Consider the following 66,782-nt stretch of genomic DNA (forward strand, 5'->3'; position numbering starts at 1 on the left):
CAGCTCTATTTGGCTTGAGCACTAACCAGTCACCTGGAATTCTGCAAATATTGTAGCAAGAAAGAACTTGGGTTCTTCTAGTATGTTTTTTTTAGCATTGAAATGTAGTGTATAGCCACTTTTCCAGGGCTTATTTGAGCTGCACCATGAGAAAAGCAACATAGTGGCTTTGTGAACAGTCTGGTCAGGATCCATAGCTGTTCGCTAATGGTTTCTCAACTTGCAATAGGCTTTGAAAGCGAACAGCATGGATCCTGACCAGACTGTGCGGATGTGCAGGCTGGTCTGGATCCATGCTGGTCGCAAAGCCACTATGTTGGTTTTCTCATGGCGCGGCTCATTTTCTTTTGTTATGTTTCCGTTTGTAAAGTATCATAACTGAAACCTTGATAAACAAGTGTGCTGATTTGTTACTTGCCGTTACTGCTTCTTCCAGAGAAACTGATGGTGACCCCTTTACGGAAACAAAAAGTCTTCAGGTTCAGTGTTATATGTATCAGGAACTGAACTACTTTTTTGCAGATTCAAAGTATGTGAAGAGGTTTACTCATGTACCTGTATTATTAATGCAGGCAACTAAGCGATGTATCTTAAGCTTGTTCTTTCTGTTACAGCGACATTCTGGAAGCGTGTTGTCTGGTTGATAAAGCCAGACTCAGACTTCGTGCATGAGTTACTGACTGAAGCAAAACATAGCTGGATATGGACCATTGTGAACAGGATACCTGGGCTATCTGATGCTGTCATGAAAAGAATATACCTGAGTAAGTTGAGCCGTGCCATGAAAAAACCAACATACTGGGTTTGCGACCAGCATGGATCCAGACCAGCCTGCGCATCCACGTAGTCTGGTCAGGATCCATGCTGTTCGCTTTCAAAACCTACTGGAATTAGAGAAATCTATAGCAAACAGCATGGATCCTGACCAGACTGCGCAGATGCGCAGGCTGGTCTGGATCCATGCTGGTCACAAACCCACTATGTTGGTTTTCTCATGGCAGGCTCAGTTAGTTTTTAGCTCATCTGATTTTTTGAAAAAAAATGATGAGTTAGTGTCATCACTTGAGCGGTTGTCGGCGTCGGCGTCGGCGTTGCCTGGTTAAGTTTTATGTTTAGGTCAGCTTTTCTCCTAAACTACCAAAGCTATTGCTTTGAAACTTGGAATACTTGTTCACTATCATAACCTGACCCTGTATAGCAAGAAACATAACTCCATCTTGCTTTTTGCAAGATTTATGGCCCCTTTTGTACTTAGAAAATCAGTTTTCTTGGTTAAGTTTTATGTTTAGGTCAGCTTTTATCCTAAACTATCAAAGCTATTCCTTTAAAACTTGCAACACTTGTTCACCATCATAAGCTGACCCTGTACAGCAAGAAACACAACTCCATCCTGCTTTTTGCAAGATTTATGGCCCTTTTGTACTTAGAAAATATCAGATTTCTTGGTTAAGTTTTATGTTTAGGTCAACTTTTCTCCTAAACTATCAAAGCTATTGCTTTGAAACTTGGAATACTTGTTCACCATCATAAGCAGACCCTGTACATCAAGAAACATAACTCCATCTTGCTTTTTGCAAGAATTATTGCCCCTTTTGGACTTAGAAAATCAGTTTTCTTGGTTAAGTTTTATGTTTAGGTCAGCTTTTATCCTAAACTATCAAAGCTATTCCTTTAAAACTTGCAACACTTGTTCACCATCATAAGCTGACCCTGTACAGCAAGAAACACAACTCCATCCTGCTTTTTGCAAGATTTATGACCCTTTTGTACTTAGAAAATATCAGATTTCTTGGTTAAGTTTTATGTTTAGGTCAACTTTTCTCTTAAACTATCAAAGCTATTGCTTTAAAACTTGCACTTCTTGTTCACCATCATAAGCTGACCCTGTGCAGCAAGCAACATAACTCCATCCTGCTTTTTGCAATAATTATTGGCCCTTTTGGACTTAGAAAAATCATTTTCTTGGTTGAATATTATGTTTAAGTTAACTTTTCTCATAAACTATCAAAGCTATTGCTTTAAAACTTGCAGCAGTTTTTCACCATCATAAGTGGACACTGTACATCAAGAAACATAACTCTATCCTGCTTTTTGCAAGAGTGATGGCCCTTTTTAGACTTAGAAAATCATGGGTAGGACAATATTTCTATTATACAAAAAAAATCAGATGAGCGTCAGCACCCGCAAGGCGGTGCTCTTGTTATAGAATGGTAGAAGATACTGATCATTCTGTCAGTTATGAATGTTTCTTTTGAAAAAGAAATAAAAGATTAAATTTTGTACTAGATTAAACGAAAATAAACATTTTTAGCTCATCTGATTTTTTGAAAAAAAATGATGAGTTATTGTTATCACTTGAGCGGTTGTCGGCATCGGCGTCGGCGTCGGCGTTGCCTGGTTAAGTTTTATGTTTAGGTCAGCTTTTCTCCTAAACTATCAAAGCTATTGCTTTGAAACTTGGAATACTTGTTCACCATCATAAGCTGACCCTGTATAGCAAGAAACATAACTCCATTTTGCTTTTTGCAAGATTTATGGCCCCTTTTGTACTTAGAAAATATCAGATTTCTTGGTTAAGTTTTATGTTTAGGTCAACTTTTCTCCTAAACTATCAAAGCTATTGCTTTGAAACTTGGAATACTTGTTCACCATCATAAGCAGACCCTGTACATCAAGAAACATAACTCCATCTTGCTTTTTGCAAGATTTATTGCCCCTTTTGGACTTAGAAAATCAGTTTTCTTGGTTAAGTTTTATGTTTAGGTCAGCTTTTATCCTAAACTATCTAAGCTATTGCTTTAAAACTTGCAATACTTGTTCACCATCATAAGTTGACCCTGTACAGTAAGAAACATAACTCCTTCCTGCTTTTTGCAAGATTTATGGCCCCTTTTGGACTTAGAAAATATCAGATTTCTTGGTTAAGTTTTATGTTTAGGTCAACTTTTTCTCTTAAACTATCAAAGCTATTGCTTTGAAACTTGCAACACTTGTTCACCATCATAAGCTGACCCTGTACAGCAAGCAACATAACTCCATCCTGCTTTTTGCAATAATTATTGCCCCTTTTGGACTTAGAAAATCATTTTCTTGGTTGAGTATTATGTTTAAGTCAACTTTTCTCATAAACTATCAAAGCTATTGCTTTAAAACTTGCAACAGTTTTTCATAAGTGGACACTGTACATCAAGAAACATAACTCTATCCTGCTTTTTGCAAGAATGATGGCCCTTTTTGGACTTAGAAAATCATGGGTAGGACAATATTTCTATTACACAAAAAAAATCAGATGAGCGTCAGCACCCGCAAGGCGGTGCTCTTGTTGTTTTATTTACTTTGAATAATCATTTGAACCAAGAAATGTTACAAGTGATCAAAATGTGATTTGTAAGAAAATGTGGCGATGATATGACAGACTTTCACTAACCTTTTTATTGAATAGCCATCTTGGCCCAAATAACAATATTTGATGTCCATGATATTAAATTATTTCACAGTACTCTTTTTAGTTCCTAGCTGTAATGAATGAATGAGCATGAATTTTCATATTTTAAGATTATAAATTCTTAAACTTATCTAGTCCAGTATAGTTTGCGTCAGTAATTTTTAGGCACGAGTCTTTAAGATTGATATTTATGACTTACAGTACGTGGAGCCATGGTAGATTCACCAGCCACCTACACATCGGAACATGATTATATTACTTATGAAGCTTATGGTAACAGATCTTATTTTGCACGTGCACTGCCTCCCGTGCCAAAAGATTGTCCTACACCTTTAGGAGTTGTAGGTAAGTTTCTCTTGGTTCAGTTCAGGTTTTTTCTCTAACCGGGCCCCCGTCTGTAGAATGTCCATGGACAAGCAAGGTTTTCCATGGAAAGTGCTAGGGAATATTTCTTGGTGTACCAGGGAATATTTCCAGGGATACTATGGAATATTTCCAGGGATACTATGGAATAATTCCAGGTGTACCAGGGAATATTTCCAGGGATACTATGGAATATTTCCAGAAACATTAACAGACTAAACCTTTCAAATTTTCCATGGAACACTGGATTTTTTCCATGGAAATCTGTTCCAATCCCTGGACATTCTACAGACAGGTGACCCTTTTATCTGGTTGCCTTGAGAGAGCAGTAAAACTCTCTAAGACAAATTGCTTTGACAATTTGTATGCCGACTGCCACACTATCAATAATTATTTTGTTCTTTATTTAAATACAGTTATAATAATAGTTTCGTCATTGCTGTATGACCTAACTTGTGTTGATATGACTTAAAAGGTGGTTAGCTGGTTAACTTCCCAGTGGTTAATAACTGAAATGCTGTTGAAATATGGTTGTTAAACCCAAAACAAAACAAAGTTAACCATAATTTACAAGACAGAAAAGGTATATGAAATGTCTCTGTTCATACGCAGGTGCTAAAGAACTGCCAGATGCAGGTATGATAGTGGACAAACTGATGAAACGTACTGTATTCAAACCTGATCCAAGAGGTTCCAATGCCTTGTTTACATTTTTTGCACAACACTTTACCCATCAGTTCTTCAAGACAGATTTTCAGCGTGGACCTGGGTTCCAGTGGGGAGGACATGGGGTAAGTGAGGTGTCTTTAAATTTACTGTTTAGAATAATTTGATTTTTATCCCATTATACTGCAACCACATTGGCTCAGTGGTCAAGCATCCGCTATAGAGTTTGGGGTTTGCCCTCCACTCCGGTCATGTCGACAGTGTTATGAAAATAGATCTAGCACCCTCCTCTCTTGGCGATCAGCATTTGAGACTGGTGAGCCCTTAGGTCAGTATAACGTGACTCCCTTGGGTCAGTATCACGTGACTCCCTTAGGTCAGTATAACGTGACTCCCTTGGGTCAGTATAACGTTACTCCCTTGGGTCAGTATAACGTGACTCCCTTAGGTCAGTATAACGTGACTCTCTTGGGGCAGTATAACTTGACTCCCTTAGGTCAGTATAACGTGACTCCCTTAGGTCAGTATAACGTGACTCCCTTGGGTCAGTAACGTGACTCCCTTGGGTCAGTATAACATGACTCCCTTGGGTCAGTATAATGTGACTCCCCTAGGTCAGTATAAGGTGACTCCCTTGGGTCACCATAACGTGACTGGGTAGGATATCGTGTCCTATGTCTTTGGCCTGATATGCCAGTGAGGCAGTATGATGAAGCTGGGTATTGTTTTTTTGCTAGAAGTAGAATCTTGTCCTTATATGACTGAAAAATCACCTAAGAAAAGATGTTAAATTCAAAATTACCCATACATAACTCAACTTCAGATACTTAAACCATAATGAATTTGTGGTGGACGGATAGCTCGGTGGTTTGCACACTGGCCTTCCAATCCTGAGGTCGGGGGTTCGATCCTTGACAGCTACTCGGGGAATTTTCAGAAACACTTTTCAGTGTTTCCCACCCAACTAGAAGTATACTGGTCAGGAACCCAGGCAATCCTTGCATGTATCAGTGCTATACACTAGGCACGTTAAAGAACCAGGCTGTCTATTCGCAACGAGCTAGGCTAAGTTAGTTGGACAAGCCTGTATCTGATTTCTAATCTCTCTGTCGTTGGGGCTTTGTCTCACTCTGTCCCTCTGGTCAGATCGCTCTGTGTCTGTACTAGTAGAGGATGAATTATGCGCCCTGTGTGGCTGCATTTGAACTTTGTAAAGCGCCTTTGAACGTGAAATTGATCATGAAAAGGGCGCTATATAAATCTGGTATAATAATAATAATAAGGAAAGGTGGAACACATAACCAAATGTAAATAACTGTCATTTTGTTAAATCTGACCAGTTTTCAGGCTATTTTAGCCCTTCATCTGGGATAACGAATACATATAAAAAGTTCAGAAAACTAAAAAAAATATGCAATAATTTTAAATCGTAACGGTATTATTGCATCTTGCTTAGTATTCATAAATTTTCCTGTTCTTTGAAATAGGATGCAACATTTATGTTCCATTACGTACATTTAATATTGTTTAAAATTCAGTGTAAAGTAGATTAGAATATTTTTTATATAAACTTTTGTAATGTTTTGAATTGAAATAGGAATATTTTATAAAACTGAGCAGACAAAAACCATATTGTATAGCTACTAATAATCACATATGATACAAATTATTTCATTTTGACATAATTGGTAGAGTATTTGTATGTAATCGATAGTGTCTGTAGAAATATGATAAGCCTTTCAAATAAAGGTGAAAGCAGTGCGCTTACATAAAAAAGATGTTTACCTTTATAAACTTATTGTCTGTTTTTATGTCATAATACTTGCAAGATTTTTAGCTATGTGTATTTTCAATAATCTTATCTCACATGGTTATCGTTTTCTCAAAAATGATACTGCAAGAAACAACAATTAACAACAAGGCTATCTCTTTATCAAGCGATCAAAAAACGTACAGGAAACTAAAACGTTGAATGCAGGAAATTTATTGTATTTTTTTTTTACAGGTGGATGTATCCCATGTGTACGGTAAAGACAAACATGTAGAAAATATGCTGAGAAGTTTTGAAGACGGCAAGTTAAAAATGCAGGTAAATTCATCCACTGCAGGCAGTAATTCATATTGGCTCCTTAAATTTTTAAAAACCATTTAATATTTTTTACTAGATTATACTAATTTATTTTAGGTCAATTGTGACGTTCTACAACTTAAATTAATCACTCTCATCACCTTTTTCCTGATGATGCGGCTGGGGATCGAACCCATGACCTCCCGCACTTGAAGCAGACGCTCTACAACTAGGCTTTTGAGGCAGTTAATTTTTTACTAGTGATAAATGTTCCCAAAGAAGTGACTCAACTAATGCCCAGAGCAAAACTGTCAGGATTATCAATTCAAGGTCAAGGTTGAACAGGTTGATCCAAAGTAGGTAGAATTTCATAGAGAACAGGTACAATGTCACGTACAGCATAGTCCCATGCCCACCATTGTGACTTGAGGATATTTATGTTTGAAGATTTGATAAGATCTGTAAGACCTAAAAATTTCTTTATCTTTTCAAAAATTGTGGTTGTGTATTGCAAAATTATTTAATGCATGGGTATGAAATTTTGTGGTTTTCTTATCAAGATGAAATGAGTGGAGATTTTATGTTTTTGTTGAGATTTTATTTTGTGGATTGAAATAGCCAAGAAATCCACGAAAATTAGTAATCCTACAAATAACAATGAGTTCACAGTATTACCGATAGTATATATATAATCTACATCATTGTTTTTATTGAAAGGTATTTTTACCTAAGAATTTCTGATTAGACCCATTTATAATTTACATCCTTAAATGCTCAGGTGGTCAGGTGTTGTTCCATATCAGGGAAATTATATCTTTATAAACATCATATGTTATCATATTACTTGACATTTTTGGTAATTGTCAAAAAAAAAAAGGACTGACAAATTGGTCTTTTATAGTAATTCATGTTTTATACAGTTGAAGACATAATTTTGGACTCTTATTTACATAATATTCTAAATAAAATGGGAAGTCATTTATATTCATGAGAGGCAATGTTTTATGGATTTTATTACTGCATCAAGTCACAAACAAAAATCCCATTCTTCTTCAAAAGTTTAAAGTCACAGATTTATATCCCCTTAAAATAGTCATTTCAGCAAAAGCAATACAAATTTCATGGCCATGAAATTGAATGAGAAAGATGTAAGTATAAATCAGACTTAAGAGTTACTGTCCAACTGAAGTACTCTTCAAATTAAAAAAAAAAAAACCCAAAAAACACACACACACATACTGTTCTTCATGAAGAGAATTTCCATTAAATAATTTATAAAAAAAATTCTACATGTACCTCCGTTTTTTAGATATATTTCATTCTTCCTTTCTTTTTTGCAAAGACGATAAATGGAGAATCATGGCCACTCCTCCTGAAAGATGTAGAAGTGCCAATGCATTATCCTCCGAGCGTGCCAAAGGAAATACAGTTTGCCCTCGGACACAAAGATTTTGGCCTGTTGCCAGGATTATTTATGTATGCTACAATATGGATGCGGGAACATAATCGGGTCTGTGATATTTTAAAGGGAGAGCATCCAGAATGGGACGATGAAAGGCTCTTCCAAACCACAAAATTAGTAATTTTAGGTAAGGGGTCAGTGGCGTAATTTTTTAAAGAGAACTGCTGTTGAACTATTTAATTTCTTAGAAAGTTTTGTTTTGGGCCAAAATTAAGCGGAATTTTTCTTGTTTTGGGCCAAAATTAAGTGGAAATTTTCTTGTTTTGGGCCAAAATTAAGTGGAAATTTTCTTGTTTTGGGCCAAAATTAAGTGGAATTTTCTTGTTCGTTGGGATTTAATTTCATACTTTGTCTAAGCCATTAAATTCAGGAAAATTCATGGCACGCAGATATTTATGATTTCACAGTTTATCAGTTTAATTTATTGCTGAAATTAAGACATCTTTTCAGCTGTGTAGGCAATGAATAACATTTTCTACCTGAGTGTGACAAATTTGAAATCTTAATATAAAACTAAGCAATGTATTCTGTTGTGAGAAATGAACATAAACTGAAAAGTAGTATATTTATTATCATATTGTTTCACATATTTCTCTGTTTTATATTTCATTCGTAACAAAAGAGATAAGAAATATTCATTTGAAAGACTGTTACATCTAATAATTATTTCTTAATTGATGTTTTTTAAGGTGGTGGATCGGTAATGACAATTGGCAGTTTCCATACATTTTCGTATTTGCGTCTGTTATTTTGATATTCTTCAGCCATAAATATAGTTCATACAAGCAGTGGTTTCCATAACAACAGGAGACTGCCAAAGTCCACAATGGAGAAAAAGTAATCGAAGGGAAAATTATGGATTTTCATTTCGGGTCCACTACTTTTAAATTAAATCTCTATGTCGTAATCTTACAAAATTATTTTTCTCATGTTTTTCAGGAGAAACCATAAAGGTTGTGGTAGAAAACTATGTACAGCATTTAAGTAATTACAATTATCAATTGGTTTTTAAACCAGAACTACTTTTTGGGCAGTCGCATCAGTATTCTAACCGAATTACAGCCGAGTTTAATCACATGTATCATTGGCATCCATTAATGCCGGATGAGTTCAATATCTCTGGGACTACTTACACTGTGAAAGATTTTCTCTTCCGTCCTGATATAGTTCTGAAACATGGAATGAGAGATTTCGTTGATGGACTGGTACATCAGAGAGCTGGCGCAGTAAGTACATATAAAGTTGTTTTATAGACTATGTGATATGTATAGTTGCTGAGTGGTTACGGTGACTGATGTTTTTGAATCACTGGTCCCTTTCTGCTGTAGGTCAAAACCTTGCTTGAGGTGTACATTTTTCTCATGTAAGGAAGCTTGCCAGCTGGCTTGTGGAAAGTTAGTGGTTTTACTTGTCTGCCCACCCAGAGGAGAAACTGGGGTCTCCCCTCGACATTAAATGTTGCTGTATGGCATAATCATAAATTGTACTGGAGACTTGAAACCCAACAAGCCGAACAAACAAAACGAAATATATACTTTGGTAAAAGACAATATAGAACATTTTAAAGTGCAGACATCGAATGCTATTCAAACATCTGCATTCTTCAGATCTCTTTGAACATTTTACATCCTGTTTAGGTCTATATACATATTGTTCATTTATGATAAATCTACAGTTTACTAAATACATACTGTTCCAAGGTCAGTATGTATATCATGGGCGTAGGAGCGAGTTTAACTTTGGGGGGGGGGGCCAAACCTTTTCGACCGGCGGTTTGGGGGGGGGGGGGGGGTTAGCGGCAAGGTATCCTCAGTGCATTATTTTCGTGACAACGCCTTGTACAGGGATTAATTGGGCCATAGGCCCCTCAAACCTTGATGTTTTAGCAATCATTGAGTTATTCTGATGATACACATACGACTAGGCACTGAACTGTCTTAATCAGTCATATTATGTATTGTTCTAATTAAGTGTGTCATTTTTTACCTTCTTCTGTTGAAGCCCTGGACATACAATCAATTAGCACTGCATTTGTCTAACTGTGGTATAAAGTTGTGGAAATATTATTTCCCTTGAATGGACAATGAAAAACAAAAAAATACATAACGTTTACATGCGTAAACAGGTCTAATAGTTAGGCCTACATTGATTTTGCAGACGCTTAAACCGGAACTGTAGTGATTGCGCTCAATGATATATTATTTTTATAAAATGTAAACGATTCTTGGCGTGGCGCATACAGATTTCAGTACTCGCACTACGGAAAGAGACATTTTTAGTCAGAATACAAGGGAAGGCCAAATGCAAATCAGAAATCAGGTTGAAAAGAATTATATGATGCTAAGTAAATGTTATATTAGACTGCAATTTATATCTCTTTTCCAAAATAATCGGGGGGCCAAACTATACTTTGGCCCCCCCCCCCCCCCCCCCCCCCCCCCCCTCCTAGCTTTGGGGGGGCCTGGCCCCCGCTGGCCCCCCCCTGCTCCTACGCCTATGTATATATGTTAATCTGTACAAAACAAATGGTAAAAAAAAAGAATGAAAAAAAAATTAAGAGATAGCTTTCCAAAAGGTCTAAGTGTTGAAGTTGTGTTTTTATCAAAGTAATTATTTAACCCATTTTGTTTGTTTTTTTTTTTGGAAAGGGAGACAACTCGGAAATTTTATCTTTATAGTTACAGTGGGAGTTATCCTTTTAAGAAATTAAGAGATAGCTTTCCAAAAAGACTGTTTTTCTTCTAAAAGGGAACAACCCTGAAATTTCTTTTTTTATAGTTATAGTGGGAGTTATCCTTTTGTGACATATTTTTGTATTCTCTTTCAGTTTACCCACCATAACCACAATTTTTATACACTTCCTGTTGCCAAGCAGACTATTTTACATGGAAGAGCACTTAGATACCAGTCCTTTAATCAGTATAGGAAAAGATTTAGTCTACCACCTTACCAAACATTCGAAGATTTAACTGGTATGTATTTGAGCCGCGCCATGGGAAAACCAACATAGTTGGTTTGCGACCAGCATGGATCCAGACCAGCCTGCGCATCCGCGCAGTCTGGTCATGCAGGATCCATGCTGTTCGCTAACAGTTTCTCTGATTGCAATAGGCTTTGAAAGCGAACAGCATGGATCCTGACCAGACTACGCGGATGCGCAGGCTTGTCTGGATCCATGCTGGTCGCAAACCCACTATGTTGGTTTTGTCATGGCATGGCTCATTTTAATTCTATGAAAGAAATGACTACAACTAAAACATGTGTTAGGGTTTTGCTACAAGCAAAAATCCATATCGGTGCATTTCCATACAGTTTTTTTATCAACTTTTCAAACTTGTATGCAACTGATACAGCAAGAGTATGGATCCAGATCAGACTGCATGGATGTGCTGGCTCAAAGTCCTAACACTGGTCTTCGCACAGTGGTGCTCAAATATTTATATTCACTGCCCCCTCCCCCAACTTGAGCTTTTAGAAAATGGGACAATGTGTAGGAATTTTTACATTTTTTTACAGTTTTTGCCTGAAATTATTTCTCACATTCAGTTCTTTGAGCCTGAACAGTGCATTGAGGAGAACATGGGGTCTTTCTCCACCATCAAAAGCAGGAAAAATCCCCATATATCCAAAATTATTTCTGTGAGACTACAAACTTAACAAAGAAAAAGTTCTTAAAGGAATTCAATGCATAACGAAATACCATATAAATGTAATATAAACATACTATGGTCTTTCTGTGGCTGAGTGATTTAGGTTGCTGATATTGACTCACTTGCCCCTCACCAATGTGATTTCGATACCTCAATTGGGGTGTAGGATACTTCATGCAAGGAAGCCATCCAACCTCATCACAGGGGGTCGATGGTTCTATTCACATGCTGGTTCATGCATTAACCCTTATCATGCTGGACACGATTGATTCTGCCTTTGCGGCTAGTTTGCTATTCAGTCAGTATCATATGGTATGCACCCCTTTTAACAGTTAATGGTAATGTCCAATGTGAAAGATGGACAAGTTCATTATAGAAATTTACAGGGTAAGTGGGAAATCACTTAATTTCGTGGACATGACATTTCGTGGTTCATCTAAAAGTTCCGTTTCCTGGCATTCATTGTTTTTGAAATAATTCGAAAACAGATGAAATTAAAGGGAATTGTATGTGTTCTTTGGAATTTAATTTTGTGAATTGACCCAACCATGAATCCACAGAAATTAGACCCTAACAAATATTGATAATTTCACAGTAAATGTCTACGATGGTAAAATTCAACAACAACACGTGAATATGTCTAGCAGTTTCTTTCAGGGGAAGACTTTTATCTTTTTAAACAGATAACCAGGTATAATTTTAAGGTTTTAACAGCAAATACAGTATATTAAATATAAATTCCTTTGCTTTGCTTCATTTTGTCATACCAAAGTGTCTAAAGGCAATTTCAACAACAGAAGTCGCTTTCAATCACATTCATAAAGTGTCAGGGGACATCTGTATTGGAGTGATAAGGATAGCTGACTTTGAAATGCCCCTTACTACCTGAGGTGTTTCCATGTCTGTTATTGAACTCTATCATCCAGCTAGCTTTTGGAAGAGGTCTACCAAAATGTCTGTTTGTACATGGAACAATGTTTGGAAGGGTATCTAAGCTAGGTCTTTCACCAGATTTGTGATACTGTAAATCATTCATATTTGTAGGAGACCATCATGGATTTTGTATTTTGAGTTGATTCACAAAATTAAATCCCAGCAAACAAGTCAAAATTACCAACTTTAGGACCCATGAAATTAAATAGTTTCCCAGTATGACTGCAGCTGATTGTTTGACTGAAAATCCAACAAAAAAAGTAACTATATGTACAATAAAAATATATATATTGTGAATATTAAAAATTTTGAAGTAAATTTTATAAATAACATAAAATAATTTGTTTTCCAGGTGATACAGAAGTAGCAAAAGACTTGGAAGAAATATATGGTGATATAGATGCTGTAGAATTTTATGTTGGTATTGTTGTGGAAAAAACTAGACCAAAGGCGATATTTGGATCAACTGTGATAGAACTGGGAGGACCTTTTTCTGTAAAGGGGCTTTTATCAGCCCCTATTTGTAGTCCGCAGTATTGGAAACCATCCACTTTTGGTGGAGATGTTGGGTTTGACTTAGTAAAAACTGCATCATTAGAGAAGTTATTCTGTAAGAATATGGCAGACTGTCCTAAGATCTCATTTGAAGTTCCAAAAGGCTCTGAAAGTTGTACGAAAGAAACCCAAAGCTGCACAAAGAATGAGTTATAGCAGATGTTTTTCAACACAGTATGAAGGAGATCTGGATACGTGACTGAACTATACTATTCTGAATTAACTGAATTAAGAATCAGTCCAGCTTAAAAAACCAGCAGTCACTATCTTTCACAGCAGATCCTCTGTTGGGTTTCTGATTTCTGACATGCCTTGTCATCATCAAGATAGTGCTTGTGCAAGAAGTGGGTAAGGGGACGATTGTATCAGCGCCAAAAAAATCTAACAGCATGAAAATCTTATGCAGTGTGTTAACTGCAGGTACCACTGATGTTTTTATATAGTCTAGATGGCTTTTTATTGATTCAATTCAGAGCAGAGAGAATGTGGGACATATTTGCTGTGTTTCATATCATCCAGTCAATTCTGAACCTGCGTTACAGGCAGATGTGAGGAATATTGTTTTAAGTCTTTAAAGAAAATCATTATATAATTTGTTCAGTTTGCTTTGGGACCTCATTTGCTGAGGGGTGAAGGTCCCTAGCTTAGAATCACCTGTCTCTCATTTCTGTGGGTTTGAACACTACTTAGACCATCATATGAGGAAGCCATCCAGCCAGCTTGCAGAAGGTCAGTGGATCTGTTCAGGTGCCAGCTCATGTTTGAGATAATGTCAAGAGGATGGCACCTGGGCTTGGATCTTTTTCATCATTAAAGCTAGCAGTCAGTCATAAAAATCCATATGAATGCAAATTTTGATGTGAATGTTTGTATGTCTGTAATTGTACTTTGTCTTTACTAGAGTGTTTGAAATATTTTATTTTTGGAATTTGCAGATTAAGAAAACCGAACTGATTGTGAAACTGACCTGTCAATGTAGACAGCACTTGAATTTCCAGGGATAATTTAAAACTAACAGATTTTGTAAACTTGCCTTGAAATGCTTCATGAATTAATGTACATGAAGGAATCTTGAATTTGTATATGTACTTGAATTAGATATTGTTTATGTTATTAATAAAAATGCCTTATATTTATACAAATCATGTGTCTCATATTACTTCACACCTGTCTTAGATCACACAATATACCACAGACTTGTACACTTTATTAATTGTTGAAAGATAACATTATATAAATACCATATGGCAGCGTGTGTGACATTGATATTGTCAACCCGAGGGCAGAATGTCACCCGAGGCGAAAGCCGAGTGGTGACATTCTGTTCCGAGGGTTGACAATATCAATGTCACACACGCTGCCATATGGTATTTATTTTATTATACCGAACAAAACTAAACACAAAAAAATAAATATGTTTTTGATTCATTTAATTCAGTAGTTTCATCTTTAGCGCGGTAATCAGTTGTGTACACATTGAACAGCGACGTCATTATCATTACAATATGATATTCTGTACAAGGGAGGCAATCATATGGCTATAAAACTGAAGTAGTTATTTGCCCTTATATGACATTCAAAATATCAGCGCGGTCACATGACCTGACAGTCACTTTCGCTTGGTCACGTGTTAAAAAGATTAAAAATGTTTCTGACAGTCAAAATATCTCCTTTTCGGGTAATGGGATTTTACCATTGTAGACAAAAGTGAGGTATAATAAAAAGGCATTTTAGCACTGTTGGTCCCCTGCTAGTTGTAAGGCTTGCTGCCCTTTCCCCCAGTCTTCTGTCCGGTTATAAACACTAAACATAGGATCTTACATTTGTGAAAGATGGTGTAATTTAGTCAGATTATCAGATGTTCCTCAACTGTGATAACTTGAAGTGTGTGATAATGGAAAATAAGGAACTTATGCGCGTCCTTTTATTTTGCTGGTATGTGAAAAACAGGTTGCTATGGCAACTCCTATTTAGAAAAAAACTTGAAAATGTAATCACTGATAACTTAAGAAGTGTAGGAGGATTTTTCAGGAAACATGAAGAATGCAATACAGAAAAGATGCAAATTATTTTATTTTGTTTTTCTGCCAGTTTGTCCGTCTGTCTGATTACCCTTTAGTCAAACAGGTTCAACGGATCGACTGTAATAGCCTGGTTCATAAATGATGGGTAATTTTGAGGATATGCAGTACATGTATATTGTATTTGGTTGCAATGATTAAATAACGGCAGTATGGAGAATATGCAAACCATTACAATTGTTTCGCCACATCCAAAATTGTTTATGCTGTAGTAACAAAGTGTTATTCCGGTAGAAGACTTTGACCGCTCGAATGCTTTACAGCTGATATTCTCCTACTTTTCTTAAACAGTCATATCCTGGATTGACACAAATGTAAAAAAATGGGGGATTAAAGAGGTAGTCAGCGCAACGCGAAATTATATAAAATGGTTAAAAAACATAAACAAAAATCATTGGAAGCATAGGCTTAATGCAACCAAGTAGAATAATAACAGACTCGATTTGATTGAGTCTTTTTAACAGTGCAATGCCCCTCACACTGCCAGCTACTAACGGCTTAAGCGGGTGTCTGTTGTCAAAAAATGAATGGACTCCCATGATGCAAAAGGATCAGAAATGGTAACAGCACTGAGTCGAAGTACGATTCTTTTACTAACGACTTTCGGGACAGAAATGCACTCACTATGTCCAAGAGTCACTCATATTCTATTCTATTCTGCGCCATACCTTTTCACAATCCATTTTGTTAAAAACCCTATCGGAACCGACGCTTAAAATAGTAACAATCGTGTGAGTCACGTGGGATAATCACCTCGGTACGAGTATCAGTACCTCCGACCAAGTTGAATGTTTTATTAGCTCGTCTGATTTGAAAAAAAAAAGAGGTATTGTCGTCACTTGGTCGTCGGCTTTGGCTTTGGCTTTGGTTCAGATTTTTGTTTAGGTCCACTCTTTTTCAAAAACTATTAAGAGCTATAGCTTTGAAACTTTGCACACATTTTTACAATCATTAGTAGTAGAGTAAGTAGACCAAGGATCATAACTCTCAGTTGCTTTTGCAGAATGTCGACCCTTTTCGTACTTATACAATTTTAATTTCTTGGTTGAAAGTTTTGTTTAGGTCCACTTTTCTTAAATACTATAAGAGCTATAGCTTTGAAACTTTGCAGACTTTTTTTTTATCATTATTAGGTGGGTAACTTGATTAAGAACCATAACGCTGATATACATTTTGTCAGAATTGTAAGATAAATTTCAAGAGAGAATACGAACAGTGAAAAATGTCATAAAATGCTGCTTAAATGAGATTAGCCACTTTTCAGTTGCCACTGTAGTTTCCACACGTAATATATGAGCCGTGCCATGAGAAAATCAACATAGTGGTTTTGTGACCAGCATGGATCCATGCTGTTCGCTTTCAAAGCCTATTGTAATTAAAGAAACCGTTGCGCAGGCTGGTCTGGATCCATGCTGGTCGCAAAGCCACTATGTTGGTTTTTCCATGGCACAGCTCATATATTTGGCCATATCCTCTGGTGGTCGTGTGATTTGACGAAACGTTCCTGTAAAGTTTGACTGAATCCTGTAAACGCTGCACTATGCTGTCGGACGATGGGCATGTGCGATTGCAAGTGCTCGGGTGATCTAAAAACATTTATTTGACATACATGTGTAATACAATTACATTGTAAGATATGTTTATTACGTATCACTATGTCACATTCTTTCTGACTGCAGTATACTAGTACCTACGAAAACAGATTTTAATTATCTGCAGCTTTTAATATTAGAAAGAATAACTAGATTTTCTCTGAGAAGATATAAATTAGTATTTCTATGTTTAGAAATGTTTCAAAAAAGCAAGGCTAAAGCGATTAGCATATCAGAAAATCTGAATACACCATTCTACAAGACAGTTTTACTTCAAATGAGTAGTGACACTTTTAGTTGTCTACCAATTGTTTTTTGAGTTGTTTGTCAAGTGAACATTATCAGAATCTTTCACTGGAAGGTGCGGATGGAAATATCTGGTTCGAGGTTAGCTGTTTAGGCAGTAACGAGGCTCTGCCGAGTTATCACAAAACAGTTATCCCAATGCAAGATATTTCCATCCATACACTCAATTAGTGATATATTCTTTTTCTTGCATTTCGTATTCCTCAATTAAAATAAGAAATAAAGTAAAACTAATGTTTTTATAGTATGCCAATGCTGGAAAACCCCGTCTTACACCCCAGATGACTCGCGTGCTGAATGCGTAAATTCTTACGCTACAATAATAATATTGTGCTCAATAGATCAACATTCGTTTGACATATTCTTTCACTTTGTATCTAGCATTTTTAACACGCATTTAATTACAATTCCGTTTTAAAATGTAAAACAGGTGTACCAGATTGTCAGGATATGTATAGACTAGTATATTTCAAACAAAATGAGAACTGTATGAAACGTGCAATTATGTTTCTTCAATTATGTTCGTTGTAAATGTGACAGACTGCAAATGTACTGATTATTATCGAACTGTAAAATAAGATTTACTTCATTATAAAGTACGTTAGAAGAACTATCATTCTAAAGTGTGATTATTTCAAAGACGATATAGGCTGCAAGTTGTGATTGTATGAAACATAACAGCATGCTGTTAATGTTGAAACAGACTACTGGTTTTACAGCATTCACAATACAGGGCATTGTATTTATTCAATAAGGGATGTATAATGTATATAAGACTCCCACTTCCAGTAGAGAAAGCCGCCAAAACTTCAGTAATTTATAGCATGAACAACAGCATTTTATAGGATACATTTATTGTCATGATATCTTATCCGACCATATTTTAACAGAACGGATTTTCAGTGCAGCGTCCTCTCCATTCCAAGTATCCCTCCATTTATCTCTCGACTCGTAAAACTTTTTTGCCGCCCGTGGTCCCTGTTGCACCATGGCTTCTCATAGCCAACATTCTGCACGAAATCTGGAAAGTAGTCATTGGTTCCCCCGACAGCCAGGCTAAATTGGAGACTAAACTGAAAATTTGGCATGAGATAATATTATGTGGAGAAAATGTATTCTTAAAACATGGACATAGCAGTTTGCATTTTTTATTTTCAAAATTTCAGACTGCTCTAAAATAATCATACTTTAATGTCAATAGAATGGCTTTGCGTAGATGTAAATTTTGTAAAATAATATCTATAAAGTCCATTTTTACAAAAAAAAATGCCTTGCATATATACCTCTCTGTCAAAAGGCGCATTTTTTCCACCATCACACCAAATATTATCTCCATCAAAAAATCCTTTCTTGAAATATCCACCTATAGGAGTTACTGATGTCATTACTGGTACGTCATCTACTCCAAGTCTATCAAGAGGAAACAAAAGTCTGATCAGGGTGTTTTGGTATTAATTTTTCAATGAAATTATGTTACTTTCCTGTTAAAGTAATTTTAAAAGTCTGAATGGCTGTGCAATACCAATTTACAAATTATACGTAATTCATCAACGGGAGAAAATAGTTTGTTCAACATTCTGTAGGACTTCAAATATGTTTCTTTCGATGTTAATGGTGTGTGAAACCAAATATTTCAGTCTTGTTTGATGCCATATTACATGTACTATGTTGATGCGCCGTTAAATCAAATCAAATGAAGTTATTAAGGTATGGACGGGTGCGTGGATAGCGAGACCAAACTAATGTAAGCAATCTATTGGTAGCTTTCTGTCGACTTTCTCGCATCAAAGTTTTAATATCTTGCCCGAGCCAACACTTGTTAGAAGCAAATGATCTAATGTCAGCGATCCTAACAAACAACACGACTACGGGGCCACAAAGACACTATACATGAATTCATATAAATATTGGCTGGATCCAGGTCAAATTGGTTTGAAAGTGCTCTCACCAATTTTATATCTAGTTATTATAACTTGGAACACATACATACGTTATATGATCAGGAGTCCAATCCATGTAAAATGTGTGAAAATCATCTCCCCATGTTTCAACTGCAGATTTCCTTTTTCAATTTATAAACGGGTACAATTACTTTTATAAAATTAAATTCAATTAATTTATGTACATTACAAATATCTATTTTGAAACCAAAAACCTTCCTAAACAAAATTAAAAATGCAAGTTTTTAAAAGTGAAATGTTAATTTACTGTGCCGTAAGTTTTTTTATCAGGAGTTCAAAAACCAAACTTCCGTCCATTTAATATTTTTTTAAAAGAAATAAAAAATACGCACTTCTGACCAGTTGTCATTTCCCATCTATTTTCATTCCACTGAGTTCCCCAGTGAAGCGTGCATGTTACGTTCTCTACACCAATTCTTCCATAGTTAAGGTTACCTAAAAAAATTATGTACTTCACAAATGCCGCCAATTTCTGTCGGGTTGGGACGCGAGAGCCGTAAAATAGAACTATAATATTCTGACGTTTAGTTTGCAATATTATATGCTTACACCACACAAGGAGGATCAAAGGATTTACACTGCTGGGCACCGCCTTTGGACGGTCTATAACGGAAACACTTAAACCGATTGATTGTGCTTTAACTGTCCAAAGTTAGGGTTCAAAAATTATTTTGCTCTACTGCGTTTGAAATAAGACTCTATGAGTCATAGGCTTTTCAGTTAAAGTAAATCGTGAAACATGCTTCTTTAAAGCCTGTATAAACTAAATACCTCTGCTTTCAGCCATAACAATCTGTCCTGAGCTTGGCCATTCTCCATAAACATTGTCTCGAGGGAGCAATTGAATTGCTGTGGAAAAATTACTACATCTTGCAGGTTTTCAATACATGAGAAACCTTAAAGTTCTATAAGGCTTTAAATTTTGTGTTAAAAACTGATGAAACAGCTGTCCAAATATATGTTATGCAAAGTTATATCGTTATAAAAGCGTTACTCTTAATACTGCACATGAGACTGTACAGATAGAGATACAAAGGGAGGTAATTAAAGACAAAAGACTACTACATTCATCAATATTCAAACCTTTGTAAAATTATAGAAAACAATTATCATACATAGGATTTCACAAGAAATTAACATATTTTATGTTAATAACGAAAGAAAAATGTGGCTGCCACATTTAAAACAAAGGCATTATGAGCCTTAATGATCTATAAGGTGATTTAATTGTGCGCACCTATTAAATTGGTTTTGTGTATCTGAGTATCTTAAGATATGCATCATTAAAAGAATTGTTATATTATATTAAACATTAAATGAATGATCTCAATTTCACTTTAATACCTTTGTTGTTGCATACATCAGACGAAAATACTTACATGGCCGTATCCAATCCCCTTTTGGCATTTTAGCCTCAACTTCCGCTCGACCATACCTGAAACTGAACTTTTCTTGCAACATCAATTTGGCCGACATTACCGGTGATATCATGCCATATTTTGAATCTCGATATCCACCATAAAACTTGGTGTTTGTACATTCTCCCCAGATCTCTGAAGCATAATTATTTGATTTGTTTAATTTTGATTTTTTCTTTAAAGATATACGTACGACTGGGTGTCAAATAAACCTGTGAATAACGATCGCATGCCTTCTTCATTTATGCTTAAACTCGGCCCTTATGTGTGTATATCCGTTATTTATTTTAAATCAGCTTAATTTAATAGTCATTTAAACTGTGAGATCCACTCCCAGAACATAAACACAACCATAATTGAATTTCAGATAGCACTTATTACATTCTGTCTTTTACACTGAAGATTAAAAACAGAGAAGACTTTACGAATTTTATTTGAAGTTTCTTAATTCCTTTACTCCAGTCAAAATCTGATATTGGCATCGTGTTACAAGCATCTTTGATAGTTCTCAAATCTGATTCTGAACGTATTACAATATCTCAAAACTCACCTTCAACGTCTAAAATACCACGGTATAGAAATTCCTCACCAAATTTGTCAGCTGTTAATGTCTATGAAAACAATAAATATTTGTAGAACTGGTATTACAAACATGATTGTTAAACAAGAACAATGACTTATTTTACGACAGTTTAATTAAAAAATAAAACAGTAATTGATACGTACTGAACAAGCTTCTTCAACAATAAAATGAAACTTACGGGACGGAGATATAATACATTTTCCTTGATGAAGCTGTTGACTTGTTCAGGTGAGTATATCTGGAACTCCCAGTTCTACATTTTAAAAGGATAAAAATATAACAATAGCATTAAAACTACAACGGAAGTGCAAACAGCCATTAATTCAATCTTGAATGTGTAAAGGCAAAAGATTGTTAGTGGAACACGACTAATTCTATTTCGACAACGATAATGTTATTCGGTATGAAATGAGAGATGTAGCTCGCGCATGCACAGTCAGTAGCTTGCAAATGGCGAACGGTTTTACATGCCGTTCTTGCAGTCGCTAGTTTTTTGAGTTTTTTACTGCTAGTTGGCGCACATTGCGGTTTCCTAGGTGGCCATTAAGTGCCCATAGGAAAGATAAATTCAGAGATTTTGTGTTTTCTATGTTTTGAAACACAATTTAAGTGAAACTTGGACAAATTTAGTGTGTTGTCCGGGAGTAATTCTATCATGGCGAAAAACCCTGAAAAGGCGAAATCGGTTGCAAATGACGGGAAAGAGAAAGTGAAAGGGACTTCCAATAAAAACAGTGCAAAAGGAAAAGGGCCCGCTGATTCGGGCACTAGTGTTCCTACTCAGTCCTTAGAACAAAAATTACTTTCTCAAATTGGAGTAATTTTAAAAAATCAAAAAACCGCCGAATCGACAATGGATAAAATGGAAAAGTCTATGGACACTTTTTCAGTAAGAATGAAAGATATGGAAGAAAACATGGAACAGGTGTATTCTTATGTTGATGCTGCTTTTCAGTATGGAGCAGATGAAGGGGATGACGGGAGTGAACAAGGTGATGAGGGGGAAGTGCGGGATGATAATATGATTACCCCACCTCCAGCAAAGAAAAGTCGGTTTGACTCAATGGCTGAACGTTTCAAGGGTCGTGAAATTTGTGACCCCCCAGTTGATCCATCATTGGCACAGAATATCAATAATTTATTTCGGAATGGGATGAGCGAGGAATGTTACGCACAAATGACAAAAGAGGATAATATTCCAAGACCAGAAAATTGTGAAGCGTTGGTTAACGTTAAAGTGAATAAACCAATTTGGGATGTGTGCTTGACACAAACCAAGTTTATTGATAAAAAACTACAAAATTCTGAAGCGTCATTGATAAAAGGATCTATTTTGATCACTAAAGTTGTTAACAAGTTGGCGGAATTTGAAAGTGACGTCAAAGAAAAATTCAGTGAAATTTCGCAAGTGGTGGATCAATGCAATGATGCACTTTCTTTGTTTGGACATGCCAACAAACAAATAAACATGACTAGACGTGAAGTTATTAAACCAGAATTAAAATCGGAATATATACATTTATGTAACCCCAGTGTGCCTTACACGTCAGAACTGTTTGGGGATGATTTGTCAAAAACGACAAAGGACATAGAAGATATGTCAAAGATCGGATATAAGTTAAACCAATCATCACGTTCAAAGGCGTTTGGACCAAGGAGGCCACCATTCCGGCCACCGCCGCCAAATTGGCGTGGTAGGGCACGGCCGCAGCAGTTTTCACATAAGTCACCGGGTTATGGTGCTTCGTTTGGTTCTTCAAGTAGTGCTCGTTCTGATCCAAAAAACTTTCCACGCCGTGGGGGTCAGAGGTCAGGAGCATACCGTCAATAGAAACGGTAAGTAAAAACTTTGCATTTTGCCCTGGTAATTTTAAAGCAGGTCGGTTGAAATATTTCCAAAATGAATGGGAAAATTTAACAAGTGATAAAACTGTTTTGGATATTGTGACACATTGTCATTTTAAATTTGTTGATAATGAAATGCCTGTTCAAAATAGTTTAAGTCAGTATCAGTTTAATTCAAGAGATACACAGTTGATAAATAAGGAAATAAGGAAATTATTAGATGAAGAAGTCATTAGTAAAGTAGACTATCGTTCAGACCAGTTTTTATCCCCTATTTTTCTTAGACCTAAAAAAGACACATCAGAGTTTAGGCTGATACTAAATTTGAAGAAATTGAATGAATATATACCTTATTGTCATTTTAAGATGGAAAATTTTGAAAACGCATTACAGTTGATAACAAAAGACATGTATATGTGCAGTGTCGATATTAGGAAAGCATATTATAGTATTCCTTTGGCTGAAGAACAGAAACATTTGTTTAGATTTCAATGGCAAGGAGAAATAATGCAATTTTCCTGCATGGCGAATGGAGTCGGGTCAGGGCCGCGCTATTTTACAAAGCTTATGAAGCATGTATATGCAAAACTTAGGAATGAAGGGCATATTAGTACTGGGTTTATTGATGACAGTTTGCTTGGTGGTGTAACAAAGCAGAGTTGTCGCGAAAATGTGAGGGCTACGTCACAGTTAATGACATCGTTAGGATTTATTCTTAATTTGGATAAGAGTATTTTTGAACCTACTCAGAGAATCGTGTATTTAGGAAATTACATTGATTCACGACAAATGATAGTCTTTTTACCAGATGAAAAGAAAGAAAAAATCAAATCTGAATGTAAAAAGTTGTATAACAAGAATGATGCTCAAATTAGAGTAGTGGCAAAAGTAATTGGGTTGTTGGTGGCCAGTTTTTCTGCAGTTGAAGTTGGGAAACTGCACTACAGAGAACTTGAAAAAAGTAAGACTATAGCTTTAAGGTGTAATGCAGGAAATTTTGACGCAATTATGAAAATTACTTTGAAAATGAAATCAGAATTGCTTTGGTGGATTGATAACATACAAAATCAGGTGAGAAAAATACGCAGGGAAAATCCTGAAGTTGTCATTACGACTGACAGTAGTCGAACAGGATGGGGTGCTATACTAGGTGAAACTGAGATAGGCGGTCGTTGGACGAAATCAGAGTTAGAATACCACATTAATGCATTAGAAATGTTGGCTGTATTTTTAGCTTTACAGTCATTTTTGTGTGAAATACAGGGTAAATATGTGAAAGTACTCTCAGACTCTACAACCACGGTGAGTTATATTAATAATTTTGGTGGGGTAAAGTCACATGATTGCGATGAGATAGCTAAAAAGATTTGGAATTTGTGTTTAGACAATAACATGTGGCTGATTGGTTCGCATATTCCAGGCCTCGAAAATCCGGCGGACGAGCCTTCACGGAAATTCAAGGACCATATCGAATGGGAATTGAAGCAAGAGGTGTTTGAACAGATATGTAGATATTGGGAATATCCTACTATTGATTTATTTGCCTCTAGGTTGAATAAGAAAGTTGAAAGATTTTGTTCTTGGAAGCCAGATCCAGAAGCTAGTTTCATTGATGCATTTAGTATAGATTGGAAGCAGTTTGAGCTTAACTATTGTTTTCCATGTTTCAGCATGGTAGGGAGGTGCATTCAGAAAGTGCAAAGCGACAGAGCTCGGGCCATCCTGGTGGTTCCTCTATGGACGACGCAAATCTGGTTCCCAGTGTTGATGACGCTACTTGTAGATCAGCCAATTATCTTACCAAAAGTAGCACAGATACTTCAGTTACCTCACAAGGAAGGAACTCATCCACTAGCAAAACAAATGGTTCTAATAGCATGCAAGTTGTCCGGAAATCCTATAGAAACAGAGGTTTTTCAAAACCGGCTACCAGAATCCTCATGGCATCATGGCGTAACTCAACGAAACGTGAATACCAAGTCTATATTACGCGATGGTTTCAGTTCTGTGTCGAACGGAAAATTGATAAAATTTGTGTGTCTATAACTGATGTAGTGGATTTTTTGACTGAGGAATTTGAACGGGGACAAAGTTACAGTTCCATAAATATTGCTAGAAGTTCGTTATCATCATTGGGAATAGTATTGGGGAAGTTTACAGTCGGGACGCATCCAACTGTCATACGATTTATGAAGGGAGTTTTCCATTTAAGACCACCAGTTAGTAGATATACACACATTTGGAATGTGGATAAAGTATTGATTTATTTAAAAAAGTTATCACCAGTCAAACATTTGAGTCTAAAAGATTTGACCTTAAAATTAGTGATGCTACTTGCACTTGTGAATGCAGCTCGAATTCAAACCATTCATTTGTTACTTGTTACTCAGTTGAAAAAGTTTCCTTCCGAGTTTGTATTTATGTTTGACAGTTTATTGAAACAAAGTCGACCGGGTGTTGACTATTCTACTTTTCATTTGAAGGCTTATCCTCCAGATAGGAGACTGTGTCCTTATTTTGTGCTTAAAGAATATTTGAATAGAACAAGAAAATTGAGGAATAGTTCAGAGGAAAAATTGTTGATTAGCTACATAAAACCACATCAAGCGGTATCAAAAGATACAGTTGCACGTTGGATTAAAGTTGTGATGTTAAGAGCAGGAATAGATACAGAAATATTTGGCGCTCATAGTGTGCGGGCAGCTGCTGCGTCAAAAGCGAAGGAATTATCAGTACCGATTACAGACATTATGAAGAAAGCAGGCTGGTCTTCTGAAAGTACATTTGCTAAGTTCTACGACAAGAAAATTGTAGACACAGATCACGTTGCAGAAGCAGTGTTACGATTACATTGAGAGGATGGTAATGCTGTTTTTATATGACATGATTTGAGGCTTTAAAGTCTCATTTCATACCGAATAACATTATCGTTGTCGAAATAGAATTTAAAAATTAAACGAGACTTACCTGGAAGTTGAAGTTCAATTGTAATTCTATGAGACAACGATATTATGAGGAGATGAAATGCCTCCCTACCCTCCCTACAATAGTTTACAGGTTTATAAATAAATCCAGGTGTTGACAGTTTGGGAAAGTCAAATCATGTCAAAAATAGCTGTAAATACTGACTGCGCATGCGCGAGCTACATCTCTCATTTCATCTCCTCATAATATCGTTGTCTCATAGAATTACAATTGAACTTCAACTTCCAGGTAAGTCTCGTTTAATTTTTAAATTATTCATTTTCCTATTTTATCTGAAGAACTAAAAGACCGTTGATATCAAATTATTAAGTCTTTTCTTTGCTGCTGTTGGTTCAAGCTTTACCGTTAACTAAGCTGAGAAGATTATCTTGCGTTTTTCCATACCATTTAAACTAAAACTTAAAGATAAGAGTAAACTGTGTTGATGTGACTTGATGCCAGTAATCAAGGTGCTTTTTGTTACACTGAAGTTTAATTCGCAAAATTGCACATGCTGTAGCTATATATACTTTGTACATTAAATACATATTTTACTTAGCTACCTTTATTTTTAACCTCACATCATATTAAGCTGTAAGCAGAATAAATAGATGTGTCTTAAATACATCTATGACATATATAAGTATTACTAACATCAGAATGTATTACACATATTAGTAAACATATCGGGCACATTAGCTGAACTACCCTTCATCCGGATGTAAACCTTTCATACTTCCATTTACTTCCATTAATAATGTTTTTATCAAACTGTTTTTCCATCGTATGGTATGTTTGTTTATATTAATTTTTCCTCCAGATGCAGATAATTCATGCTTCTATGTATTTACTTCAGCCGTCAAACTGATATGAAAATATCATATTTCCGTCTCATATTTTTATACTCATCCCTCCCCAAGATGCAAATATTCTTGCTTCCATTTGCTGGCATGTATCATGTTTCAGTCAAATTGATAATAGAAAAACATATTTCCGTCATATTTTATATTTATATTTATACTTACCCCTCCTCCAGATGCAGATATTTCATGCTTCCATTTATTTGCATCAATCTCATTACCATCAAACTGATCAGAGAAGATCAGGTTTTTGTCATATCTTTCCTGTGGATTTGTTTGAAGATTTACTGTTCTCCTTGAAAATGTATTTCCTGGCTGTGTTCCTAGTGCATTTTGCACGCTGTTAACTATACCATATCCAGCTAAGATAATTTCAGATTGGCATGATTTTGATTAAATTTAATGTGATTTTTCTACCGGCAAAAATAAACATGAATTACGAACATTTTATAAGCTGTCACTGACTTATATCATATATATTCAAGTATATTTGATTAACCTGTTGAAGACTGAACCAACAATACGACATGTAGTTCATTTCCAAAAATGTTTAATACCTTCTATATTTGCCGCCACACATGAACCATAAAACAGTGCTTCCCTATTTCATCTACTTGTTTACGTAAAAGAAAATTGGAATCGAACGATATGTAGCAAAACCATATTCTAATATATCTCAACAATATGAACTGGCCATATACCGCGTGTGTAAGTCACTCGGGCTACGTCCTCGTGAAACTATTCCGCAAACACATAACCACCTAATATAATTGAAACATATTAAAACAAGTTTCTGTTCTGCTATAACATTTTTTCTTAAATGAAACAATTCCGACTGACTACATGTAAATATAAACTTGTCTTATAGACAATAAAGACATAAAAACTTTATCAAATGTTTTGGGACACCATGTTGATTGCCTTATATGCAAGGTTATCACATTACTAGTGATTGCAAATATCTCATTCTAAACAAATTATCAAAGCTCACAAAGTCAATGGCTTCTGTAGTTTGCCGATAAACCAACGAAAGAGTTCCACCTGTTTTGTTATAAGTATCATCAAGCTCTTTCATTTTATCGGTAATATCTTTTCCCATCTCCACGCATTCCAGCAGTTCAGCAAGCTTAGACTGATTTGATATTCTTAGGTAGGATTTGAAACAATTAAATGCTGCCCGATCTTTTGCCCTAACTCTTTTGAGAATTTCTTCATTCTTCTCAGAAGTAACTCAGAATTCCTTGATACAAATAAGAGGATGCATAATATTACCTTCAATTTACTGAAAATTATATATTTTAACCTTTATACTTTCTACGTATTCAATGGAATGAATTGATATTGAAAGAATGATGAATAAAAATTTGATTTTTATATACAAAGATACATTTCTTTATTAAGTATACTGTCAAGAAAACAAAACATACAGCTTTACTTTTAAATAGGTTATTGCAAGAGACACTGGGAATCAAAACAGCCTACCTATGTAAAATAATAGCATTATGAAATGTATGTTACTACGAATCATCCTGTAAATATATACCTACAACCCTTTTACCTTTTGTGCCATCAGAAATATTATCAAGAATAACAACAATATGCACTTTTCAGACAACAACAGACCACTAACCTTTAGATCTCTGATGACACTGTAAGGGAAGAATGCTTCTTGGTTTGCGTATTCTATAATTGGTGTTGGATTCATATAATCAGTTAGTTTCTTCCACGTGTTATCAATTGCTCTCTTGTGTGATTGCCCTAAGTAACAATCAAGGTGTTAAGTAGCCTACACCACACATATATATATAAAATATCGTTACCAAATTACACTTACTATATGCTAGTTATAGAAACAAAATTATACAGGGTTGAATTTCTTTACCCATGCCAATACAATGAAACGTATACGATTAGATATAAAAGATGTGCGTGAACTTAGCCAGAGTAGCCAGAGTTCTGGCTACTCTGGCTGAACTCTAGCTGAACTCTGGCTGCACTGGCTTACTTCACGTATATGTATAAATGTGCTATTCTAAAAATAATGACAATAGTGGTGGAAAATGGTACACAGTCTGTGTACATTCACCCTTGACTTCCACTTCAGCAGTCCAGAAATCCAAAATGTGAACGCTGCAGAGTAGTTTTCCCCTTGATATGGTCTTCAGTAACTGAAATACTAGTAAACCACTTCCAAATGCCCGATAAATATTTGTCTCCAGCCACATATTTTTCAGCCTTGGAAAGAGTAAAACGTCGCAAGAACTTAGATCTGGCGAATAAGCGGAATGATCGATTTGTTCCATTTTTTTTTATCTCTCAGAAAGTTTTGAACGATGACACTTTTTAGCTGCAGCATTGGTTCAACTTGATACTGCGATTACCAATCCTTTGACGCATATTTTTGTATTGATGTTTAACAGCTTTCACTACATTGTCTCTATAAAACGTTCAAGTAACTGACTTTCCTGACGGTGTTGAAATTTGTACAACAGTACCCCTAGAGTTAAAGAAAATGGTATACAAAACATTTTTTGACACTTAAAGTTCTTTCCGCAATTACTGGTCTTTGGTCACCTTTTTGCAGCCACTCCTGTTGTCAACGCAAAGCTGTGGCTCATAAAAGTATATCCAGGTTTCATCTCCTGTTAGGAGCTGTGATTGTGCGATCATCTAAACTTTTCAGCGTTTCTTTAGCATATTTGATCCTGTTGGCCTTTTGCTCCTCTGTTAATATGTGAGGCACCCATTGGGCACAAACCTTTCTTTTGCTCAAGCGCTTGGTAAAAATCTCACGAGTTCTCCCCGCTGACATGCCAAGAAAAGACGCTATCTCGGAGATATTGTTCCTGTGCCTTCATTAATTAACCCGCCTTACAGCAGCAATGTTCTTTGTCGTCACTGCTGTTTTTGGCCTGCCAGAACGAGCCCTGTCTTTAAGGACTGTTTGTTCATTCTTAAATTTACTTACCCACCTGTAAGCAGTTTTCTCTTATACTGCAGACTTCCATATCAAGTATGCTGTTCACTGAGTAACTGCCTTACAATAATTTCTCAAGAACAACGTACTCTAATGTACGCTCTAATTTCAGATTTTTGTTCGATTTTCAAAACTACATGTATTTTGCTTAGTGTATATGACTACATCTGATACAGAACTAAATATCTCCGAAACGGATAGTTTTCTACAAGATTTGCAGGATTATATAAAAGTCATTCCTGTATCATCCGTATTTCTTGCGTTTCAAATTCTACGCATGCGCTCGATTGTCATTATTTAAAGAATGACCCTCGTATATTAAATAAACTTTTTTAATGGCAAAGGTGTGCCTTTTGTGATTAATGGCACTCTTCAACCAACATTAGTACTTTTGCCAGGTAACTACTCGATAACTACTTTAGGCACGATAGTTACATTTTATAAGAGTATAAAATATATCGTTAAAGCTTTGTGTAGTTTCATTGGCAGTAAGACACACAGGAAATAAAAACAACAACATGACAAATTATTTATCACACATTGTAAATACCGTTGTTCCAGTTAGTATCTGCTACTGTGCTAAGGCTCATTCCTGGCTTTCAGCAATTCCATACACGAATAGATACACCGAAGTTTGATCCTGGGAGCAATCTGTAAGTAAGAAAATTCGTCTATATCCTTATCTTTGTAAATATGTGTTATTATAAAGTCTAGATGGCATAGAAACTGAAAGTCTCTAAATAGAGTAAATATTTCCATAAATAACTATTGTTAGATCAATTTGGATGCAAAACATTACAATTTTATACACAAGAAAGCATGAGATGTTAACAAAACACTATTTATTGTTATTTATAGTTATTGCAAACCTTAAATTAAGAAAGAGCATGGGTGCAGCTGTTGACCCAGCACCCCCACCATAAAAAGAACAAAAAATAAAAAGCTGGCACTATGCTTTTTGTGGTTCATGACTATGCTTGCTACTACTAGTACAATATTCTTATTTGCCTTTACATGGCAAAATCTACTGTTTTGCAAAATATGTGTTTTTAACAATATAACTTCTTTTAAAACAAAAGCAAGATAAACACTCTGGTAGAAATTATTATATAAAGTTTCAGCTTCCATCAATTTGTGGTGTAGGCTACTTACCTTGTCTTTTCAAATGAATATAATTGTGTAGTTATAATTGTTGTCAGTTATGCTTACCTCTATTAACTCTTCCGACTTAAGAAATGACTGTGAATACTGTGGCCGAAATACGTCCCTTCTACTTGCAACTTGCAATATGGTGTAATCACAAAAGGTATTTCGGAAAAAAGTATAATATGAATTATTTATATTTCCAATATTACATGTTACTATTAAACATAGTTACAAAAATAATGGTCCTGAACAAAACTAGTAAACAATTCATGTCATTTTCCGTTAAAGTTATCAATCAACGTTATTGTTCAGTAACAAAAAACATTCCAACGCACTGAAATAAGGTCAAATAAACATTATTAAGTTTCTGATGTCGTAGCTTTTTAACTGTGCGTGTAAAAGCGCAAATTATATAGTTTTGTTTATAAAGTGATACATAAAATAAAACTTGTTTAAAAAAAAGTTATGATCTATGAGAGTATGTATACTGAATTACATGTATAGCATTCGTATTAGATACAATGATTCACTTATAATTTAGCCTCACGAAACTAAAGGTCGTTGACTCTTTCACGTTGTAATTATATGCATAAATGTAAACACACGTAGCAGGTTAAATCTTGTTACTATCAAAAGAACATGGTGATTCATGTATGCATAATAATAATAATAATATTAGAATAAATTAATTTCTTTCGAAACATAAAGAACAACATTTTTAAAATAGAGGCAGTGTGAATTGTTTGCGTACGAGTGTGTTCGGAACTACCTTTTGATAATACTTTCATTTATACGCTGAAGTTGATCCCTAAGTAGATTACAGACCTTTACATATATACAAATGTTCGGCAAAGGAAATTTTTTCCAAGGAATGTGCGAAGCTAATAATATAAACGCACTGGAACTAGTTCTGATCTGACTACGTTATCAAATACAAAAACACTTCATTCTAGCACCCGTCTAAGACTAAGATATTAAAGTTCGTATGGTTATGTTTGATCAAAATGTTGCACACAATACATATAAACGACCAATTTAGGAATGGATTCTTTTGACTCAAAATGTCTCTTTGTGAATATTCTCTTTAACTTTTAGAATCGGTACTACTTTATTTCTGAGGATATCATCACGCATTGTTACTTCAAGTAAGTATTTACTATATACCATCTGCCTCAAACACTGTTAGATCTCAAAGTATGTATTCAGATGTATGAAAATATCTAAATGCGAACTTGTCATAGGGAACTAACATTTAATCAAACATCTCAGAAAACACATGAAGATCGGAGCCATGAGGATATAGAAAAAAGCGTATCCGCTAATCGTCAACGAGCACGAAAAGTGCCTGTAGTCAAGTTTCCAAGTAACTAATATTATGGAATATGAGAGAAAGTACAATTGTACTGTATTGTCTTGATGTATATCAAAGCTGACATTAAAAGACGGAGTGATGAATGTTCTATATGTACCCTTATCAGAACAATTGTAAATGTCGAGCATTATTGTGTTTATCTGGTCTTGAATATTAGAAAAAGAACAGATTTATTTTTTTATTTATTTATTTTGTTGGGTTTAACGTCGCGCCGACACGATTATAGGTTATATGGCGACTTTCCAGCTTTGTTGGTGGAGGAAGACCCCAGGTGCCCCTCGGTGCATTATCTCATCACGAGCGGGCACCTGGGTAGAACCAGCGATCTTCCGTAAGCCAGCTGGATGGCTTCCTCACATGAAGAATTCAACGCCCCGAGTAAGGCTCGAACCCACATCGTACTGGTACAGAATCCAAAAACACTAGTTTGATTAAATGCCAGTAATACATTTGAAAAACGGAGTTAAACCCAAAACAAACAAAGAACCAATTTGGTAAATGAGGGAAACACACTTTAGCCGTCTCCATTTAACAAAAGGGTGGTGGGATAAAATATTTTAGATATTTGATATAATAATGAAAAGTAGTTCAGACTTTTCTCAATAAAGGGTAAAAATTAAGAGATATTGGAGATACATACATATCATACATACATACATACTTAGACATTGCATGTAAATATTTACTATGTTAAAAGCCTAGGGTGAAACGACAACGATACAGTTTTCTAGAACAAACAACCAATAATAAAGAAAGAACAATATGTTTATATGTTTTTTTTTAATCGCAAATAAATCCAGACATATTAGCCAATAAGCGACATGGCATGATCGGAACTATAGGACCATATTTTGACCGAACGGACTTTAAGTGCCGGATCCTCGCCTTTCCAAGTTGGCATCCATTGGTGTCTGGACTCATAAAACTTTTTTGGCGCCTCTGGATCATTGTTCGACCAAGGTTTGGCATAGCCGCCATTTTGCACATTGTCGGGGAAGAAACCGTTTGTTCCACCTACGGCGACATTCATTTGTAAATAGAACTGAAATGGAGATAAGTGTATGAAAATAGATTCCATTTCTGACATTTTTACAAAATTATCAAATAGTATGTAACCTTGCTTTCAGATTCTTAGAACTGTAGATATTTTTATATTGGAAATGAAGTTACAGTGTGATGTTTATCCGAGATTACTAGTTTATATATCTTAATTAAGACCTATGCTATTATGCCATTATCAAAGATCTTAGGAATAGGTAATCTCAAAGTTATTATTTTTTCCATTTACCTCACGATCAAAAGGCGCATCATTCCCTCCGTTCTTCCAAATATTAGTGCCTGAAAAATGACCCTTCTGAAAGTATCCTCCAGGTGGAGTGGTTGCTGTAAGGACTGGCTTTCCGTCGACGCCTAAGCTGAAATAGTTAGTTAAATCTATCAGAAATGCAGCTCATGTAAACTTGGACGCAATGTAGTTATATTTTCTAGTTCTTTTTGGTCATGTAGTACATTCATGTTTACAGCTTGCTTGGTTGCGCTCTATGTTCCAAAGGATCTTTTCATATATTTTATTAATATGATATTGTATAGTACTTTCTGTAATAAATTTGTTCTGTTCATGCAAGACAGGTTTCTTTATTTGTATAATTTCTTGATGGATTTTGATCTGTCCATTTATTTCTATTTGCACTTTTATTTCTTTCTTCTTTTTTGTCAGATGCAATGACACACTTCTTTTATTGTTTCGTCGCATTTTCCATTGCTATTTTCATATTCTTATTTTGACTTAAGAAGTATACACGAGTGCAACTGAGTAAAAACAATGTGTCGCATACTATGAGAATTTGCAAACAATTTAGATAAAGAAATTCTTGTTTTATGCAAAAACTTACCCGGGATGTTTGTTCTCTGTATCATCCAACTGATTAAAAGAAAGTTAATTTAAAAAAAAAAAAGAAAAAAAGTCAAGTTTATTTAAAAGCTGAGTTATGAAATTATGTTTCTTTTATGCATTGTACACGTACACAAATGTTCTGTTCTTTCGCTAATATTATGGCTGTATATATAAGATATAAAAACACAAGCATATAATATGTATGGAAATCGTCTCCCCATGTTCCAGAAGACAAATCCCTGTAACAGATGAAAATACACATTTCCAAGTTTTGACTTTATAATGCGCTGCTCGGAAATATTGAATTTGCGTAGCATAAAACTGTTGATTTCAATGTAGTTAGAAAATTGTTTAAAAAAAGTGGAAAATATTGTGTACTCTTCTTTGAATGAAGTGAAAAATATAATAATCAGAATCCCAAATTTTCCCAATTTGAATACTATTTTTGTAGTACACGTCTTAAACCATTCAGATTCAGATAATATTACCGATGTTGTGTCGTCATTTCCCATCTGTCTTGATCCCAGTTTGTTCCCCAGTGTAGTGTTGACATCATTTGCTGTATTCCAATGTTGCCATAGTTACGATTTCCTGGCATTACGCATACATTATATTGCATTTCTAGATTTGATCATTGCAATAGCAAACATTGTATACATTTTACTTTACATACTTATTCTGACATCATCAATATTCACACTGCTTTAAGAAATGCATTTACATTTTTGTAGTTCATGCGAAACTAATTGAATGTTATAGGCAACTCTATGAACTGCGTTTTCCCTACTATATCTGGATGTCGTCAAAAGAGCGCCACGTTATTACTAAGCGGCGTTACTTTTGCTGGTCAAGCAAAATAAATGTCATCATTTTCACTGGAACAATTACGCAGAATGTAACTATATATATATATATCTACATTTAATATATCTACATTTACTCTACGTGTATAGAAATTATTGATGTTTATTTTCGTATAAACAGCATTGGTGCAATAATATCAAGAGCGACCCTTTCCGCATAATTGCTTGTGTGATCTGAAGTTGTTCACAAAAAAATAAACTAAATGGCGTCGTTAGAGCGGCTGCAAATATATCCATAGAAGGACTGAATCGTGTTTTTGAGGCGTTTGTCCTTTCTACGGATATAAATTACATTGAGACTTCTATTGGTAACAATAAAAATTCTTTCTTATAATAATACTTTCTACAACATTTTGTTTATTGTATAACATGGTATTTTCATGCTAAAAAGAAAAATGCTGACGTTCATCATAAATTTTGAATAAGGTATCGGCTTCTCAATCCATGGTTCGCGTGTTCGAGCCCCACTGGGGTCACGACCTTGACTTCTCATAGTACACCAGTACTGGTTTTTCCAGGAAGCGGACTCGAGAGTGGCTCCAATAAGCTTGAAACTTTCATCACAATCGAGCTAGAACAAATAAGTATGAACTAAACTAAATTTCGAATAAGGTCACTTCTATGTAATGAGACTTTAGACATTAGATAATCGAACAGTTCATTAAAGTTCAAATTTGAAAACACTCCTCTGTTGAAATTCTTGCAGAAATAGTAAATTTATCTCTATCTTCTTTAGCTATAGAGTTTAGACACATTTACCTCTTGTTTCTACCATATCAATTTCTCCTGATCTTGGCCATCCACCATAATGTTCATCTCTTGGCATCAACCAGATAGCTAGAATAATATGATACAATGAGTTAGTATGTTCTGCTATAAAGACAATAAAAAGCATTGTCTCAGAAATGTTTTAAGAAATATACTGAACCAATAAAGGGGTTTATCCTACCTTCATGCAAAATAAAGGCAAAAATCAAGGGGTATGATAAATTTTGCTTTATCAGGTCACTGACTTGATAAAGCTCGGCGGACTACTTTAGATTTTTTAAAATGACGCCATCTTGTATTTTAGAATAACTGCTAAAAGACATATTTAGGCAATTATTTTTATAAACGCGCTTTTATTAAGTACGGGAGAACATGTCACAAATGTATGGTGTATGCATACCGTACTTGCAATTACCACAAAAAGTTTTTATAACGGAAACGCTCGGAGAAACGGAGAAACGGAAAAAGACTCATGTATAGCGTTTGTTCAGGATTTTAGCTTTCTGCACTTAAATCTAGGAATATATTGCATCTGGCATGGAGTGTTATTGAATAAAATCATCGAGGAAACGGTTTGCCTTTTTGTTCTGCGGCGTTATGGCGTGTGTATAAGTCACGTCTATCGTTTGCTTGGTGAGGACGGGTAATCCGACATGCAACTGAACTTCAGACAAAACTTCCCTTGGCAGCAAATTAATATTATTCATTAATGTTCAGCAGAACAGAGAGGTCGGCCATAAAGCAAAACAAGGTTAGCCTTTGTTTTTCAGCTCTTATTTTATAATATTTTAGATTTTAAAGACCTATTTGTGTAAGGGTGGGGCGTATTAATTTTTAAATTTCTATGCAAGGCAGACTCAGATCTAGTTGGTGGTAAATTTTATATTTTAATTTAAGAATGATTTCAGATCAGAAGGTAGGATAAATAGAACATTAGGTTAGGCAGAGCCTCGACGTTTATATTTTCTCCGACTCACTTAATAACTTTAAATTTACAAGACAGTAACCTAATTTTCTCTATTTATTATACTTCGTTGCGTTTTATTTTACATGCTTCAGTGACTTCTTTTCACAGGCAATTGAGCGAGATTTGTTTTGTTAGATCATTTCATAGTTTAAGGCATCATTGAATTATCAGCGGTCGAAATATAATGGACATAAATAACTGACAGAAGTAAAAAAAGGAAGAAGTTTATAATAGTAGTCCGTAGTCATCCTTGAACTATGTGTGGCCGAAATATAATGAGTAAAAGTAACTGATAGAAGTAACTGATAAAAGTAAAGAGGGGAAGATGATAGTAGTCCTTTCAAGTTTGTTATACTTGAATTATGTGTGGCCGAAATATAATGGATAGAAGTAACTGATAGAAGTAACTTATAAAAACAACTGATAAAAGTGGGGAAGAGAATAATTGTACATAAGGGAAAAACATGTTTTGTTTGAGTCAGTTGATCTGTTCTATATTTCTCGTCGTGTCAGTTTCTTTATCCAGCTGACATGTGTAATCTTGACAATTCACGTTAACATTCATGCCTGTCAAAATACCTGATTCCCTATTAAAATGCTTTGAAACCTGCCATATGACCTAAACTGCATTAGATAAGGAACGCTCATTTTGTGGACGCGTAATAGTTAAACCATCATTTTTAAATAATACTTTATGAACAATGTGTGATTATAATTATATCAATTAAAATAGGTTCAAACTTTAGTGTCAATTTTCTAAAGTTGTTTGACGTTTAGTTTGTATTTGTACATGCGTAAAAATACCTTACTACATTATGTCATATTTCTTTTAGTAAGGAACAATCATCCGACCTGGTCTTAGAATTATGCTATATTTGATGAACATTGCAAAACAGTTATGAATACAAATGGAGAATGACATGACTGTGACTGCTGCGTCACTTTTCCCTAAGCAATTCAAGAAAGCTGACATAGGATAAGAAAGTTTGGGTCTTTTTCAAGTAAGCTCTTAAAAGGGGACTTTTATAGATTAATGCTATCTTCTCTGGCATACAATAAACTACTTTTACCAACAACATAGTTTTCCTGATTTAATATAGTCATTTCAACTCTTCAGTTAGCAAACACGTTATATACCTGGTTTGATCACACCAGTACACTTTTTATTTCATTGTAGATTTTTGTTTAATGATCATGAAAAAATATTATACCTGGCCATATCCAATCTCCTACAGGCATTTTCGCTTCCACCTCCACTCGACCGTACTTGAAACTGAATTTCTCATTTGTAATCAGTTTAGAAGACATTATTGGCGGGATAATTGCGTCTTTAGAGTCCCTTCGACAGCCGTAAAACTCACTTTTTGTACAAATTCCCCATTGCTCTAAAATTGATTGTATATAATTTTCCACATTGAAAGTAAGGTTAGAATAGAAGATCAGATACGCAAAGGCAGATTCTAAGACAAAAGTCATTTCCAATAAATATGATGCATTTTATTAACAAAATTAACACGAATTAACAAATAAAGAAGGCGTTTTTGTTTTGAAATTCGTTCAACCTAAATTCCCAGTTTAACATACGTTTTTGATAAGCGTATGCCTTTCTTTGTCAGAATTAAAAATGGTATATCTTTTTGTAATATTTCATTAAAATATGTATACAGTGAAAGCAGAAGATAGAAAAATCTTACGCTGAACATCAAGCACACCGTGGTAGAGAAAATCCTCACCAAATTTATCTGATGTTAGTGTCTGCAAAATATATACGTTAAGAACTAAAAACTAGGTTTACAAGTTTCAGATTTAGGAATACCAAATATCCAGTTTGTAATGATTTTGCAAATAGAAGACTTTGTAAGTTTACTGTTTAGCAAAGCTGTATGCGCTTACTTAATAATGACATGGAAAAAGGAGAAAACTAGACATTTTAAAAGCCTACGTACGTCTAAATTTCAGACATGACGCCTTACCCAGTTGCATGACTGCCAGTACATAACAATTTCTTAAACAATTTAATGGTAGTATTGTTAGTGAGACTGGCATGACTGCCTGGGCAAGCCATGTTTAATATGACTGATAACAGACTGCATTTAACAATGGTGGTTCCGGAATTTGGGTGTTTATGGTGTTGTTGCTGTTTTCTAAGAAATGTTTCAAATGTGTTCAACACTCTCGCTCATATCTGAGCTCGGGTATTTGTTCCAGTTGGATTAAATTTAACACTTTATAACTATGATTAATATACTAATAATTATGAATACAATACCGAGCTTATCTTTAATGAATAAATGTACTCGTGACAGCTCTTAGAGCAGGACCGCCATCCATTGTATAGGTACTTACCGGTAGTAAATACAACACACCATCCCTAACGTAACTGTTGGCTGGTTCAGGAGAGTATATCTGGAACTCCCAGTTCTACCAATATGAAAATGTACAGAATAATTGTATTATTTCAATCTTAAAGAATAAAGGTACTTTAGTTTGAACAAAACTAATGGAAATATTAAACCCCTGTAGGATATGTAACTGTAGTATTAGTTTAGCTTATATAGTCGTCCTAATTTGTAACGATCAAATATTAACCATTATATTACAAAAATATATTTCAATAGAAATTTGTTTTCTAATTTCACTCACTCCGCCTCCAAATGCTGACACCTCGTGCTTCCATTTAGTTTTATCATTGTGTTTCCATTGAACTGATCAGAGAAGATTAATTTCATGTTCTGGCTTTGACTTGGATAGGTTTGCGGTACTGTTGTTGTGAGCGGGTGCTGGCTATTCGCTGAAGCTGATTCTGTGCTTAAGCCACCAAAGTTGTTATTGGTGCTTGTACTAGAACTGGTTCCCGTCTCTGTATTTAGGAAGACATACCTTACATTTGAATCAGTCAGAAATACGAATTCCTCTCACGCCTTCATGTAGAAAAGATCTTTAGTTTTTAAGACATGTGAACCACCAAGAAAGTTCTCGCAAATATAGTTACAGGTTTTACAGAAACAAACATTTAGTAATACTCAATTTCCATGTATGTTTATATGTAAACCTAATACATGATTTTAGATACTAGTTATTACAAATAAATAAAGTGTACACAACAGACACCAGAATAAAAGATATCATTGATAAATATAAACTAGAACTCGTTCCGGAATTCAATGAAGCCTAGTAAAAACTAAAGTAAAACCAATTAACGAAAAATATAATATTAATAGCAATAAATAAATTAAAATATGAAAATATTTGTTTCTTTCGGTGTAAGATCAAAATATCTTTCACCGAATGAATACCACATACAATATTTTTACTAATGGTAAAGTCACGAGTGAAAATGTACGACATGGTATTCACTCGTTCAAAGGTAGTTTGATCTAAAATGTAACACAAGAAATCTGTATTTCATTCTACTATTAAAAACTAAACAAAAGTAACAAGAACAAAAAAAAAAAAAGAAGAAAAAAGAACAACAACAAAACACACACACACACATACGAGCTTTCCAATGCAAATTGCTGATAACTTCACCAATTCCGTTTATTTTAAAATACAGGGCATAATTGATCACATCTCCCGGATTCACTTGTACATAGTTGTTCTCGTGTGTCCAAAAACCATCACCTGAAAAATAAATCCGGAGTGGTCTATCAATAGATTCAATTAAAGAAATGTTGAAGAATAAAAGTGGACAGAAGACAATTCTTAAGGAGGACTACGAGTTTCGGATGAAAACAAACTGATTACCTTGATTTTCTCACAAATCCTTTTAACCAAAATTCAGTTCCATTCACCGTGCTTATATTGTACCAGAATGAAATCATTTTAACGTGTATATTGAATCTAAGTTAATGATAAAATACAAAATAAGATATCTTATACCTTTTAGAATACTAGTCCATGGCTTTAAAATTTACGGTATTTTGAAATATTTCCATTTGTCCAATTAGAAAACACTCGTTATCAAAATTTACTTCATTTGTGTAAGAAACGACAACACTCGGAAACAAGAATACTAGAAGTTATTTGATGAATATAACTTTTCACATTAAAAACATTGCCCGTGTACTGTACATTGTATACATGCTTTCATCACGAATGTATGCATCGGTCACGGCTCACGTATGTGTATTTCATTTATACATTAGCCTGACAAGTAAGAAAGTGTTAAACTAGATATTTTGTAACCATTGTTACAATGTTTTGGCTGTGAAACGTTCGTATGAAATCAAGATATCAAAGAATATTACGTGTCATCATTAGCGATTGTCATATCCTTTATCAAAAATAAAAAACATCACACAGGTGCATGTATATAACATTATTTATGAACAGTACATATGATTTATCAAAATTAGGAATAAAATCATGGTTTCACTTCCTGCTATAATCAGTGAATGTATATATTGCAAAGTAGAAGAACACTCAATCACAACAAGATATTCAGTACCAAAATGAATGGCATCAACAAACACGGAACTAACAAGTACAAACAACAAGAATGTGTAGTTATGATGATAAAACACATTTATTCTATACTAAGGTTTCATATATTGACTGTTATAAATTAGAAGATTTATATGGTAGCCAAAGCCAATACAGCAGAAAATTATCTACGCCAGTCCTAAGAGAAAACAAATACTTGATCCCGGTAAAACAGCTGAATGTCATATATGATACGAAAAAGATGAAGAATACAAACGAGAAAAATATAGAATACAGCCAAGAAAGACAAGAATCGTTTAAAAAAATACATACGATATCGAAGAATCTCATCTCAAATGTTTTAAGGTGTGACAATAGCGTTATTTCCTAAGGCGATGCCATAACCATAGCGTTGTGTTAATGACAAGAGTCTAACCAGGTATAAAAAGAAATAATAAATATACAGGTTATACAAGAATATGGAGCGACCAGTTTGGTGCTCGGAAATATATCGGAACACAAAAAGTCAATAATAGTTGAGAACTGGCAATTCGACGCTAATATCTTTGTCACTTGGTGATAAAGCTTCTTTGGAGAACATACACATTCTACACAAATAGTTTGTTTTGATGGCCATCCTTTACACTTCAATCTAATTTATGTAGTTTAAAAACAATCATATTTCACCCCAAGTTTAGCAAATGTCAATCCACAAGGATACCCTTGTCAAAAAATTAAACATTATTAAATATAAAATACATTATTTTATTCATATGAATTATATATAGCATTTCTTTCAAAAAGAATAAAACATGTAAATTAGAAAAAAAAACCTTTAGAGATGTGCCACAGAATAAATTACAATGATGGTGATTATACATGATTTGCATCAAGAATAATTATTGTGAAATTCAAGTATCAAATTACAAATTGACAGTGACATACGTTTATTAGACCAAGACCATGTGTTTAATGTCTTAACATCATTTTCTTGAGTGAATGTAGCAGTATGCACAGTGTTAAATGTATTACTTTGAGTTTAAACAACACATTTATCTATGCTTATTAAAACTATACTGAAAAATGATTGACGAAGAAGTTTGCAGATGACGTTATGAAAATACATTAATTCAAGAAAGTCCTGAATTGTCCACCTGTTATCTCGTAGTTTGTATTATACCGGTATTATCAGAAAGATTTTCACGAAGTTCAGGTAAGAAGAATTAGGTCGCTTTATATTCTAGGCTGTGATGGGTCTTTAAAAACTCAAAGTTTCTTACCTGACTTATGATATACTTCATAATTATAGTCCCAATTCGTATATGGAAGTACTTTGTTGATTGTGTAGTGATATCCAACTTCCTGCAAACCTGGTATATCTGAAATTAACAGTTGGAGCTAAATGTAACAGCAAAACATTAGAAGTCGCGATGATAGAAAGTGACTCATCAAAGCATATTTTGCTTTACCCTATGATGTTCTCAGGACAAGTTAAACACTTCAAGTCAAATCAACCAATCAATGTACATGCAATGGCAAACATTTCACATTTCAGAATACTAGTTGATATGGTGGTTTATTTCCGCCATTTTGTGTTTTCGCCCCGACACAATGACACGAAAGGACGATAACTGCCTATTAGTTGTGTCTTCGTCTTGTCGCGTTTCGGGACAAATACACGAGGACGCGATACATTCGAGGCAAATAGACAAACATACGATATATTTTATTGGCAAATTGTCGTGTTAGCGGGTTTATACCGCCATGTAGTCGCCATATGTTGTGACTTTGTGTCTCCACCCCGAGCCCGCAAGGACATAAACATACGACAAGTTAGCAGTTTGTCATCTTTTCTTGTCCCCGTGTCTTCGCCACGAGAAGACGAGAACCTAAAGACACGACATACAGGTATTTTATCATCCTTTCGTGTTCTAATGTCTTCGCACTAAGCGTACAAAGACGCGAAGTGTCGGAAATGTTTCATATCCTCATGTCTTTGCCTCAATAAACGAGGATATAAAAAAATGACAAGTCAACAATGTTTCGTCATTTCGTGTCCTCGCTCCCACCCAAAGATACGGGATGACCGAAATTGGCCACCGCTCACCCGCTTAGCTCAGTAGGGAGAGCGCAGATCTACGGATCGCGGGGTCGTGAGTTCGATCCCCGGGCGAGGCGTATGTTCTCCGTGTCGTCGATTTGACAGAAGACATTGTGTCTAAAATCATTCGTCCTCCACCTCTGATTCATATTCATGTGGGGAAGTTGGCAGTTACTTGCGGAGATCAGGTTTGTACAGATATAGAATCTAGGAACACTGGTTTGGTTAATTGCCCGCCGTTACATAACTGGAATACTGTTAAAGAACGGCGTTAAACCCAAACAAACAAACAAGAAATTGGCTAGCATAAGTTTACCTTTAACTTTGATTTGAAGACCTTGTGGCGTCAAGAGAGACAAATGCACTTCAGGTGTCAACGCCTCTGCGTAAACCAGCGAAAATAAGAGCAAAGCAATCCCAACCATAGTATCACAATAGAAAAACTTAGCGTCTTTAATGTAGGTCAAAGCGACAAGAGAAGAGCAGCGTTGGTTCCATTATCAGTTTACGACTAAATGATATAAAGACTATATTTCTCCTTATCTGTATTTAAGAGTAAATAGATTACAGAATTTTGAGAACGATCTATCGAACAGATAAGAATAAAAAACGAAAAGACGTGTTTCTTTTTAAAATTTCTTTATTACTTTGTTAAAAATCTTCTAATATACCGTAAAGTTTCTGTAGATACGTACAAGTCGGAAAAACTAGTTTTGCGAAATTGTTTTATACGCTTGATTTGATCAAAAGTACGCTTCGAATGCCCCACAATTTCTATGTAAATATATTTTACAATATTTCCAGTGAATGTTTGAAATTTCTTACATACTTAGAAAAATATATTTTGAAATTACATATGAAAATTTCAACAAAATCGAGTAGAGCTATGACTTCAATTTTATCAGTCAATAAATTTATTATATACCTATATAAATTTTGTCAAAAAAATGGCTTGCATTTCACAACTTAATATGACCAGACAGAAAAATAATCGTATTGTATCTTTCGTATAGTATGTGGCAAGACTATTTTCATTTAATATGCATGACATGAAATGGCCTGAGGTCAATATATACCACACAATTCATCAAATATTTGCTTTGAATCTATATCAAGCCTAATGCGTCATTTACTATAGCTATAAATTTAAGTCTTTTCGTCCATTTTACAATGTGACAAGTAAATTGGTCAGTGTATAAGACTGCATGTATTTCAATTTCAAGTAACAGCAGCTTGCACATAATAAATAAACGGATATCGTTAGCTATTGGACACACCATTCCAGTGCAAAGAAGCATTAAAAAACAAACTTTGGATAAAACTACGGAACCCATTAGTGGCAAAACTTTTTGCAGGACCCTCGTATGTCGTTGAATACTTAACATGTGCACCTTTGTATCCCTATGAACGATATTTGTTCCTTTTGTAAAAACACTACGTTTACCTGTATTTTTGTGACTTTTTCCAACATGGGTAAGGCTGTAAAATTACAAATAAAAAAAAAAAAAAATAAAAAAAAAAAAAATAATTCGCGTCATTGACATTTCAATATGTTATTTACAACATATTTGCCTAACTGTATAACAAATTTGATAAATTTACTGTTAAAACTGCGAAAGATTGCCGAGAGAGCGCTAGAAGTTTCAGTTAGTATATTAACTTTGGTTATAATAATATATCATATACAATTTAAAAATCATCAAATACATTTTTCGCCAGTACGGAACTACTGAAGCGCAAAAATGTGGCCAATAGCATAGGGTACCTATACCACCTGCAAGAAATTCGAATTTTGGGATGATTTTGGGGAAACCGGAATTTTTGCATTGAATTAATGCTATGACAGTCTTAGAAGCCCAACTTGAGACCTACTTGGAAAAATAACTACCAAAACGGTACCCATAAAAATCGCAATTTCTGCATAGGTCGTGACCTGTAGGAAATTTGAGTTTTGGAATGATTTTGGGGACTCGTATATTTTGCCTCCAAAGCATGCTTGGACAGTCATAGAACCCCAATCGGTGACCTACTTTGATAAATAACTATCGAAATGGCATGAAAGGGTACCCTTAAAAATTTGTCATTTTTGCACTGACCGGGACCTGTGCGAAATTCGAGTTTTGGGATGATTTTGAGGACCCTGATATTTTGCCTTCAATTCATGCTAGTACAGTCCTAGAAGCCAATTGGTGACCTAATTTGAAGAAAAAACTACTGAAATGGCCCGAAAAGATACCCTTTAAGATCGTTATTACTGCACAGGTCGGGACCTGTAGGAAATTCGAGCTTTGGAATGATTTTATAGACCCGGATATTTTGCCTTCAGTTCATGCTAGCTCAATCGCTGACCTACTTTGAAAAAAACAACTGCCGAAACGGTACCCTTAAAAATCGTTATTTCTGCACAGGTCGAGACCTTTACGAAACTGCCTGAAATTGTACACTTAAAAATCGTCATTTCTGCACAGATCGGGATATCTTGTCTTCAATTCATGCTAGGACAGTCCTATAAGCCCAATCGGTGACCTACTTTAAAAATAACTACAGAAACGGTACCCTTAAAAATCGTCATTTCTGCACAGCTGATATCGGGGCATGGGGCAGTAGATTTGAAAATTCTACAAATCTGCACTGATACCAGTGCGAAAAAAATCATAAAAATCCAATTTTGAGAAAATCCAGGGAAGTTGTGAGCGGATGTATTGCATATACTTAGCCCTCCATCATTTGACATTTTCAGCCTGTTGATTCCATTTTTTTCTATGATAAAAACAGGTAAAACTCCGGTTTCAGGACAGTAAATCTTGACGCAAAAATGGCCTAAAATGCACACCTTGCAAGACAACATTTGAAAATAGCTTTATGAAAAATTGTAGTTACATACCATGTCGCATAAATGTCTAAACTAATTAATATATTTAATAATTAATTCAAAATTATGGCGACGGAATGTATCGAAATGTTTTCTAATGCTTTCGAGAACGGCAGCCCTGCTGAAATAAATAATTGGTGCCAATCTATTAATATTACAATTGTTAAAATCATCAACATACAGGCTCCTTTCAAATCTAATTTAAGCTGTGAAATATACAAGCCATGAGGCGAAGCACAAGGTACACCACCACAGTTGTGAAGGAAATTTAAAATATCTTTTTGTCCCGTCTCTGGCCATGTGTTTGTCTTACTCTTACGTTTTGTTCGAAAATTAACTATGGTTCGGAAATGTTTCCTTTCTATATACTTTAAAAAGTATAAAGGATTATTTAAAAATGTCAATACATTTGCTTAAATTGTCGTTAGATGCAGTGGAAACATCGGCCAGAGTAATGAGATAAGTTAACACGCCAACACTGAATTATAAAGTCAAATCTGCGACATTTTGAGAATACCAGTTACCTGACCGAAATCAACTACGTCACTTTTTCAATTAGTGTAACGTTTTACAATCCTGTAAACATGTTCAGTTGTATCATCCTTTAAAACACTGGCATATCAGAACTGAAAATTCCTGTTATATCGAGCAAAATATGTTCACTGTACCCAGAGTTAGCGAACAAATTCCATATAAGATAGAATTTGTAAAAAGAACAAAATAACCTTTATAACAAATTGATTTACCATGCCTTCAATTGGGTCATTTTGCTAAAAGTATACTAGAATATTATAGTTTATTTGACTGACCTACAAGTTGATTGTTTCATTGTCTATGTTCTATCAATCTCCTTGATGAAAAGCTGATTATTGTGTATAATATCTCATGTTGACACCTTGATCAAAACCATATCGTCTCCCGATCAAAAGACTTTAACGTACCCGTTATGGGAGACAGAAGATTGATATCGTGTAGCAAAACATAGAAAGATTAAAAACAATCACGTTTGACACAATCAAGAGATGCTCAATACAAATCCTGGTCCAGGCAATGTTCGTAAGTGTCTCCCATTCAGATAGCATGCAAGTCCATGTTCTTCCTGGCAAAGAATGTTTTGCTTATATGGGTATGTATTTTTAAATAAAAGAAGAGGGTCATGCTGGCCCTATATCGCCCACCTGTTAAACTTGGCCTTAGAATCACAAAGATAAACAGTATGACCAAGTCTCACGAAGATATGGTCATAAATGTGGCCCCTACAGTGTTAACAAGCGTTTCCTTTGATTCCCTTGATTTGACTGATGACAGTTTTTGACCCCACATGTCCCAGATTCGAGCTTTGCCTAAAGATCACCAAGATAAACATTCGTACCAAGTGTCATGTAGAAGGGGTCTTGATTTGAATGGGTGACCTATTTTTTGATCCTACATAATGCAGTTTCTAATTTGGCCTGGGAATAATCAAGATAAACATCTGACCAGGTTACAAGAAGATAGGATAATAAATTTGGCCTCAAGAGTGTTAACAATCTTTACATTTGATTTGACCGAGTGACCTAGTTTTTGATCCCATGTGATCCAGTTTTAAAATTTGCATAGGAATTATCAATATAAACATTCTGACCATGTCTCATGAAATCATAAATGGGTGTTAACAAGCTTATCCTTCGATTCGACCTGATGATCTAGTTTTTGACCCTACATGACACAGTTTCTTACTTGGCCAAGAGATCATCTAGATTCTGTGCAAGTTTGTATCAAATCAAACTATAAACCTCTATGTAGCTGAAAGGGCCAAAATAGAAAATATTGCACTTTTCACGGGCAGTAACACAAAAACCCATGATGTAATATAGCCGGCTTTCGAAAGTAACTTTGATTTTATTGTGACTAAAGTTGATGTAAGTGTGGTAAAAATGAGTATAAAATGTCACTTCTATCGTGTTCACATGGTAAAAATTAACATGTTTTGATCCTTTTAGAGGTCAGTCAGGGGCGGTAACTCAGGAACCAATGATTGGATCTGACAGATTTAACATGAAATCTAAGACCTAAGATACTTTGCAAGTTTGTATCAATTCCAACAATAGATAAAGTCTCTATGTTGCTGCAAAACAAACATAGCAAATTTTGACCCATTAAGGAGCCAAAACTCTGTACCCATGACATGATGGGATCTGATCAGTTTTCGCCAGAAACTGAGATATTATGCTAATACAAGTTGTGTGCAAAAAGTAGTCTCTATCTTTTTCACAAGCCAAAATAGCAAACTTTGGCCATTTAAGGGGTCATAACTCTGGAGCCCGTGATGGGATACGGCCAGTTTTCGAAAATAACCTAGATATTATGGCAATACAACATGTGTATAAGTTTGATTTAATGATTTAAACCACTTGCAAAATGTGATCTCTAGAGTATTCACATGAAATTGTGGCCAGACAACGGACGAAGGACGATCACAAAAGCCCACCTTGTCACTATGACACAGGGGAGCTCATGAAATAAAGACAACGAGGACAGGTAAAATACTAAAAAAAAACAAAGGGAATGCACTGGAATTGTCTGTAGAACACATACCACTGAGGTGTTCGAGACAATCACCACTTCACTCTTTATCATACCCGTGTTCCATATGAAAGTTTTCCCCGCCAAATTAGTCCCTAACACGCGCAATAATAAATAACAATGACACAATAATTACTCAAGTAAAAATAAAAGGAAAAAAAAACACACACTTTTGAATCATAACAACGTGAACTTAATTTCTTTTCAGAAAAAGAGTGATAATCAACAAAGCAGTAGAAGAACCAATAATAAGGCAAATGCCAAATTAAGCCTCGTTTTGAGGAGATGTATATCATGGAGGCTAAATTATGTCATGTCAGACAACAAATAGGAAAGCGAAATAACGGAGCATGACACCATGTTTACTGTAAAATTATTTTGTTTAATAGCAAACAAATTAAGTTTATATTAACAATGTCAATTGTCCAAGTGAGTCCTCATCGCTAAATGACAATCATTTAAAGATAGTAAACCTGACGAGGAAACTAATATTTAAGAAGAAATGATTGTAACACATTTTAAAGGGACATGGCATACCACAAACTAATTATAGCGGGTCGTTCTAATTATTGATAAATTAACTACAATGAGTTTGATCCCCTGTAATAAATTATATAACAACATTCAGTTAACCATGCAACAGTTCAAAGATTCAGCGTAAGTACTTACTTTTTGAGACAACTTTCTGACTAGAATACGGGATAGCTCCAGGAGGAATAATTTCAATCATATTGCCCCGTATAATATACATGTACGTCGCTCTAAGGGATCACACTCGCTTCAATATTTATGTTTGAAAGTTATCTTATTAGTGTAGAAATTCAGACAATAGCCAAAAAATGTTTGACAACTACAATTATATACAAAATATCTACAGCACATTCTCTTGCAACATTTTACAGTTGTTGCAAATACACTATATCATTATGTATACACATTAAACAAATATTATGAGCTCGCCCGCTTAGTTCAGTAGGTAGAGCGTCGGTCTACAGATCGCGGGGTGGTGAGTTCGGTCCTTAGGCGGGGCGTATGTTCTCCGTGACAATTTGATAAGCGACATTGTGTCTGAAATGATTAGTCCTCCACCTTGTCACAAACTGACATACGGGCCTCATTGTATCTGTAGTGCAAATGCAGGTATTGCATCATCTTTTGTAAATTTTTGAGTTATTGAGGTAAAATGTCTTATTTTACGCATAAAATGCCTATAATGTTTTTCTGCATTTCATAACTTAAATGTCCATGTAAATTTTATTAAATTCGGTTCAGTAATAAGACAGTTGATATTTTATAAACTTCAGTATTTCATGTTTTTATCCCCCAAACCACTATAACGGGCCTCAGATTGTCAATTTCAATCCCGCCAAAGTAGTCAGATTTGCCGGCTATATCGTGATTCCTGTGGAAATACAAATAGTCAGAGTCCATGAAATTTAACATTGGCGGGACATAACCCTACAAATAGACTGGGCTAGATATGCCTAGCGCACACCGCTATCGACATTAGACGAATCTATGTCAAATTGATTTTTCTTGGTAGAATTTTATCCTCGATCGAGGTAAGAAGTTTATTTGTTAAGATTTTTGTATAATTTTTGAATTACGATTTTTATTTAGTAAATTTTTGGTCATTCTACAGAATTTTGTAACAGATTTACTTTCGGCATGTCGTTTCTATAAGCTGTAAGATTTTACTGAAAATTATGTAACATGCTAATTGTAAAGTAATCTTTTTCAAAAACAATATGTCAAACATTTCGTTGTTATGGAACGCCGATACTGCATTGCATTGTAATGTTAAATAATATCTATGTAGCAAGTGTAGTACCATGTATGTAATATGTTATTGTAATTTGAAATTATTGTGTGCCAGTCTATAGCACATCTAAACAGTGTCCATTTTGTTGTATGGCATTTGATATTATATTCATGCTAGCTTTTGAATAACGTTTATTTCGCATTGCATTGTGCTGATTTGTAGTTGTAAATAATAGCTGCAGTTTATCATTTCCGTATCTATAATTTTTCATCATAAAATTTTCATATCTTTTCCATACTTTAACTTTAGACTTTTAAGTAATTAATTTTAGTATTAATGGAAGTAATCAGTGACGTATTTTAATCACGTGACGTATGAACTTAGTAGCATTCATATTTTGTATAAGTAGCACGTATTATTTATGGGAGCCTACGGAGGTATGGTGTACCCAAAGGAGCAGTTTTATGCCCTGACTTATTTGTTTTGCTATGGTGCTTATCATATGTTATATATTTTAGCTTCTTATATGTTATATACTTTAGCTTCTTCCACCAGACGACTTTTACCTGGTGATGCTGTCACGACCCGGAAGTACAATACCCGATGTTCATTTGTCTTCACTCGCCTGGATGTGATTTTCCCAGCGCAGAGCTTTCGTCCCATGGTTGTGCCGTAAACCGCAAAGACGATGACTTTTGTGATCCACTGAAGTCAGCCCAGGGATCCAATCACCTACCATCATAGGAAGCCAAAACGGAGTTAACCTATTCACGGTTTAAAAGGACTTTACTTAAAGCTATGTTGTATTTTTGTGCTACTTAAAGTTCGAAATTAACGGAAACAACTGTGCCACGTCACGTTAAAACGGAACTGTCAGTGTTAGAACTTTATATCTAGATAATGAGCTCAGATTTTCTTTCTTTCTTATAATCAGATTTTTTTCAGTTATCATTTATTCATTGTAAAGAATTATTTTCTGTAAAATAAATTTGTAAATATTGTAATGGGTGTTGATCTGTTCTGATAGTTATTGTCCCCGGTACGTCCATCCTGTCACACACCTCTGATTCATGTGGAGAACAGGTTTGTACCCAGTGTTTTCAGGATTTAACGAATATGGAAATTAGAATTTCTCCAATTCTATTGACACAGACCGACTAGACTAATTAGAGTAAGCTATTATCGAAATGGAATTGTGTACGTACTTCGTCATACCCCCACTTTTGTAAGAAAAGTAAAAGTATAATTGAGCAGGAAAACAAATATATAAATAAATCTTGGTTAAAGAAAAAAATAGCATATAAACAATACCATACTGGTGATTTATTCTGATTTAAGATGACATAGGGTGAATAAACAATAGCTGTCATTGCGCGCTCGATTTCGATGCTGGATAGTGCAACTTGCACATATGAGGAAGGCTCAAAACATTAAGTAATAAGAGAGATAAAGTATAACAAAACATTAAATAAGCATAATTCTAAGCAAAAAGGGGCATCATTCATGAAAAATTAGTGCAAAAGTTATGGACATTGTGTCATATGATGTGAATTATGATGTGGAACAACTACATCAAGTTTGAATCAAAATTGAATCCAATTAATGACAACATAGATATAGTGAAAATGCATCAAAATTAACTTTAAATTCTAAATAAAACGGGCATAATTTATGAAAAAATGATACCAAAGATATGCAACCCGCGTTATACGATGTGAGAATTAAGGTGGCACAACTATTTCAAGTTTGAATCAAATCCATTTAGTAATAACTGAGATAGAGTGAAAGTGCATCAAATCCCTAACCTGAACTTCTAAGTATAAAGGGGGATAATTATTGAAATATTGGTGCAAGTGTATGGCACTTTTGTCGTATGTTTTAAGTTTTGATGTTGAACCATTATCTACAACTATTTTAAGTTTGAATCAAATACATTAAGTAATAACTGAGGTATATAGTAAAAGTGCATAGAAAATTTAACTTAAAATTCTAAGTGAAAGGAGGGATAAATTAAATATTGGTACATGTAACAGAGTTATGGAACTTGTGTCATATGATGTAGGGGAGTATGTGCAACAACTACTATCAGTTTGAATTATATCCATTTAGTAATAACTGTCAAAATGCGTCAAAACATTAACTTGAAATTCTAAATAAAAAGGGGGATAATTCATAAAATATTGGCGTGAGAGTTATGGCCCTTGTGCCATATGATGCGGGTGATGATGAGAAATAAATATTTTAAATTTGAAACAAATCCATCAAGTAATAATTACAGAGATAAAGAATAAGTGCATCAAAACTTTAACTAAGGTGCGGACGCGGAAGGACGCCGACGCCGGGTTGAGTAGGACAGCTCGCAAAATTTCGTATAGCCGAGCTAATACTCAAGTCACACATACGGCGCGGATACCTACGTCTAGCCACGGACAGAAACGTAGTAATCCGTACTGATCCGTATCGATCCGTACCTGACCCGTACCTTAAAGTAGTAACCCGTATCAATCCGTACCAATTCGTACGGCTCAGGTACGGATCGATACGAATTACTACGTTTCTATCCGTAGCTAAACGTAGCTCTCCGCGCCGTATGTGTGACTGTGGTATAAAAATGCCTATCTATTTACAATATTGTTCTTCTTTTTTCACATAAGCATTATTACCTCAGCATACTTGCTGTACAGTGAAATCTAAATCTGTCATCACAATAAAATGCAATACAATAATATACAGTACAGTACAGCACAGCACAGCACAGCACAGTACTATTAGGTTTTTTTGGAGTGTTTAGTACAATACTGTGTTCTGTTGGACGAGTACATAACAGTAATAATTCTTAATCGCCTCGTCCAAATGTGGGTTAGTAATGCATTTTAGCACGCTTTTATACATTATTAAGTTCATATTCTTCCCTGATGAATACGTATGTTAATTTTCCAACAATTACATCCAGTGCCAAAAAATGGAAAATAACTTTTCATAAAATCTGAACTGAAGAAACATCATCATTGGATAAAATTGTGCTAGAGCTATTATAAATTTAGAAATTTAGTGTTTACACTTATATGTTTCGTTTAAAATCAAGGAAGTTATGGCAGGTTATGCTGCCGCAATATTCAAGTTGAGTAATTCCAAATTACTCTTTCTAAGTTGTTCCGTCCAATATGAAAACATATTGAGATTTTGGATGTTGCTACAAATGAATAGGTGTGAAATACAACGTACAGTACAATACGACTGGATATGATGAATGCAGTACAATAAAATACAAGTTTATTACTAAAATCAGCAAACAATGTTTTGCCATTCACAAAGACAAAATACTATTGCAAAGGCATACATAATACAAATGGTTATGAATATTCACTGTGTAAATGTACACTATATTGTATGCAGGTAAGAAACAGTAAACGCTTTTATCTTTTTAGTTAAACATAAATTCTTTAATATAACTAGATCGATACTTTAATTTGCAAACCTTACATTCACAGTTTTATTGCATCACAATTTTTATAGCGGCGCTAGGAAAGAAAAACACACAGACATACAATTATTTGATGGGTATTTTAAAGGATGACCTCGAAATGTGATGGAATCCAATAGAATATATCAATAGTGATTTGCTCTTGAATATTGTCGTTTAGGTACTATGCGCCCTTGTGATATAATGCCTTCGCATCTGAAGTCGATACAATTTTTATTCAATGCCAAGCCGCTGTCAGAGATTATTTCTTTAAGTGTAAAATGTTTTCCGGTCATAGTGTTTTTTCGGGATGTCATTTGTTTTTACAATGTTTTATATAGATAAACTCCTATGATTTATATCAAGAAGACGTTGTAAAAAAGGGCTGGCAATTGAAGCTTAAATTCTGACCAAAGGTGATTTTTGTTTTAAATGAGCAACATGACCTATCATTACTTTTTTTTATACATGTTAAAAGATTGCAATTTTCTGTACGTAAAATTTATTTTAAACAAAATCTGTCCATACATTTCTAAGAAAAAGAATTTCTATGTAACAGGCAGTTGATTTAGAATACCATTTTGTTATGTAAGCGGAAACTGCTTAATACCATACCGTGACCTTGTATACAGAATAATAACACAAAAGGTATTTATATATTTTCTCATTACAACCAGATTTGTCGACCATAAACTCACAGTTACAAATACTGCAGCATATAAATGAAAGTTTATCATTGAGAAAAAACATAACTTGATTGTGTACAATGTAGTTAACATTTATTCATTTACCATGATGATGTTTACTTGATTACCTGTAGATGCAATTGTAAGATTTTCGTCATAACTTTTGAAAATGTACTTTTTTCATATATCATTTCTGTACAGATGACCAATAGGAAACGTATTCTTACAATAATCTTACAAAACATATAACTATATATTAAAATTTGTTGACAACTGATATAATTGATAATCCTTACAAATTCACAAAAAAGAAAGAACTTCCATTTGCGGTTTTGTCACAAAAAGAAGCCAACATATTTTTGTTTGTTTTATTTTCATATTTAGACCCCTGACGTTTTAATCTTTACAAAAATCTAATGTCTGTCTTTTGTAATAGAATGTTGTATATATATTATATATAATGCTTCTGAAATGTAAAAACCAAAAACACATGAATAATTAGAAAATTAACCGAGTGACCTGAATTAACTGATAAGGTGTGAAAATAGGCTAAACAATATTTAGTTATTATTTTACGATGGTTGTTAAGAATACTACTTACGTAGGAGAAATTGTTTGATCTGCGTGCAAGCAATCGGTATGACGTTTATAAACAAACTTTAATAGCAAGTAATATCTACATCTGAATAAAGGAATATATCTCACGAATGTAAACATAATTCGGTCACTCTCTTTTTTTTTTAAAAAAAAGGCAAAACGTCCTCTTTTGAGTCACTCAGAATGTCTGTAAAAGGGGTTATATTTTCAACAGTCACTGAACAGAATGTAATAATTCAAAGAATATCCACATTTTACCATTTTTATATTACTGGCACTTGTTGTAGTGCAAACTATATTATTTTTCATGTAACGTTTAAAAGCACCTGCATGTTTGTCAGGTTGTAGTATCCCACTGCCTTTTCGTTATATTCTTTTTCTAAACCACAATGGAGATAATGAGACATCTTTCAGACTCTATAAATAGAATCTTTTAGTAAACTGCTACAAGTTACTATCTAATAAAAGCTGTTTTTTATTATCTCAAGGTTATGAACTCGTCATGTGCTTTGATATCATAAATGGAAGTATAACAGTCTATCAGATTTCCCTAGTTCTAAATTTTGCTCGCTCTGTACCGTTGTGAGAACTACGTAATCATGCATATGGCGTCTTGGCGACAATTGTTTGTTGCTAATAGACGTCGTCCGTGGAACTGTTGCTCCTTTCATTTCTTTATTTGTTTGCTCTAGGATAATGAGACATTTTTCAGACTCTCGAAATAGAATCTGCTCGAATATTGAGAAATATTCATCTTCCAGAAAATGTTGGTTTATAATCATGTCTTGGATGCGGACTTCTGCTTCCATATTATTAGGTGATATCATGAAAACAAATTCAAACTCTTTAAGAGCATCATATAAATCATTGGAATCATTGAAATCATCTGAATCATATTTTCCATGTGTCATGAGTGAACTTAAAGTACGTTTTCCTGAATAAGCGTAACACCATCTGTTAACAAGGAGCTTAAAAAACCTGTTACAACTCCAGTCCTCACTCACGACAAAGATATTCTTGCATTTTTGATCCTTTTGATAGAAAACATTTTTGTAGGAATTAATAAACTCTCCTTCATGAGAGTCAAGGAATAAAAGTTCATCAAAGACGTTGTATCCCAGATGGTCTTTGTAAATTCCTTTTCTCTTGTACTGATAGATGAGGTAGTTTCGTAAATCTGAAAAATTGTTTTTACTTGTTTCAGACGACAAACTCATATTTATCACAATGTTTTAAAACAGATTTATTAGATTTTGAAATTCCAGGTGTATAAAATACTTGAGAAGTATTATTCTGATTCTACATGTATGCGTTTAAATTCAGTATGTACTATAAATATTGCCAAGCAGTATGCAAAATAGTCAATTGAGTGACCGGTCACGACGCTCAAATGCAAAGAAAATAAAGCAATAAATTAGAAATAAGATATTAACTTGTTTAACTTATTTTTCAATCCAATTGTTGATATTTAAGATTTCTTTTTTCTTAATCTATAAAATATGTGTTTCGGAATTTGCACTGGTATCAAGACAACGAGTTTCATTTTTCTGCATTTTACTGCATACAGTAAGAAAACGTATTGATAAACAACAAAATATTCATTAATAAAAGTGGCCACGAAATTAGTAATAAATGCGTATTCGATAACATTTCTTAACAAAAGTTGTCAACACACAGTGAAGCAAACCGTCAAAGATAAAAAGTTTAACAAAGAACACATTCTGGGAGAGACTTATTTTTAGTGTGGAATGTTTGGTCTGTTGGGTGTTGGTTGCGTTAGAAACAATATTGAAAAACACAATAAAGAGAAGACAAAACCATATCACAGTGGAAAAAAGAAATGCTTCTTTTTAATGTTTTGCGTGATGGGCGTCGGGTGTGATAGTAGGGGTTACGGGAAGCAAAAGACAATACCAAGTGGGTATGGGTTAGGTGCGATGCTAAGAGGGACACATCAGAGACTAAACATATTTGTTTTAGGATGGGGTGGATCGGTTGGGGGTAGTTTGAGGATTTGTGTGACAGGATACTAAGAGACAGTATCAAGAAACACTAGAAACTAAAGTTTCGGGGAAAATGGGTGTAATGGAGGGGATGGGTTATCTGTGTTCGGGGGTGACGCAATAGGAAAATAAAAAAGTGGAAACGTCACAGGTCGCTCTACACGAGAAAAACGAAATTGTTGCAGGCTCGGTTTGATTGAGCCTGTTCATGGACGGTAGTGGAAATGCATGCTACCGTCCACGCCCTATAGCCCCGGGTTGAGTATAACTCAAAATTTACATATGCTAAAAGTACAAAAAGCAATTTAGAGACATCCGCAGATGTATTCAAACGGCGATGAACATGGAACCTTCAATAATACACGGGTTGTGGCGTGTAATTCCATGCAAAACGGCGTTTGGTCCCCAGATAAAGTAATAGGTTTGCCTCAAAACGAGAAAATAATGGGCAGAACTAAACAAACTGGAATTTAGAAAGGGGATCTGAGGTTATGGAGCCTGCATATCACAGGAAATGTCAAAAGACAAAATTAAAAAGTATTGGAACCACCCTGGCCGAAATGGTCATGCTGAGAAACTAAATAATACCATAACCAGGAAAGTCGAGCTGAACTATCTAAGAAGATCGAAATACAACAGCCCTGATTGAATGTACGGGGATACTTTTTACGGCCGCCACACGGCACAAGCAACGCTGCTGTGATAATAAAATTAAAAAGTGGAAACTTACCAGGTCGCTCAACACGAGAAGAACGGAAGACACAATATAAAAAAGAATTGAAAGAAAAATGTATTTTTGGGAAAGACATAGAATGTGTGGATGGGTGGGGTTTGGGTGAGTAGTTGAGAAATGTGGGCAGGAGGCAGATGATGGGATACTGTGCCATCCAATTTGTGACCGTTGCGAAAACGTTTTTGAAGTTTTATCGAGGTTTGATATAATAACTCGCTTAAAAATCGCAAATATATATTGAAGAAATAAAGAAACAGAGGCTTAAAATTTATTTTGTATTATAAAAAATGCGTAAAAACAAAAAAGGGACATATCTTCATAAAAATGAGTTATGGAACCTATACCATATGATTTGTGACCGTTGCGAAAATATGTGTTGAGTTTTATTCAGTTGTGATATATACTAACTCACTGAGAATCTCAAACAGTGTAATGTTGAAAAATTACAAAGCAAATAAAGGGTATAACTTAACCAAAATTAAAAATGGTCATATAACCTATGTCTTTTTGGTATTACTGTTACAAACTTAAGAATAGTGTTAAGTTTCATTTAGTTGTGATGTGCAGTTACTAAGATACTTACTGGCTGACAATCGTGGACAAAATTTTGTTGAAAAAAGTAAAACAATAAAAAAGGGTTAACATTAACATAAAAGCAGGAGTTACGGAGCCTATGTCATCTGGTTGGTATTCTCATGGGGAAGGCATGTATAAAGTTTCCTTTAGTTGCAATTTGTAATAACTAATTTATACTTGATTCGTATTAGTTTTATTTTTAAAGAAAATTGAGCGTTACCTTGTTTCTGTGTCATGTATTGCCAATCTTTCATGAGGATTTCTCGTAGATAACTCTTCTTGACAACAACGAACTTCTGTTGAAACAAATATAGATTAATTTTGCGTGACTTTCTTTGGGTCAATGATTTGCCTGTTTACAAGACATACATTGTAGGATACACTCTAACACTTAAACAAATAAATTAAGGATCGTGGAATTTTGAAGCTGTAACGTATGTCTGCATTCTTGTTGCATGGAAAAATAAAGAAAATTCTGTCTTAGAGTCAAAAAAACTTACCGGCTTTTTTTTTTTATTTACGGCAGTGATGTATTATTTCATGTGTTAACTTTTTTATAAATATATATCCAATCTTTAGAAAGACCGTGACGTTTGCAGACACGAATGTGGAAATATTTCTTCTGCTTCTATTTTCCTAGTTTAGGTTTCATCAGATAAAACTGTTAAACAGAAATCAAGTTTATACAAATGTTTCATTTTCCTGCAAAGGGATACGCCTCCATGTTGTTTCTTTTTGGGATTTCTGATCAATATTCTAACATGACCCGATTCATTTTCGTATTAAGATAAGAGAGCTGAAATTTGTGTGTTATTATATAACAATAAAATCTTATGACGTCACAATCATTACGTCATAGCATTAAACGGCTAAGTGGCGCGCTGAAGAAAGAAAATATTTGAAAACAGGGAAATATTTAATGGATGCCGTCAAGGATGTACTTAAAAATCCTTTGTAACTTGTTAGAACCGAAATGATATATAAAAGCCATCTTTGGCATAATCACACAGTAGAACATTATATAGAAAAGACGTGATTTCGCTGAACGTTATATCTTAATCATGAACTAACATATTGATATTTCATATACCATTTTTTTCTTTACAATGGGACAACAATTCTAATACAAATCCTAATACTTTGGAGTAATGATAAATCTGCAATATCAGACTGTTCGTTAAATATTCCTTGAAAAGCGAACGGAAAAGTACTAATGCCACCCAATATAAATCAAAACAATTGAAAAAAGCTATCATGTATTTTAGGCAATGCTATTGATATCACACAACATTCTGCAGAAAAGAACCATAAGTGTGGTAGAAGGAACTATTTTCATATTAAAAATAACGCATTTAGTGTTAAATGTATCTTCAAAACCCGATTTCAGTTTTTTTTGGACATTAAAATGTTATAAAATTTCGATTTTGATTATTTATTGCTATGTTGTTACAAACCTTTCAGGACATCTAAGTTAGCATGGCAGAAATATGTAAATGATCACTTGGTATTTTGTAAAATTTCGAAGAAATTTATATATATATATTTATATCTTGGCCATAAAATTAAACACGAATATATCTTATTGTCTAAAGTATCATACTGCCTTTCCTGGAGTCCTTAGAATGATGTATGACGTATATTTGGATCTTGAAAAAAAATCACGAAACAAGGACAATTTGTGTGACATTATTTCAAAAGCGGGCCAGCAGTTTCATACAACAACAATTTTTAAGTCTTCACTATATACATATAGGGAAAGCGGCCACGCCCCCTGGTGGCCATGTTTTTTTTTACAAATCTTAATACTTAAACACCCTTGGTAGACCATTTGTGTGACAAGAGCAACGCAGTACGCCCGAAGGTATGGCCTTTGATCCCTAAGTGTGACCTTGATCTGGAAGCGAGCCACTCAAAGCACGCACTCTGCACATCGTCTTGAAGTGGTGAACATTTGTGTCAAGTTTTTTCGAAATCCTTTAAAGGTTCAAAGGTTAAAGCTCAGACACGAAATTGCTAACGGACGGACGGATGGGCGAACGGACAGACACTTGCGTCATAACATGATACGCCCTTTTCGGGCGTGTAAAAATCGGGCAAGCCGTTTCATACAGAAGATTTTTAAAGTTTCCACTAAATTGATACCGGGAATAAAGACTACGCTCTCTTGTAGTCATGCTTTTTGAGGAACCGGAACTTAACTGTTACTATATAATGCTACATACCAAATATCAAAGCTCTAGGCCATGTGGTTTTGTACAAGAAGATTTTCAAAATATTCCTCAATATAAATCACGTGAACCCTAGGGCGTGGCCATATTTGAGGTGGATAATCTGAAAATATTTGGTAGCTGACTACTAAATGATGATGCTTCATGCCAAACATCAAAGAGCCTTACGCCATCTTGTTATGGACAAGAAGATTTTTCAAAGTTTCTCCCTATATAAATCTAAATTAACCATCTGACCCCCAGGTAGAGGCCAACTAAATGATGCTACATATCAAATGTCAAATTCTTAGGCCCTTTGGTATTGGACAAGAAGATATTTATAGTTTTTCCCTATATAGGCGACCACCAGAGCAGTCCATATTTGACCCTAGGGGATTATTTGAACAAACTTTGCGGAGGACCACTAGATGATGTTACATACCAGAAATCGAAGCACAAGGTTTTCGACAAGGAGATTTTTAAAGCTTTACCTTTCGGTTGCCATGGCAACCAGTGTTCAGACTGGAATACATAAATTTCTTTGAACAATTTTAAGGAAAACCGTCCACGGAGCATCACTCTGAAGTTTATCAAATTGGCCTGGTGGTTAAGGAAGGGATTTTGTTTTAAAGAATATGTTGACGGATGACCTACGACGAACGATTGACAAAAATTATATTTGTCTCAAAATAAATATCGTTTAAACTAATAGCTCCTCCTTGAGCTAGTTGTACTAAGGTGAGAAAATAACTCGACGATATTAAAAAATAGCTTTTTATCTAAATGATATTTCATTACCTTAATACTTGTCAAATACCAACATATTTGACTTTTCCCTGATATTTTAATCAATATTAAGGTAAGATAATGTAAATTTAGGAACAGCTAATACTCGGATTTTAAACCTAAATAATTGCTAATGCGTCCATTTCAGGTTAAACTAAAATCAGTATTTTTGGTATAGTTACCTCTTGCAGATGTTCAAGTGGCTGGCGCTCTCCTTGAAACGTACGTTCTTGTACTGTAGCAAGGTCAGAAATTAGAGATTCAAGCCCTTTTATGACAGACGTTTTCATGCCTTCAGCAGTTTGTAAAAGACATTCGATTTTATCTTGAAGATCAAGCAGTTCCTTTTCAGATATATTGGATCTGTCAACTTCCAACCTTTTGTATAAATTTGATACTTCCCATAATGACTTAGTAAACATTTTTTCTAAAGATGTATAATCTGGAATGTCTAAATGTCCGGTACGTAGCTTTTGAAAACCAAATGGATACTTAACAACATCCGTGTGTTTGCGTTTCGACCACACTGTGTCTTCTTCTTTGTGCTTTTTACTGAGTGTATATGCAGATTGTGTAGGATCTTTAACGTCAACGGCCTCAAATACTGGCTTGTGTCGGTACTGGTGCCGTATCGGATATACCCAGTCCGTGTCTTCAGACAATTTCGACTGTCCTCGATTGGTCTGACTATTATATCCAATGTCAAAACATGAATAAAAGTCTTCATTTTCAAATGTATCATCTCTCAACTGAAATATATACATCAAATCCAACATGTTATTGCTTACATTGCTTAAGGCACAATGCTGCGGGATTGATAAAAATAACCGGTAGACAAAACATCTTCACATTAAACCAGTATGATAGAACATCGACCCGGCAAGACATAGAAAGACAATTGATCGAAATGTCATGACAACAGTGGATCTTTTATTAAAGTTAGTGCATGCATAGTACATAAATATGCGTTGTATACATAACTGCAAAGATTTTAATACAGGTTTTGATACCTTTAGAAGGTTTTGCACAGCTTTTTGTGCAGCCGGTTTGCAGTAAATGTATTTCCCATCTGTCAGAATGGCTATCATATAATCTAGGTTTGTTCTCAGATTGTACCGTTCGGGAATTCGTACGCTTGATATGAATGTTTTTGTCTGAAAAAGACGCGGAATGATTGTTTTGATACAGCAATTTGGACATACAGTTATCGTAAGTCGCACAGTTTTAGGGAATATGAATAATCGGCGAAGCTGAAATGGAAATTAAACATTGATAAGTATAGAGAATTTTTTCCTATAATAACTCGTATAAACCATTATGAAATAATCTTAAATATGTCAAAGCATATTTACACAACGTATTAGACATTTGGGAATTAAGTCTACGTGGACTGTGAACATCTAAGACGATCGATATTTCAAGGTCGTCTCAACATGATAATTTTAATTTATGTTTGGTAGGAAAACATTCCTATAACGATGGTAAAGTCTGGCTTATTATGTCACCGAACAGGATATGATCTGGATTTGTCTTTCTGTCCGTCTGTTCACCTGTGAAATGTTTTTGTTATACATATCGCAAAAAGTATTTGATCTAGCGTTATAACACTTTCCTGAAATGTTCTTTAATATTTTAAGTTTTGCATTGCGTCAAAGTTTACAGATGAGCTAGTCTGATTGCAATGTATCCGTATTCCATCGTCGTCGTCGTTCGACATGAAAACATTTAAACTGGATCAGCTGGGATCAAAATGTAAGTCAGTATGAAATAATTGTAAAAACTGAGGAAAACGTAAGCTTGCGTCTCTATTCTTTTGTTTTTACTACACGACAGAGGGGACATATTTTGGGATACCACATGTTTTCATTTGGCTGTCCGTGTGTCTCGCTGTCTGTATATTCGTCTGTCCGTTAGCAATTTTGTGTCGACTCCGATCTGTAACTCGGGAACCTCTTTAAGTATTTTAAACAAACTTGACAGATGTCTCCACATCAAGACGACGTGCAGAGCGCCTGTATCAGGTGGCTCGCTTCAAGGTCAAGGTCACACTTAGGTGTCAAGGCCGTATGAATTTGTTTTGTGTCCGCTTTGTAACTCTTTGATCTGTTTGATTGATTTTAAAGAAACATTGCTTAATGTCCACCACATCGAGACAAGGTCAATGTCACACTTAGGGGTGGGGACAAAGGTCATATAACTTTGTTTCGAGTGCGATGTGTAACTCTTGAACTGCTTGAATGATTTTAAAGAAACTTGGTACAAATGTTCTGCAGATCTCATGGCTCGCGTTAATATTTTTAGCGATATGTGTAGCATAACTCCTCTCTGATGGACAGAAACACGGAACAAGAGCTGTGCGTAAAACAGCGCGTTCGCCTTTTCTCAGTGCTTGACTCTTAATTAGAGCTTTGCCAGTAAAATAATCCAAGTTAAAACGGGACATAACTCTGTCAAAATTCAAACAGAGTAATGGGGATTGTTTCTCCACGTGTACACATTGAAAGTAAAAGAAGTATTTTAAGTTTCAAGTCAAAAGCTTTAATAGTAACAGAGATATTTGAATTTATCAAAATAATTAACAAAAATTTCTAACTAAATAGGGGATATAATTGTGTTAAAATTCAAATCAGAGTTATGGGGATTGTCTTTCCCGGTGTAGACTTTGATACCAATTAACTATTTTAAGTTTCAAGTCAAAAGCTGTAATAGTAACAGAGATATTTGACTTTATCAAAAACTTAAACCAAAAATTCTAAGTTAAAAAGGGGCATATTTGTGTCAAAATTCAAACCAGAATTACTCTGGTATTGTTTCTCCTGGTGAAGCCTTCGATATAAAATAACTATTCTAAGTTCCAAGGCAAAAGCTTTGATAGTAACAGATAGTAACTTAAACAAATATTTAACCGAAAATTCTAAGTTAAAAAGGGGCATAATTCTGTCGAAATTCAAATCAGAGTTATGGGGATTGTTTTTCCTGGTGTAGACTTCAATAGTAAATAACTATGTTAAGTTTCAGATCAATAGCTTTGATAGTAACAGGGATCTTTGACTTTATCAAAAACTTTAACTAGAAATTTTAAGTTTAAAAGGGACATTAATTCTATCAAAATTCAAATCACAGTTATGGGGATTATTTCTCCTGATGTAAATGTCTAATGTGAAGCAGTGAAAATAGGCAATAAAAGATGGCTGTGGTACAGACACTTTTTTATGACACATGTAACTAAAATCTTGACAAAAAATCTCTATGGATCGCTGCAGCTTAAAAATGCAATTTGATTCGATCAGTCTGCAACATGCGAATTACGCTCATATATGAAAACAATTATTACCACGTAGTTTAAAAACATCAAAAACATTAATACCTTCGAAAATATGTCAGACGGTGGATCTATTTCATAGCATATCGAATGTTGAAGCTCCACATTGTTAATAATTACATCTAAGAGACCTTCAGTGCTTGTCGTTGCAGCTGACATTTTCCTCATACTGCTAACTCTGTATCCGATAAAACATTTTGCTATCTCCCAGTGGTCCTTAAACCATTTTTTAACGTTTGAGTGTCTCCAAGATGGCGATGAATAACGATGACGTTTAATAATTTCATCATACATGGCGTCGCAGAAATGCGAAGGGCAAGGTTGTTTCTCTAAAATATCAATACAGTTGCAGCTCTTTTGGCCTAACGGGCACATTCCGGAAATGCTAGTGTGTACAGGCAGCAATGTTCTCAATGCACAACCATTACAGTATTTTCCTTGATATTTCTCCTTAATCGTTGAAAGCATTACCATAAAATCTTGCTTAGAAATTTCATCCACAAATTCGTGTAAACCTTTCTGGAGGTATTCTTGAGCAGACCTATTAACGCTTTTTAGTTTCATCATCGTGTGAAACTGCTGATCTTCAAGCTTTGCGTGAGAAGAATATAATCTTCGCTCTTTGTACTTTTCTTGCAGTAGAAATGATCTAATGTTGTACATATTTGAATGACCTAAACAGAAGATCGATAATCAGAATACATACATACAATGTACATACATACATACATACATACATACATACATAACTCAAACACTGGAGAACGGAAATGCGTGTAATTTACTCTGGGGACTACTTCAGTTTCTTTTCTATCTCTGCTTTTTACTAATATAATTATATCTATTTCAAAATATTACGTCCATAGATAATAGCAGAGCCCTTCAGTACCCGAGATAAAACACTTTAATAAATTTATAACAGGGAAATAATTAGATTAAATGAACCATAACTATAGAGTTGTATGTTGCGCTGTGGCGAAGACAGATGATATTTGTTTGTTCATGAGCACCAAAAAACAGTCATTTTCCCTCGTGGCTACGCCACTCGTGAAAATATCAGTTTTTGATGCTCACTTGTGAAATAAAATTGATATTTCACTGAAACAAAGAAATTTTCTTTTTATTTCATGTTTAAAATTCTACTTTTGTTGCGTAATTTATAAAATATCGAAAATCGTGGGAAAGGTCAGCAGAAAGCATAACACAAATGACGTCATTTTTACGACGTCATCGTCATTATGATCCCCGGTATTCATAACGCTCGGTATACAATTTGACTTCAGTCGCGACTGAGGACCGGAATTAGTTCGGGAAAACAGTGAAAAATAAAAATGATAATCTACTGTTTTGAAACTATGGATTATCATTTTTATTTCACTGAGAAAACTCTATAATTCGCTGGAAAACAAAAAATAAAATACATAAATTCCTTCAAAGAGGCATACTTTCAATGAATTAATTAGATACAGTTTAATATGATCATTCGGCAATGCTACCAAATAAGTCATACGTAATATGCAAATCTAGTAAAACAAGGACGTTCATCTTTTGACAAGTAGAGTATCAAAGAAGCCGGAAACAAGATGATTTATTGCGCTCTCGTGAACTTAATACGCCCGACGTATATCCGCCCCAGGTGCATAAATAGTGTTAAAACGCGGTTTTGCTAAAAAACTAAAAAAATCGATTCTAGTATGTTTTGTATTGAAAAATTTAAATCAATTGTAATAGAACTGTTTCTTCGCGCAATGGTAGTTCGCAACGTTTCTTTATTTATAAACGCCAGACTGGAAATGGTAATACAGTACAACCTCTCCAGAGCGGCCCTCCCTTAAGCAAAAAACTCTGTAACATCATCAAATTTTCCTAAGCTGAAATATACTATCAAATTTACCTTTCCAGAACAACAACCTCTAGATAACAGTCAATATTTCTATCTCCCAAA

At 34.7% G+C, this 66,782-nt stretch overlaps 2 protein-coding genes and 1 pseudogene across 2 annotated transcripts; 1 reads left to right on the plus strand and 2 right to left on the minus strand.

The window, feature by feature from the left end:
- Window positions 1-568: 568 nt before the first annotated feature.
- Window positions 569-14,284, plus strand: LOC128549067 (prostaglandin G/H synthase 2-like). The gene is made up of 8 exons (XM_053525164.1): window positions 569-764; window positions 3,647-3,790; window positions 4,421-4,599; window positions 6,480-6,563; window positions 7,885-8,131; window positions 8,944-9,230; window positions 10,832-10,976; window positions 12,940-14,284. Exons 1-8 carry the CDS (start codon window positions 584-586, stop codon window positions 13,296-13,298), a joined length of 1,626 nt encoding a protein of 541 aa, XP_053381139.1. The 5' UTR covers window positions 569-583; the 3' UTR covers window positions 13,299-14,284.
- A 2,847-nt stretch (window positions 14,285-17,131) lies between these two features.
- On the minus strand, window positions 17,132-31,629 carry LOC123559546 (beta-1,3-glucan-binding protein-like). The gene is made up of 13 exons (XM_053525165.1): window positions 30,939-31,629; window positions 30,280-30,380; window positions 28,383-28,510; window positions 27,794-27,992; window positions 26,918-27,114; window positions 21,262-21,336; window positions 21,051-21,111; window positions 20,462-20,635; window positions 19,854-19,931; window positions 19,415-19,517; window positions 19,112-19,183; window positions 18,405-18,531; window positions 17,132-18,194 (listed from the first exon to the last, which is right to left on the minus strand). The coding sequence occupies exons 4-13, from the start codon at window positions 27,849-27,851 to the stop codon at window positions 18,021-18,023; spliced, it is 1,119 nt and encodes a 372-aa protein (XP_053381140.1). The 5' UTR covers window positions 27,852-27,992; window positions 28,383-28,510; window positions 30,280-30,380; window positions 30,939-31,629; the 3' UTR covers window positions 17,132-18,020.
- Window positions 31,630-33,014: 1,385 nt separating this feature from the next.
- Window positions 33,015-43,758, minus strand: LOC128548775 (beta-1,3-glucan-binding protein-like; annotated as a pseudogene).
- Window positions 43,759-66,782: the final 23,024 nt, after the last annotated feature.

The sequence above is a fragment of the Mercenaria mercenaria genome, chromosome 15 (assembly GCF_021730395.1).
Source record: "Mercenaria mercenaria strain notata chromosome 15, MADL_Memer_1, whole genome shotgun sequence".
NCBI lineage: Eukaryota > Metazoa > Mollusca > Bivalvia > Venerida > Veneridae > Mercenaria > Mercenaria mercenaria.

Bases quoted from the DNA above. Each gene is read 5' to 3' on its own strand.
- LOC128549067 (XM_053525164.1), top strand. From the start codon at position 584: ATGTATCTTAAGCTTGTTCTTTCTGTTACAGCGACATTCTGGAAGCGT. The intron at 765-3,646 runs GTAAGTTGAGCC...TATGACTTACAG, and splicing joins CATGAAAAGAATATACCTGA to TACGTGGAGCCATGGTAGAT. The intron at 10,977-12,939 runs GTATGTATTTGA...TTTGTTTTCCAG, and splicing joins AACATTCGAAGATTTAACTG to GTGATACAGAAGTAGCAAAA.
- LOC123559546 (XM_053525165.1), bottom strand. From the start codon at position 27,851: ATGGGAAAAGATATTACCGATAAAATGAAAGAGCTTGATGATACTTAT. The intron at 21,112-21,261 runs GTAAGTTTCATT...TTGTTTTCATAG, and splicing joins ATGTATTATATCTCCGTCCC to ACATTAACAGCTGACAAATT. The intron at 19,932-20,461 runs GTAAGTATTTTC...ATTTTTCCACAG, and splicing joins AGGGGATTGGATACGGCCAT to CAATTCAATTGCTCCCTCGA.